This window comes from Mirounga angustirostris, unplaced genomic scaffold (assembly GCF_029215605.1).
Source record: "Mirounga angustirostris isolate CCGP_5_RB_7025 unplaced genomic scaffold, mMirAng1.0.hap1 SCAF_11, whole genome shotgun sequence".
Lineage (NCBI taxonomy): Eukaryota > Metazoa > Chordata > Mammalia > Carnivora > Phocidae > Mirounga > Mirounga angustirostris.
Window position 1 is genome coordinate 80,919,508 of NW_026991719.1, and position 51,011 is coordinate 80,970,518.

Here is a 51,011-nt window from a genome sequence, read left to right on the forward strand (position 1 = left end):
AGTTGCTCTGAACAAGTGGGTCTCAAACTTGAATGAGCATCAGAATCCCCTGGGAGTATGTTACAACACAGATTTGGTGGGCCCCATCCCCAGTTTCTCATCGAGTTGGGGTGAAGTCTGAAAGTTTGCATTTCTAACAAGCTCCTAAGTGATGATGCCAATCCTGCTGGTCCAGGGGCCACACTTTGAAAGGCAAAGCCCCACCCAGACCACTGGTTCTCAATCCTGGCAGCACATGAGAATCACTGGGGTGGAGGGCATTTTTTAAATACTGACACCTAAGACCCTTCTTAAACCAATTAAATTGGAATGTCCTGGGTCCAAGGCTCAGTACTTTAAATTGCTCTCCAGATGACACTAATGTGCAGTGAAGTTCGTGATCCACTGCTCTAGACCTAGATATTTTACAGTTGGAAGAGATTTAGTACAAACCCTTAAATCTCCTGGTAATTTATAGCTACTTTAGCTACTACTGGTATACATATGGCAACTCCAATTTCCATTGTTCTTTCTTTTTTAAAATATTTTACTTATTTATTTGCCAGAGAGAGAGAGAGGGAGAGTATAAGCAGGGGGAGTGGCAGGCCAAGGGAGAAGCAGGCTCCTTGCTAAGCAAGGAGCCCGATGTGGGACTCGATCCCAGGACCCTGAGATCATGGCCTGAGCGGAAGGCAGACGCTTAACCATCTGAGCCACCCACAAGAATGCCTTGGGGCGCCTGGGTGGCTCAGTCATTATGTATCTGCCTTCAGCTTGGGTTGTGATCCCAGGAGTCTGGGATCGAGCCCCGCATCGGGCTCCCTGCTCCACGGGAGGCCTGTTTCTCCCTCTCCCACTCCCCCTGCTTGTGTTCCCTCTCTCGCTGTGTCTCTCTCTGTCAAATAAATAAAATCTTTAAAAAAAAAAAAAAAAAAAAAACACAAGAATGCCAGCTAAGAAAAATAGACTGGATGACAGAATTAGGAAATCAACATTTTCCAACCCCAATTAAAGCACCAAGCCAGGGAATACATTTTAAAAATCAGAAAACCAAATTACTGAGTCAGGAAACAATAATCAACGGATGCTAAAATATTTAGGTGAGATGTTACTGGGGAACAGGACAATCATATGGTACCAAAGTAACACCCCACAGATTTCTTGTTAATTATAAAGAGAAAATCACATGGAGAGTTCTGAGGGCCACCACCTAAATAATCACCTTCACTAAGAGTGGACAACTTACATTACATGCCTCCTGCTAAGATGTGACATAAAGCACACGACATTGCTTATGAAGCATTCTTATAAAAAAATGGTTTAATCGAATCAAATCAAGCCTCTGATCCCAAGCACTTCTCATTTACAGGAAATTCAGGGGCTGGAAGGAAGAGCTAAACACCACCATAAGGAAACAAAGCATCCTATTCCGGGATACAGGACCAGTGCTTAAAGCAGGACAGTCACAGGATGGCTGGTGACACTACAATTAGATTCCTAATGTGGGGCAGAGCCGGTCTCTTAAAGTCAATGCCATTTAAAAAAAAAAAAAAAGTGGAGAGACTGTTCTAAATTAAAAGAAACACCACACCCAAATGCAACATATGAACATATAGCCATATATACAGCTACCAAAGACATTTAGGAGGGCGCCCGGGTGGCTCAGTTGGTTAAGCGGCTGCCTTCGGCTCAGGTCATGATCCCAGGGTCCTGGGATCAAGTCCCACATCGGGCTCCCTGATCAGCGGGGAGTCTTCTTTCTCCTTCTCTAATAAATAAATAAAATCTTTTTAAAAAAGACATTTAGGGGCACCTGGGTGGCTCAGTCGGTTAAGCATCTGCCTTTGGTTCAGGTAATGATCCTGGAGTCCTGGGATCGAGCCCCGCGTCAGGCTCCCTGCCCAGCAGAGAGCCTACTTCTCCCTCTCCTTCGTGCTGTTCCCCCTGCTTGTGCTCTTTCTCTCTAATAAATAAATAAATAAATAAATAAATAAATAAATAAATAATCTAAAAAAAGACATTTAGGAGACAGCTGGGGAAATGTGAATACAGAGCAGTGCTACTCAGCCAGCCCATAGATGTAAATGAACTATGTCACTAAGCACATTGTTTTATTCAGCTTTTTTTGTGACATACTTTCTCAGTGAAGTATGTGGTTCACTGATATACTATGGTCCAAGCTCCTTATCTCCCTGTGTACCATCAAGCGGTCTGCAAACCATACTTCAAGAAGCACTGGATTAGATATTAGATAATATTTGTGAAGATCAGTGAGGTACTGTTAATTTCTTTTAGCTGTGCTTATGGTATCATGTACCATAGTTACACAGAAAAAGGTCCTGCTTAGAAGATGTATGCTGAGGGATTAAAGGTGAAATGGCATGTCTACAACTTACTTTCAAATAGTTTACCAAAGAGCAGATACACAGATAAAGTAAATATGGCAAAATTTAACATTTGCTGAATCTTGGTGAATATATTGGTGTTCGTTGCGCTATTCTTTCAACTTTCTTGTAATTTGAAAGTTTTCATGATAAAGATGACAGAAGCATGATTCTAAAATCATCTTACAAGATAATAACACTAACAAAATTAGCAGGAAGCTGATTATACAACCAATCCTATATTCCTAGGGGAATATCTAAGTTAAAAACAGAAAGATAAGTAAAATTAGCCAGAAGAGGTAATGAAAAGTGCATTCCAAGCTGAGGAACAGAGTATGAAAAGGACCAGAATTGGAAGAAATTTATCTTTTCCAGGAAAAGGAATTTAATGCATAGAAAAATAAGGCTGTCCAGATTATGAAGGGGTATTGAGGGTGCATCAAGAATTTTGGACTTTTTGGGGCATCTGAGTGGCTCAGTCGGTTGGGTGTCTGCCTTTGGCTCAGGTCGTGGTCTCGGGGTCCTGGGGTCACAGCCCGAGCCAGGCTCCCTACTCAGCGAGGAGTCTGCTCCCTTCCCCTCTGCCCCTACCCCAAGCTCATGCTCTCTCTCACTCTCTCTCTCAAATAAATAAATAAATAAAATCATTTAAAAAAAAAGAATTTTGGACTTTTTAAAAGCAGTAAGAAGCCAATGACAGATTTTAAGCACTGGAGAAACATAATGACATTGGCATTTTAGAAAACTCACTATGGCTATAGAGAATGGAATGGATGGGGGCAAGAGTGGATACCACAGCATCAGTTAAGAAGATGGCTTTTTGAGGGGCACCTGGGTGGCTCAGTCAGTTAAGCATCTGCCTTCAGCTCAGGTCATGATCGAGCCCCGCATTGGGCTCCCTGCTCAGCGGGGAGCCTGCTTCTCCCTCTGCCTCTGCCCCTCCCCCTGCTTGTGCTCTCTCTCAAATAAATAAATAAAATCTTTAAAAAAAGAAGATGGCCTTTTGAGCAATAATGTGGTAAGAAACGATGGTAACCTACAGGGATGGAGACTTGTGATATGTTGGATGGGAGAAGGAGATAGAGAAGAAGGACTCAGATATAATTCCCAAGCTTTTGGCTTGAGTGACTGAGTAGATTGGTATATTCATCAAGACTGGGAATACAGGAGCAAGAACAAGTTTGGGGGAGAGATATGAAGCATGCAACATTAGATATGTTGAGTTTGGAGTACCCAGAAGATATCCAGGTGGAACCCCCTTTGTAGGCAGTTGGTATGAGACTGAGAGACCTAACTCTGGTTTCTGGCTTAGGTAACTAATAGACAGTTTTGCCATTTACAGATATGAGGAACAAAAGAGAAAAGTCGCTTTCCCATTACATAAAATGAAAATAGGGAAATGAAAATAAAACTTATCAGACTGCCATAAGTCAACACTTTTTTTTATCACTTTACATTATTTCCTTCTAGCATTTTTTAAATGGATATGTATGTAGTAGCTTTAATGGCCACATTTTTTTCTGAGAAGGAGGCTTCTCCATAAGTATTTAGGATCGAGAAAAATACCAGTTGACCCAATATCATTTTATAAATCAGATTTTTGTACATGTCTTTAGGCTGTTAAAAGATTTAAAACACAATCTAAATTGTTGGACAAGTAACCAAGGACAACTCCAGAGTTGAAGAAATCATGGACTAGAGGATGTCAGTTTCCATATCCAGTTTATTATATACTGGATCATTAGGGGATTGTGGAGCTTTCTGCGTCCATACTACATAGCACAGTTACAGGTATTCAGTCTCTTCTTTGAAGATCTTCTTTCCCACAGTGTCTCTACTATAACCAATTCTCCTTCCATAGGTGAGAGCTGATTGGTGCTATTGTTCCTACCATTTTTAAAGGGTATTCTAGAACTTCAAAGCCTAGAAAACCCAAAGGGATGAAGCTCTGAGATCACGCAGTCACCCTGCAATCACATTATAGTTTACGCTGCTTTTTATTAAAAAAGCTAGATTTGTGGGGTACCTGGGTGGCTCAGTTGTTAAGCGTCTGCCTTCGGCTCAGGTCATGATCCTGGGGTCCTGGGATCGAGCTCCGCATCAGGCTCCCTGCTTGGCGGGAAGCCTGCTTCTCCCTCTCCTACTCCCCCTGCTTGTGTTCCCTCTCTCACTCTCTCTCTCTCTGTCAAATAAATAAATAAAATCTTGAAAAAAAAAAAAAGCTAGATTTGTTTCTAGTTCTAATCCTTGGCCACTTAAGGAATGCAGACATATCTACCAAAATCTCTCAGCAAATACAGAGACCCAAGTCAATGTGTTATTATTACCAGCTGCAGAGAAAAACTTAGTTATATTGTCTCCACACCACACAGTCAGACAGAGGAGATTAGACTGAACTAGGACCAAGGGAGCCATGACAGGCTGACAGCAATAGGAAAGAACAGTCTAGATCTAGGGCTGAGGAGTGGCCACAACCAAGCCAACATCTGTGAGAGCAAGGGAACCTGAAAACTAAGGTTATAAATCTGTATCAGATAGAAGGCCTGCTATAGTTGACCCTTGAACAACACAGGTTTGAACTGTGCAGACGGACTTATACACAGATTTTTTTTCAATAAATACCATACAGCAAATGTATTTTCTCAATAACATTTTATTCTCTCTAGCTTCCTTTCTTGTAAGAATACAGTATATAATACATGTGACATACAAAATCTGTGTTAATTCACTGGTTCTATTATCAGCAAGGCTTCCAGTCAACAGCAGGCTAATAGCAGTTAAGTTTTTGAGGAGTCAGAAGTTACAGGTAGATTTTCGACTGTGTAGGGGGGTCAGCAGCCCTAACCCATGTTGTTCAAGGGGCACCTGTATATTCTTCCTGCTTGAGATCCAAAGGTTGGTTTCTCCAATAATGCTCTCAGGAACTGCAATGTAGCAAGATGCCAGACCTGGAAGGTACTAAAATTCCAGCCTTAATAAACAACCTGCAGGGGCACCTGGGTGGCTCAGTCGGTTAAGCGTCTGCCTTTGGCTCAGGTCATGATCTCAGGGTCCTGGGATCGAGCCCTGCATCGGGCTCCCTGCTCAGCGGGGAGTCTGCTTCTCCCTCTCCCTCTGCTGCTGATCCCACTTGTGCTCACTCGCTCTCCCTCAAGTAAATAAAATCTTTAAAAAATAAAAAATAAACAACCTGCATCCCATAGGAGGTGGCTTATCGAGTGAAGAGGAGCACCAGCTCACAGTGTAGGGTGTGGGGGAAGAGATCCACAGGCACAGCTTTTCTCAGGACAAAAGGCTCACCAACAAGCTTCTTAGCAGAGTCTGGAGGACAGCACAGCCTGGAGAAACAGATCATAATATTAGTTCCTAGATACCAAGGAGAACCTATAGGAACACTACTTCTTAAAAATTAAGCCCTTCCAGGGCACCTGGGTGGCTCAGTTGCTTAGGCGTCTGCCTTCGGCTCGGGTCATGATCTCAGGGTCCTGGGATCGAGTCCCGCATCGGGCTCCCTGCTCAGCGGACAGCCTGCTTCTCTCTCTCCCTCTGCTGCTCCCCCTGCTTGTGTGCTCTCTCCCTCTTTCTCTCTCTCTGTCTCTGTCAAATAAATGAACAAAATCTTTAAAAAAAATTAAGCCCCCCCCCAAAAAAAATTAAGCCCTTCCCTGTGTTCCAACAGTCCCCTATGTTTCTCTCTATAACACCATTTACCATATTTAATGTAACTACTTGGGTTTTTTAAACCATCTTCCTCAGTGGAGTATAATTTTTTCAAGGGTGGAAACGAGGCAAAAACTGTTTATTATTCATCACTGTGTTCCCAGTTTGTGATACAGAGTTCAATAATGAATAGAGCAAGCAGCCTAAGTCATATATGTTTCTGTATGATTTGTACATGAAAGGTAATTAATTAACAAATATTACTGGCTTATTCTATTGAAATTTTTCAAAGATTACTCATTTCACTTATTTCAAAGGCAGTCCAGCAAAAATAAGCACAAAAATTCACCTATAAACTCACCAAGGAGAACCACTGCTAACTTCTCAGGATATATCTTTCTAAATATGTGTATTTAAATTGGCTTCTTAAAATGGAGTCACACTACATATTGTACATACTGCTTTACAACTAGTTTCTTCAGTTCATCAGAGATCATATCCATCTGTCCACTACATGTCAGTCTACCTCACATTTATGTATTGTGGCTATATGGTATTTGGCTATATGGTATTTCATTAAACGTGTGTACCATAGTTTATTTATCTAATCCCTTGCTATTGCAAATTTAAGCTGTTTCTAACACTTTACTATTTCAAAAAGTCCCTCTATGAATATCCTTAATAGTTATATCTTTGCACACATTTTTAGTTGTTTAGTAGAGTGGCTGAGGTGAAGGGCTTATATGTTTGTAAGGCCCTAAGACATGTACCACTAAACTGTTCTAAAAAAGGTTGTACCAATTTACTCTCAAACCAACAAAGCAGAAGAGTTCTTGTTTCCCTGGCTGACTCTCAACAGTTTAAATAGCACTGTCCCACTGAAATCAGAACAAGGCAAGATATTCACTATTGCTTCTACCATGGAACATTTTTAAAAAAAAATTTTTTAAGATTTTATTTATTTATTTGAGAGAGAGAGGGGAAGAGAGAGAGAGAGCATATACAGAGGGAAAGTAAGAGGGAGAAGCAGGCTTCCCACTGAGCAGGGAGCCCGATCGAGCCTGGGCTCAATCCCAGGACCCTGAGATCATGACCTGAGCCGAAGGCAGACGCTTAACTGACTGAGCCACCTAGGCACCCCTATAAGGGAACATTTTCTTATCCAGTGTAATAAGAAAGTATTGGAAGGAGAGAGACAAAACCGGTTTTGATATGGTGGTCACATGGCCAGCTACCAAGAAAATGGCCAGCTACCAAGCAAGAGAATCAACTAGAAAACAAATAAAACTAATAAAAGAATGAGGAAGCCGGACACAAGGTTAGCAATAACCACTTAGAGAAAGTAATGAAAAAGATCCCATTCATAATAGCAATAAAAACTTTATATCTTATATTAACCTTAAGAAGAAAGACCTATATTAGAAAAATTACATACACACACACATATATATATATGGCTTTAGAGAATCATATAAGACTAGAGTAATTGAAGAGACATACCACATACTTATAATGGAAGAGACTGAGCATCCTTTCACGGTTCATAAACACATTTATATTTTCTTTCTCCTGTTCATTTTTCTTTTGTGCTTTTTCTTTTTATTTCAAGCTTTTATTTAAATTCCAGTTAGTTAACATATAGTGTAATATTAATTTCAGGAGTAGAATTTAGTAATGCATCACTTACATTCAACACTCAGTGCTCATCATAAGTGCCCTCTTTAATACCCAGCACCCATTTAACCCATCTCCCTGCCCACCTCCCCTCCAGCAACCCTCAGTTTGTTCTCCATAGTTAAGAGTATCTTCTATGGTTTGCCTCTTTGTTCCCTCCATGCTCATCTGTTTCATTTCTTAAATTCCACATATGAGTGCAATCATATGGTATTTGTCTTTTTCTAACTGACTAATTTCACTTAGCGTACTACACTCTAGCTCCATCCATGTCATTGCAAATGGCAAGATTTCATTCTTTTTGATGGCTGAGTAATATTCCCGGGTGTGTGAGGGCATATATATATATACACACACATATATACACACACACATATATACACATATATATATACACACCAGAACTTCTTTATCCATTCATCAGTCAATGGACATTTGGGCTCTTTCCATAGTTTGGCTATTGTTGATATTGCTACTACAAACATCATGGTGCATTTGTCCCTTCAAATCACTACTTTTGTAGTAGTGCAATTGCTGGATCACAGGATAGTTTTATTTTTCAGTTTTTGAGGAATCCTCCATATGTTTTCCAGAGTGGCTGCACCAGCTTGCATTCCCACCAACAGTGTAAGAGGGTTCCCCTTTCTCTGCATCCTCATCAACATCTGTTGTTTCCTGTGTTGTTAATTTTAGCCATTCTGACAGGAGTGAGGTAATATCTCATTGCAGTTTTGATTTGCATTTCCGTGCTGATGAGTGATGTTAAGCATCTTTTCATGTGTCTGCTGGCCATCTGCATGTCTTCTTTGAAAAAATGTCTATTCATGTCTTCTGCCCATTTCTTAACTGGATTTTTGTTTTTTGGGGAGTTTGATAAGTTTTTTCTTTAAATATTGTATTTATCCATTTGTCAGAGAGAGAGAGAGTGAGCACAAGCAGGGGAGGCAACAGGCAGAGGGAGAGGGAGAAGCAGGCTCCCCACTGAGCAGGGAGCCCAATGCGGGGCTTGAACCCAGGACCCTGGGATCGTGACCTGAGCCAAAGACAGACGCCCAACTGACTGAGCTACCCAGGCATCCCAGATAAGTTGTTTATACATTTCGGATACTAACCTTTCATCAGATATGTCATTTTTTAAAATCAATCTCTAAGAGTTTGTTATAAATTAAGGAAAAAACTCTTTTATGATATAAACTACAAATATTTTTCCAGTTTGTATATTGTCTCCTATCTTTGATTTTGGTGCTTTTTATCATGCAAGTTATTGATTTTTTTAATGGTTTTATTGAGAGATAATTCACATACCATATAGCTCACTCATTTATACTGTTCAGTGGTTTTTAGTATACTCAGAATTGTCCATCTATCAGAACAATCAATTTTGGAATATTTTCATTAACCCAAGAAGGTATCACACCCTCCTTAGCCCTCACTCCCCACTTCTCTGCAACCCTCCAATGCTCAGCCCTAGGCAACCATAAATCTATTCTGTCTTTTGAGATCTACCTAGTCCGGACATTTCCTATAAATGGAATCATACAAGATGAGGCCCTTTGTGCCTGGCTTCTGGATACCTGTCCCTTATTAGATAAATGATTTGCAAATATTTTCTCCCATTCTATTAGTTGTCTTTTCATTTCTTGATAGTATCATTTGCAGCACAAAAGTTTTTTTAACTTTGACGATGTCCAATTATACATACAAACATATTTGATACATATATTTTTTGTTGTTATTGTTGTTGGTTGGGTTTTTGATGTCATATCTAAGAAAGCTTTGCCTAACCCAAGGTCACAAAGATTTATTCCTGTTTCAACTCTTACATTTAGTTCTATGATCCATTTTGAATTCATTTCTGTGTATGGTGTAACAAAGGGAGAAGTTATTTTTTATGTCGGCAAACTTAACTACCTTTTACTATATGGCTTTTGAATTTTCATAGTTAGAAAGGGCTTCTGTACTCCAGGATTATAAAGAAATTCTATGATTTCCTAGGGTACATTTATGGTTTCCCCTTTTTACATTTCAATCTCTGACTCCTTTGTAATTTATCCTGGTATATACAGTGTGAGATACAGATCCAACTTTTTTTTCACCCTGGCTACCCAGTTGTCCATCACCATTTATTGAACAGTCCATCTTTTTCCCATTGCTGTGAGGTGCCACTTTTATCATATACTCAAAAACATTTTTAAACGGTAAAACAAAAATTAAAATAAAGGACAACTGTAAGAGGTAAATGTGCAAGAATAGACAAGGAAATAAGACTGTGAAAACACATGGGCCTCATGCTTTTATTTTGGGTAGAAGCTCTTTGACACAGCACCTGGGTAGCTCAGTCATTAGGTGTCTGCCTTCGGCTGAGGTCAGGATCCCAGAGTCCTGGGATCGAGCCCTGCATCGGGCTCCCTGCTCAGCGGGAAGTCTGCTTCTCCCTCTCCCACTCCCCCTGCTTGTGTTTCCTCTCTCACTGTGTCCCTCTCTGTCAAATAAATAAATAAAATCTTTTTTTTTTTAAAAAAGAAGCTCTTTGACAACTTTCTCCATTCTTTTCCATGGTTATTGGTCTGTGTAGGCTTACCTAGATCCTCTGCAATTAATATTACTCATTTTCATTTTCCCAGAAAATTGCCCATCTAGGTTTTTAAATGTATTGTGAGCAAGTTGTACAAAATACTTTCTTATAATTTTTAAAAACTTCCTCATGGGGTGCCTGAGTGGCTCAGTCATTAAGTGTCTGCCTTCGGCTCAGGTCATGATCTCAGGGTCCTGGGATCGAGCCCCACATCGGGCTCCCTGCTCAGTGGGAAACCTGCTTCTCCCTCTCCCACTCCCCCTGCTCGTGTTCCCTATCTCGCTGTGTCTCTGTCAAATAAATAAATAAAGTCTTTAAAAAAATAAAATAAAATAAATAAAAACTTCCTCATAGCTGTAGTTATGCTTTTTCTCATTTAAGACTTTTTATATTTTTATGTTTTATTCCTTTATATTCTTGATTAGATTTATTTATCTATTTTATTTTCTTCTTCTAATAACATCTTCTTGCTTATTTGTCAAGTCTATACGTTTTTTTTTGTTGGGTAGTTCATTCATTCATTTCTGGATTTTGTCTAACATTATTAATTTTTCCCTTCAGTCTCCTCTAAGGTTTATTATTCTTTTCTAGATCACTGACTTGAGAGCTCAATTCATTTACTTTTAATTCTCACTTATTTCATCCAGGTATATCACCTGTACTTCATACCCACCTATGTTATTCAAACATTGCAAATTGTATTGCTTATGTAAAAGGGAGAGGGAGGGAGGGAAGGAGGGAAAGAGGGAGAGGAGGAGGAAGAGAGAGACAGAGAGAAGGAAGAAAACTTTTCAAAATTCAAAAAGAAGTGACCAGGGCCAGACCTGGAGTGAAGAAAGAGGAATTCACCTTGGGTGCAAAATTTAAGAGGGTGCCAAAAAACTCAGTAATCAAACAAATAATATTTTAATGCAGTATTTTAGAAAATCAAATTGGAAATAACCTGCAGACTGGTTCCCTGTTTTTAAATAAAGCTTTATTGGAACCAGGACCAGGATCAGAGTAAGGTGAGTGAGACAGGGTTTAGCAAGCACAGGAGTGGATCTTGCTTTTTTTAAAAAAGATCTTAATGTGGGACGCCTGGGTGGCTCAGTTGGTTGCGTGGCTGCCTTCGGCTCAGGTCATGATCCCAGGGTCCTGGGATGGAGTCCTGCATCAGGTTCCTTGCTCAGCGGGGAGCCTGCTTCTCCCTCTGCCTGCCCCTTCTGCTTGTGTGCGCTCTGGCTCTCTCTCTCTCACACAAATAAATAAATAAAATCTTTTAAAAAAAAGATCTTAATGTGTTTTTTACCATGGCTTTCTTGGGACTAATTTTGATTTTTGAAAATGATGCATTAAGGGCGCCTGGGTGGCTCAGTTGGTTGAGCGACTGCCTTCGGCTCAGGTCATGATCCTGGAGTCCCGGGATCGAGTCCCGCATCGGGCTCCCTGCTCGGCGGGGAGTCTGCTTCTCCCTCTGACCCTCCCCCCTCTCATGTGCTCTCTCTCATTCTCTCTCTCTCAAATAAATAAATAAAATCTTTAGAAAATGATGCATTATAAATGTATCTTAATTACTGAGATTTTATGGACCCTCTTACTAAATTTTGCACCCAAAGTGAGTTGCTTTACTTGCCTTACCCGAGACCTGGCTCTATAACTAACTGCTGATAGTAGTATAATGACTTTTTTCTGTCTCTTTATATTACTCTGTTTTCTAAATCTGTACAGTAAGTACAGATTACTTTGATAATCAGGAAAAAATAATTTAAAAAAGAAGTCAATTGGGGTGCCTGGGTGGCTCAGTTGGTTAAGTGGCCGCCTTCGGCTCAGGTCGTGATCCTGGGGTCCTGGAATCAAGCCCCACATCAGGCTCCCTGTTCAGCAGGGAGTCTGCTTCTCCCTCTCCTCTCTCTCCATCTGTCCCCACTTCTCGTGCTCTCTCTCTTAATAAATAAAATCTTTAAAAAAATAAGATAAAAAAAGAAGTCAAGACTCACTCAATGATGTTCCTTGTGGTTTCACCATGGGGCTTGCAGGAAACAAAAATCAGTGTGCAGATAGCCCTACAGTTTCAAATGGCTTGAACCACCTGATAGTCTGAAGGAAGAAACACATTGCTATTAATATAATTACTTTTGTTTTAAAGATTTTATTTCAGACAGAGACAGCGAGAGAGAGACAGAGAGAGAAAGAGCGCACAAGTGGGGGGAGGGGCAGAGTGCTATGTGTCACTGTGTGTTTAGCACCCCACTGAACAGGGAGCCCCATGTGGGGCTCGATCCCAGGACCCTAGGATCATGACCTGAGCCAAAGGCAGACGCTTAACCAACTGAGCCAGCCACCCAGGTGCCCCGCTATTAATATAATTAAGTTATCATGGTCTGGGTTATCAGAAACTACCAACTGGCTAGCACCTAGGATTGGTTAGGAATAGAGAAGTAGGGTCAGAGCCAGCCCACTGGGAGCCCCCTTAGCACCATATTGGATTAAGGTACTAAAGATGGTGGACATCATGAGAACACCCAACTAGTTCTGTTAACAGGAGAGCTATCCATTCTTACGCAGTCCCGCCCGGGCTGGGTTCACCACAGCAACAATGAAGTGCCCATCTTCCTTTGACTTTAGTAGCTGTGGTAAAATCTTCTCTGCTCGACCAGCGTGAAATTCACAGTTGGTGATGCCTGCAGAAGAGAGGTCCCCAAGACAGAAGTCAAAACTCAAGCCCAGCAGTGAGGAAAGGGGCAAGGGAGGGAAAGTTACAGCTTTACAGAAATGTACAGGAGCCAGGGCTCTGCCATCTTCCCTTTGGGTCTGGCATACCACCAAATAACAAGGAAAAAAACGCTTTTGGACCTGCCTCATTGTTGCCAACACATTTTCCTTTGCAATATCTCAGTAGGCCTTTCAGCTTGAGATACTAGAACATGTTATTTTAAAACTTAGTGACACATAGCACATAAGTACCTGTATACTAAGAAGAAAACCTTGACTTTTACTCAAGTGCTCTTTCTGCTACATTAGAGATTTTCAGAGCCTCAAGAGTTGTCTGGAGGTAGGGTAGAGAGAACAAGGAGATCTGCTTTCTATATCGTAGTCTGGCATATGATTTTGTTCAAAGAAAAGGTTTTGTGGCTAACAATTGTTTGAAATCTACTGTATTATGTTATAATGCCTCATGAGTCTAATGTCAAGAAGGCTCCTCTTCTTTATTATCCAAAGTTTTGCCAAATTCTCTTCCTGTCATCTAGGCCTGTTCACTGCCTCGGGCTCTTCTTCTGGATAGAAAAAAAAGGGGGGGGGAGATTAGCTATTGGGACCTCTTTTAGAAAACCATCAGGACCCAACTCCAATCACTCCAAGACACCCTCCCTCCCTCTGCACAGTCATGGGTATAGTCGATGCCCTTTCCCACACAATGCTTTACAGAGCACAGAAGCAACTGGAGCTCTTCATTTCTCTCCAGAATGCAAGCAGTGTACCATTGAAGGCTGCAGTCCGCCTGGCGTCTTCTACTGCCTGTTCCACCAACTCAATCCCAAGGACCTGCGAGGCATACTGAGCCAGAGAGACACCAATCACACCTGAGGAAGGAAGAGGATAAGAGGAGGATATTTTAGGAGTTTATTTTATTTATTTTATTTTATTTATTTATTTGTGAGAGAGAGAGCACAAGCAGGGGGAGCAGCAGAGGGAGAGGGAGAAGCAGGCTCTCCACTGAGCAGAGAGCCCGATGTGGGGCTCGATCCCAGGACCCTGGGATCATGACCTGAGCTGACGGCAGAGGCTTAACCGACTAAGCCACCCAGGCGTCCCTATTTTAAGATTTTAAACCAATGATGGTATGCCTGCACCACCCACCATCGCCTCCCCACTTGAGCCCTGGGTGCTGGGTAGATGGAAGCTAAGTAGCATGTAGATTCTGCCCTGGGCCGCCACTTGCCAGTTCCACGGCAGATGTCAAGGAGGATGGTGTTAGAGTTCACTCCGCTCAGCTCCCGCACTGTCCGATATAGCACCTCTGCACCAGCAGTGTTGATCTGGAAAAAGGCATCTGGAGAGATGCAGATCTTCAAGCCCAGGAGATCTTCAAAGAGGTGGGGTTCCCCAAATAGGAGCTGATAGGGGGACTGCTGATGGCTGCAACGCATCATAGTGCTGGAAAATAATTTTTTTTTAAAGGTTTTATGTATTCATTTGAGAGACAGAGCACAAGCAGGGGGCAGAGGGAGGGGGAGAAGCAGACTCCCCGCTGAGCAGAGAGCCCAACGCGGGGCTCGATCCCAGGACCCTGGGAGCATGACCTGAGCCGAAGGCAGACTCTTAACCAACTGAGCCACCCAGGTGCCCCTGGAAAAGAATTTTTAAAAAAGCAGTTTGGAATAGCAGACCATTCCATCTCTACTGGTTTGCGGGGGGCAGGGGGGAGTGGGCAGCATCTCAGCCAGGAGACACGGCCCCCACGGCATGGCCCTGAAAGGTCTGGAAGAATTCCCTCTCGGGGGATGGAGGTATATGCAGACACCCTCTCATCTAAATTTGGCCTGGGTTCCGGGACCTGGCTGGTGTACAGGGGCCACTATCACTTAACCCAGTTCCCCCACAGTCAGCAGCCCTGCCTCAGCAAAGCCACAGCTCAGAATATGGCAAGCCACCCTGCTTGCTGTCTTGGCTACCCCAGGTTTACCTTTCCTGGAAGTAAAGTGATGACAAGTCACAGACTGCTCCTGGCCCAGTGGTGAAAAACTTCTTGACAGCCTCCTTCTGAACATTGAGGTCCTCCTACCCAGATCACAAAATCAGGAGTCAAGCACAGACTCATCTCTGACAAATTTTCTCTCCAAGCTCTACAATAATAATCAGCCTTGCAATAGTCAGACAAGAAGGCACCTTTCTCAAATCCTATTATAAATAACACTTAACATAAAGCAATGTTCTACATGACAAAAAATACACTATTTACACATCTCAGCAGAAGCATTGCTTTGCTTATCAGCTTTTGACAAATCCTATACAGTAGACATGGTGCTTTCTCCAATTTGAGCCTCCTTAATAGTCTTCTAAAGAAAGTGAGAGTTATTCCTATTGTAAACAAGGAACTAAACTAAGTTTTTGCCTCATTATGAAAAGCAATAACTTTTCAACTCCCTTTATGCCTCTCCACTTCAAATATCCCAACCACCCACTCAAATACCACCTCAAAGATATGAGTCCTCAAAGAAAAGAAAGAGGGCATGGGAGGGAATGATCAGGGTAACTAAATTCTTTCTTTGAATTCAGAACATTTTAAAATTCTTACATCACTGCAGAGAGCCTAAACATTAGCTTGACACAGGACAGATCACAATAAACTATGCTAGAGCTCTAGAGTTAAAAGGCCAAGAACTGTATTTTGGGGATAAATACCCAGTAGTTCGATTACTGGATCATAGGGTAGTTCTATTTTTAACTTTTTGAGGACCCTCCATACTGTTTTCCACACTGGCCATACCAGTGTATTCTTACCAACAGTGCAGAAGGGTTCCCTTTTCTCCACATCCTCGCCAACACTTGTTGTTTCTTGTATTTTTGATTTTAGCCATTCCAACAGGTGTGAGGTGATATCGCATTGTGGTTTTCACTTGCACTTCCCTGATGATGAGTATGTTGAGCATTTTTTCATGTGTCTGCTAGCCATCTGTATGTCTTCTTTGGAGACAGTCTGTTCATGTCTTCTGCCCATTTCTTTAAATTCAAGAACACTAATTCAAAGGGATACATGCATCCTGATGTTTATAGCAGCATTATTTACAATAGCCAAATTATGGAAGCAGCCCAAGTGTCCATCAACAGATGAATGGATAAAAGAAGAGGTGGTATATATATACAGTGGGATACTATTCATCCATAAAAAAGAATGAAATCTTGCCATTTGCAACAACATGGATGGAGCTAGGCAGTATAAATGCTAAGTGAAATAAGTCAGTCAGAGAAAGACAAATACCATATGATTTCACTCATATGTGGCATTTAAGAAACAAAGCAAATGAACAAGGGAAAAAAAGAGAGATACAAACCAAGAAACAGACTCTTAACTACAGAGAACAATCTGATGGTTACCAGAGGGGAGGTGGGTGGGGAGATGGGTGAAGTAGGTGATGGGGATTAAGGAGTGCACTTGTCATGATGAGCACCGTGTGATGTATAGAATTGTTGAATCACTATATTGTATACCTGGCCTAATATAACTCTGTATGTTAACTACACTGGAATTAAAATAAATAAATAAATAAATAAATGGGGTTTTTTTACATATGTAGATTAAACTTACTAATGTATTTTATCATTATCTGTGCTCACCATTATTTACTGCATCTCCCATTAAAGTTAGCATTGTGTATTTTCCTGTAGTTCTGTCAGTTATTAGGTGTACGTAATTTTAAATTGTTGTATTTTCCTTTTAAATTGAACCTTCTACCTTTATTAAGTCTTCTCTTTTATGTCTAGTAATACCTGCTACCTTAGAATCTACTTCGAGAGGCGCCTGGGTGGCTCAGTTGTTAAGCATCTGCCTTCAGCTCAGGTCATGATCCCAGGGTCCTGGGATCGAGCCCCGCATCGGGCTCCCTGCTCCGCGGGAAGCCTGCTTCTCCCTCTCCCACTCCCCCTGCTTGTGTTCCCTCTCTCACTGTGTCTCGCTCTGTCAAATAAATAAATAAAATCTTTAAAGAATCTACTTTGATATTAATAGTTATATCTGTTTAAATACCTACATACATACATAAAAATAAAAGGCCACAGGAATTGTGTGTCAATTATACTCAATTTTTTTAAATTACAAAAAAAAAGGTTAGAATCAATGACGTGGGTTCAAGCCCTAGCTTGGCTATTTACTGGCTCTTCACCTTGGGTATTTCTGTGCCTCTATTTGCTCATCTGAAATGAGGATGACAATATTTTTCCTTCTCTCACCTACTTTACAGGTGGGTTGAGATGATCACATTAAGTACAGGAATATATATATATTTTTTAAAGATTTTATTTATTTATTTGACAGAGACAGAGACAGTGAGAGAGAGAACACAAGCAGGGGGAGTGGGAGAGAGAGAAGCAGGCCTCCCGCCGAGCAGGGAGCCTGATGTGGGGCTCGATGCCAGGACCCCGAGATCATGACCTGAGCCGAAGGCAGTCGCCTAACCAACTGAGCCACCCAGGCGCCCCAAGTACAGGAATATTTTAACATGGGAATGTTTCAAAGCCCTAAGTGAATTACAAATGTAAAGTATTATTTGAGTTATGAAATTCTGACTATATTCTCCTCTCTATTGAATCGGCTTTTAGAGTCAGTAGAGTACCTACCAACTTCCACGGGCCAAGTTCTTGTGAAAATACTTGGGAGTCCTCACATGATAATTAACTTGGTAACCTCACCTCAGTCTCTGTGATTTGATTATGCCAGCAGCGTGGTTAGAGTACCTCGCTATCTCCTCCTCAACCTCGACCCCTCTTCCCAACCCATACAAATATTCTGTGGATGTGTAATTTCTGCTATCTGCCCTGAAACTTCCAAAACCAACTGCAGGATAGTGAAAACAAGAGCTGCTACGGACGCCGCCCCTTATCATTCTGTGAGTCTCACCTGTCTTAATTCCTGGGTTTGGAAAGTGATGATGGCCATTGTGTGCCCTTGGCTATTCGTGCGGACTATGAGCTCACGCCAGTACCCACCTTCATGGAACAGAAGGCAGGGCTCCACTGGGTACTGTGGAAGGAATACTTCATAGTACTAGGAAGAAAACAGTATTGTTATGCAGACAAATCTAACAAGTTTCACAGCTGATTATTCATGCGGAGTGATTGTTATGGGCTAAATTGCATCCAGCCCCATGCATATGTTGAAGCCTTACCCCCAGTACCTCAGAATGTGACCATATGTGGAGATAAGGTCTTTAAAGAGGTGATTAAATTAAAATGAGGCCCCTGATTGCTGTCCTTTTAAGAAAGAGAAAATTGGGACACACACAGAGACACCAGGGATGCCCAAACAGAGGAAAGATCATGTGAAGACACAGAAGATGGCCACCTACAAGCCAAGGAGGCAGGCCTCAAAGAAACCAAACTTGCCAACATCTATCTAGGACGTCTAGCCTTCAGAACTGTGAGAAAATACATTTCTGTTGTTTAAGCCACGCAGTCTGCGGTACTTTGTTATGTACCTAGTAGACAGATACAGATTTTGGTACCAAGAAGTGGCATGCTGCTGTAACAAATACCTAAAAATACGGAAGTGGCTTTAAAACTGGGAATGGGTAAAGACTGGAAGCGTTTTGAGGCGCAGGCTAGAAAAAGCCTAGATTGCCTTAAAGAGACTATGAGCAGGAATATGGATATTAGAGGTGATTCTGGTGAGATCTCAGAAAGAAATGAGCATGCTGTTGGGAACTAGACAAAAGTTGATTGTTATAAAGCAAAAAAGAACTTGGACGAATGGTGTCCTAGTGTTGGGTGGAAGGTAAAAATTCTAAGTGCTGAACCTGCATATTTAGCTAAGGAGATTTCTAAGCAGTGTTGAAGGTGTGGCCTGGTTTCTGCTTGCTGCTTATAGTAAAATGTATGGAGAGGAGAAAGATACACTGAAGAACGAATTGTTAAGCAAAAAGGAACCGGAACTTGAAGGTTTGGAAAAATCTCAGACTATCCATATAATATGAAAGCATGTTCAGGAGGCAAAACCGAGGTCTGGCTGGACAATCCTTTGATAAAGTGATTACAGGTGTGTCTCATAGATCCAATCAGCCATCTCAGCAGAAGCCAGGAATAGAGATGAAGTTTTATCAACAGAAACACCGCCAGCTTTGACTAAAGGGGACAGAGACAAGATATAATGAAGGAAGGCTATCAGACTTCTGGGATTCCACAGGACAGGACAATAGACCTATCTGACTGCCAACAGGTGTTATCCTTCAAGAAAAGAGAAGAATGACCCCAAGGCAATTCAGAGATCAGCAGGACGGCTGCTCCCACTATTGGCCCAGAGGGGACAGGCCCCAGGGGGGCAAGGTTGTATCCTCAGTTTCAGTGGGCCAGACTGCCAATGTCCAGGGCCTGAAGCATGAACACACGATTGGGCCAAAGGACAGAGCATCAAGCCAAAGAGGGTAATTCTTGAGCCTTAAAATCTAATGGAATTTGCCCTGCTAGGTTTCAAACTTGCTTGGAACCTATGATACCTCTCCTCTTTCCAATTGCTCCCTTTTGGAATGGGAATGTTCACCCTATTGTCTGTCCCACCATTGTACTTTGGAAGCAGATAACTTGTAATGGTTTCACAGGTTCACAGCTGAAGATTTGTTTTTAAAGATTTTATTTATTTCAGAGAGAGAGAGTGTGAGCCTGAGCAGGGGGAGGGGCAGAGGGAGAAGGAGAAGCAGGCTCCCCACGGAGCAGGCAGCCCTACAAGGGGCTCGATCCCAGGACCCTGAGATCATGACCTGAGCCGAAGGCAGACACTTAACCCACTGAGCCACCCAGGTGCCCTTGAAGATTTTTGCCTTAGGATGAATTATGCCTTGAGTCTCATCCACATTTGATTTAGATGATATTCAGATAAGGCTTGGGATTTAGGGTCGATGCTGAAATGGGTTTAAAATTAGGGGCTGGGGACGCCTGGGTGGCTCAGTTGGTTGGGCGTCTGCCTTCAGCTTGGCTGTGATCCTGGGGTCCTGGGATTGGTCCCTCATTGGGCTCCTTGCTCAGCAGGGAGCCTGCTTCTCCCTCTGCCTGTTGTTCCCCCTGCTTGCGTGCTCACTCTCTCTCACTCCTGCTCTATCTTTGGCAAATGAGTGAAATCTTTAAAAAAAAAAACAAAACTTAAAAAATTTGGGGGCTGTTGGGGGCGCCTGGCTGGCATGTGACTCTTGATCTTGGGGTCATGAGTTCAAGCCCCATGTTGGGTGTAGAGCTTAAAAAACTGGGGGCTATTATGAAGGGGTGAATGTACTTTGCATGTAAGGAGAATATGAATTTTGGGGGTCCAACGGGTAGAGGGTTATGGGCTAAATTGTGTCCCCTAAAACTTGTATGTTGAAGTCCTAACCTCCAGCACCTCAGAATGTGACTGTATTTGGAAATAGGGCCTTTAAAGAGGTGATTAAGTTAAAATGAGGTAGTTAGGATGGACCCTAATCTAATATGACTGTTATCCCTATAAGAAGGGGAAATTTGGACACACACAAAGACACCAGGGATGCAGATGTGCACAGAGAGAAGACTATGTAAAGACATAGTGAGAAAGTGGCCATCTGCAAGGCAAAGTGAGAAGCCCAGAAGAAACCAAACCTGCTGACACCCTAATCTTAGACTTCCAGCCTCCAGACTTTGAGGAAATAAATTTCTGTTGTTTAAGCTGCCCAGTCTGTGGTATTTTATTATGGCAGCTCTAGCAAACTAATGCAGTGATATAAGAAAGAGGATCCCTGCCCTGCAACCTCACAGAGGAATATTATCCATTGTATTTTCCAAACACTAAGCTCCATGAAGGCTTAGAGTTATATCCTTAGTCTGCCACATAGTAGGTGCTCAATAATTATTATTGAAATAAAGTATGACTGAATGAACAGGAAAGGTGTTTCTATGTAGAGTCTTAATTTATTCTATGTACACTATGAAGTACAATAATCTTCTATTTTTATGAATTCCTCCTGGAAGCAACTCCTAATACAGCACTAGGTTGCTATGATTCCACTCTTATTTTTAACTTCCTGATATACACCCATCATTTCTATATTCCTTCATATAACCAGGTACCAACTACACCATGGCTTAGTTGGATGCTTCATTTCCTCCTTGTGAGTACAAGTCAGATGCAATCCTGATTTAGTAGCTGGGATAGCAAAAATCCTTAAAGCTAAACTTTTCAAACACAAACCAGTGGCTAGCACAACAGGACACACTGTCTGATTTACTAGCTCCTTTCATTTTTGTAATACGTGTGTTCTAGTTCCACTGTATTTTCAAACAAACCCCCAAATGATGCATGGAAGGAGAAGTTATACCAAAAAAAAGTGCTGCCTGAGAGGGTAAAATCAACTACGGCTGCACTTAATCACTTTTGCTGTACTGTCATAAACATGCAATATAAGATATGCTTAACTACACTGAACATATTTTTCAAATTTTGAGGTTGGTGATTTTAATAAAAAACACCGGTTCAACTGTTGGTTACTGGCTGGTTGGAAAGCAACGTTTTCTGGAAGCAAGATTCAAAGATCACTGGGGTCCCGGAAGGATAGGAAATTGAAAAACTGAGTCCAACCCGAAAGATAATGGTAAATAGATATGAAATACAGCTCTGCCACTGTATGAACTGAGACCTTGGTTTCTTCATTTATAAAATGGAGACTGAAACTCTTATTCCTATATAGCAAGGCCTAACTATGATGAGCGAAAGGGGCTTCTAGTTAAAATAACAGAATATTCCTTATAAAAATCCTACTAAAATGGGGGCCCCTGGGTGGCCCGGTTGGTTAAGCGTCCAACTTTTGATTTTGGCTCAGGTCATGATCTCAGGGTCGTGAGGTCAGCACCGCATTGGGCTCCGCGCTGGGCCTGGAGCCTATTTAAGATTCTCTCTCTCCCTTTCCCTTGGCCCCTCCCTGCCCCTGCATGTATGTGTGCACGTACTCTCTCTCTAAAAGAAATCCTACTAAAATGAAATAAAGGAATAAAAAAGACACAAGCTGATTTAAGCTCATTACTCCACCAATTCTCCCTTCTCTTTCTCCTGCACCATCATTTTCCTACCTCACTACTAGAACATTCCCATAAACATATAAGCAAGCTCTTACTCTCCCACCTTTAACAAAGAAAGGGAACTTCCTGACCCCACTATTCCTACCAGCCACTGTTATATTTCACTGCTCCTCCTTGTAGAAAAACTCAAAAGAACCATATATATTCACTGCCTTCCACTCCTCTCCTTCTATTCACGCACTAGAATCAGGTCCCCACCACTCCACCAGAATGGTTCATGTGAAGGTCACCAATGATGACCTTGTTATGCAATTCAACATACATCCATCTCCACCAGTACTGTCACTGCTCTATATCAACTCTCACTTGGATTACTGCAACAGCCTCCCAACTGGTCTCTCCTTGTTTCTATCCTGTCCTCCAATAATCCATACACAACACAACAGCCAGAGTGATTCTGTGAAACACAAATCATATCATGACACATCCTGCCCATCAAAACCTCCAATGGCTCAGAATAAAAGCCAAAGTCCCTACAATGACCTCCAACGCACTACATAATCTTGCTCCTATTAACCATCCTACCCCATGTCTGACACTTCTGGGCCTATTTTCAGTTCCTCTAAAAAGCCTGTCACGTTCCCATCTTAGGATGGGCTTTCTCTTTTCCTAGAAAGCTCCACCCTCAGACCTCTACATAGCCGACCCCCTCAAAGCCTCTAAGTTTTAAATGCAAGGTTTCTCATCCTCAGCACTGCTGCCATTTGGGGCTAATTCTTTGTTGTGGGGAGCTGTCCCATGTGCTGGGGGACATTTGACAGCATCTCTGGCCTCTACCCACACTAGACGCCAGTAGCACTGCCCAATCATCCCTCAGTGATAACAACCAAAAATGTCTCCAGATATTGCCAAATGTCCTGTGCAAGGCAAAACTGCCCCCCAGTTGAGAGCCACTACTTTATTCAAATACTGTCTTCTTCTGGAAGCCTACCTTGACCCCTTTTAAAATTATAACCCATGCTCACTTTGGGAGCACCTATACTAAAATTGAAATAATACTGAGATTAGCATGGCCCCTGTGCAAGAAGGACACACAAATTCATGAAACATTCCATATTTTTATCATCTCAAAGGATAAACACTGACAAAATCTGTTACTTATAGAATCATGATTTAACTCCCTACCTCTTCTCTAAATAAACTTACTTAAGTTCTAGAACAACAATAACAAAATTACAACCTAGGCTTCCTCCAACCCTAGAATTTCTTATCCTCCTGATCCTGCTGTACTTTTCCTATGGCACTTGCTTTAATCTGGCTGGGCCCCTATAACAAAAATACCGCAAACTGGGTGACTTATAAATAAGAGAAATGTATGTCTCACAGTTCTGGAGGCTGGGAAGTCCAAGATCAAGATGCTGGCAGATGCAGTGTCTTACAAGAATGTGTTTCCTCACATTCCCTGCATATTTTCAAACCACAATGCTTTGAAACTGGAACTCAATCACAAGACAAAATTTAGAAAGAATTCAAATACATGGAGGCTAAAGAGCATCCTACTAAAGAATGAATGGGTCAACCAGGAAATTAAAGATTTTTTTTTTTAATTCATGGAAACGTGAAAATGAAAACACAACTGTCCAAAACCTTTGGGATGCAGCAAAGGCGGTCCTTCGAGGGAAGAGCATAGCAATATAAGCCTTTCTCAAGAAACAAGAAAGATCTCAAATATGCAAGCTAACCTTACACCTAAAGGAGCTAGAAAAAGAACAGCAAATAAAGCCTAAATCCAGCAGAAGAGAAGCAATAAAGATCAGAGCAGAAATCAATGAACTAGAAACCAAAAAAAAAAAACAAAAAACAAAAAAAACCAGTAGAACAGATCAATGAAACTGTAAGCTAGTTCTTTGAAAGAACTGATAAGATCAATAAACCCCTGGCCAGACTTATCAAAAAGAAAAGAGAAAGGACCCAAATAAATAAAATCATGAATGAAAGAGGAGAGATCACAACCAACACTGAAGAAATACAATCTTAAGAACATATTATGAGCAACTATATGCCAACAAATTAGGCAATCTGGAAGAAATGAATGCATTCCTAGAAACATATAAACTACCAAAACTGAAACGGGAAGAAATAGAAAACCTGAAAAGGCACATAACCAGCAAGGAAATTGAAGCGGCAATCAAAAAACTCCCAACAAACCAGAGTCCAGGACCCGGTGGCTTCCCAGGGGAATTCTACCAAACATTTAAAGAAGAATTAATACCTATTCTTTTGAAGCAGTTTCAAAAAATAGAAAGGGAAGGAAAACTTCCAAACTCTTTCTATGGGGCCAGCATTACCTTGATCCCAAAACCAAAGACCCCACCAAAAAGTAGAATTGCAGACCAACATCCCTGATGAACATGGATACCAAAATTATCACCAAGATACCAGCAAAGAGGATCCAACAGTACAGTAAAAGGATTATTCATCAGGACCAAGTGGGATTTATTCCTGGGATGCAAGTGTGATTCAACATCCACAAATCAATCAAGGTGATACACCACATTAATAAAAGAAAGGACAAGAACCATATGATCCTCTCAAAAGATGCAGAAAAAGCATTGACAAAATACAGCATCTTTCTTGATTAAAACTCTCCAGCATGTAGGGATAGAGGGAACATACCTCGATATCATAAAAGCCATAAACAAAAAGCCCACAGCAAATATCATTCTCAATGGGGAAAACCTGAGAGCTTTTCCCCTAAGGTCAGGAACACGGCAGGGATGTCCACTCTCACCACTGCTATTCAACATAGTACTAGAAGTCCTAGCCTCAGACAACAAAAGAAATAAAAGGCATCCGAATCAGCAAAGAAGTTAAACTCTCACTCTTGGCAGATGACATGATACTCTGTGTGGAAAACCCAAAAGACTCCATCCCAAAACTGCTAGAACTCATACAGGAATTCAACAACGTGGCAGGATATAAAATCAAGGCACAGAAATCAGTTGCATTTCTATACACTAATAATGAGAAAGAAGAAAGAGAAATCAAGGAATCGATCCCATTTACAATTGTCCACAAAACCATAAAATACCTAGGAATAAACCTAACCAAAGAGGTAAAGGATCTGTACTCAAAAAACTATAGAACAATTATGAAAGAAATTGACGAAGACACAAAGAAATGGAAAAACATTCCATGCTCATGGATTAGAAGAACAAATACTATTTAAATGTCTATGCTACCTAGAGCAATCTACACATTCAATGCAATCCCTATCAAAGTACCATCAACTTTTTTCAAAGAAATGGAACAAATAATCCTAAAATTTGTATGGAACCAGAAAAAACCCCGAATAGCCAGAGGAATGTTGAAAAAGAAAAGCAAAGCTGGCAGCATCAAAATTCCGGACTTCAAGCTCTATTACAAAGCTGTAATCATCAAGACAGTATGGTACTGGCACAAACACAGACACATAGGTCAATGGAACAGAATAGCAAACCCAGAAATGGACCCTCAACTCTATGGTCAACTAATCTTCAACAAAGCAGGAAAGAATATCCAATGGAAAAAAGACAGTCTCTTCAACAAATGGTGTTGGCAAAATTGGACAGCCACATGCAGAAGAATGAAACTGGACTGTTTCCTTATACCATATACAAAAATAGACTCAAAATGCATGAAAGACCTAAATGTGAGAAAGGAGTCCATCAAAATCCTAGAGGAGAACACAGGCAGCAACCTCTTCGACCTCAGCCACAGCAACTTCTTCCTAGAAACATCGCCAAAGGCAAGGGAAGCAAGGGCAAAAAATGAACTATTGGGACCTCATCAAGATAAAAAGCTTTTGCACAGCAAAGGAAACAGTCAACAAAATCAAAAGACAACCGACAGAATGGGAGAAGATATTTGCAAATGACATATCAGATAAAGGGCTACTATCCAAAATCTATAAAGAACTTATCAAACTCAACACCCAAAGAACAAATAATCCAATCAAGAAATGGGCAGAAGATATGAACAGACATTTTTCCAAAGAAGACATCCAAATGGCCAACAGACACATGAAAAAATGCTCAACATCGCTCAGTATCAGGGAAATCCAAATCAAAACCTCAATGAGATACCACCTCACACCAGTCAGAATGGCTAAAATTAACAAGTCAGGAAATGACAGATGTTGGCGGGGATGTGGAGAAAGGGGAACCCTCCTACACCATTGGTGGGAATGCAAGCTGGTGCAGCCACTCTGGAAAACAGTATGGAGGTTCCTCAAAAAGTTGAAAATAGGGGCACCTGGGTGGTGCAGTCAGTTCAGCACGTGCCTTCAGCTCAGGTCTTGATCTCCAAGTCCTGGGATCGAGCCCCACATCGGATGCCCTGCTCAGCAGGGAGTCTGCTTCTCTCTCTCTCTCTCCCTCTGCCCCTCCCCACTGCTCATTCTCTCTCTCTCTCAAATAAATAAATAAAATCTTAAAAAACAAGTTGAACGAACCATGAGAGACAATGGACTCTGAAAAACAAACAGAGTTCTAGAGGGGAGGGGGGTGGGAGGATGGGTTAGCCTGGTGATGGGTATTGAGGAGGGCACATTCTGCATGGAGCACTGGGTGTTATGCACAAACAATGAATCATGGAACACTTCATCTAAAACTAATGATGTAATGTATGGGGATTAACACAAGAATAAAAAAAAAATAAATTAAAAAAAAAACAAAAAACAAGTTGAAAATAGAGCTACCCTATGACCCAGCAACTACACTACTAGGTATTTACCCCAAAGATACAAATGTAGTGGTCAGATGGGGCACCTGCACCCCAGTGTTTACAGCAACAATGTCCACAATAGCCAAACTATGGAAAGAGCCCAGATGTCCATCAACAAATGAATGGATAAAGAAGATGTGGTTATATATATACAATGGAATATTAGTCATCAAAAAGAATGAAATCTTGCCATTTGCAACGACGTGGATGGAACTAGAGGGTATTATGCTAAGCGAAATAAGTCAATCAGAGAAAGACAATTACCATATGATCTCACTCATATATGGAATTTAAGAAACAAAACAGAGGAGCATAGGGAAAAGGAGGGAAAAATGAAACAAGATGAAACCAGAGAGGGAGACAAACCATGAGACTCTTAATCATAGGAAACAAACTGAGGGCTGCTAGAGGGAAGGGGGGTCGGGGGATGGGGTAACTGGGTGACAGACGTTAAGGAGGGCACTTGATGTAATGAGCACTGGGTATTATATAAGACTGATGAATCACTGAACTCTACCTCTGAAACTAATATTACACTATATGTTAATTAATTTAAATTTTAAAAAATTAAAAAATTAACAAAAATCTGTTTCCTCCCTGGCAACCATCTTTTCATTGTAACTTCCCATGGAGGAAAGGACAAGCTAGCTCTCTGGAGTCTCTTTCATAAGGGCACTAATCCCAATCATGAGGGCTCTGCCCTCATGACCTAATCACCTCCTAAAGGCCCCACCTCCTAGTACTATCACCTTGGGTGTTAGGATTTCAACGTATGATATTTGGGGTGACACAAACATTCATACCATAGCTACACTTATCACCTTCAAACATACCATATAATTTACTTTATTATGTTTTTTAAAAATCTATCTCCCTGACTAAAATGTAAGTTTATACAAGGGAAGGGATATTTCCTTCATTATTGCATCCTAAGCACCAAGAAGAGTAGTGCCTGGCACTTGTAGGTACTCAACAGCACTTGTTGAATTAATAAATGAAAGGGAGAACAAAGATAATGATAGACAAGAGCAAAACTAAAGTCATAGAAGATGGAAAGCAGACTGAAGTGATACTGAAGCAAGATGAAGGAAACTACATCCAGATTGCCTATAAAGGGGGACCTGATGAGATATAAGGCTTATCTGCTCCATACAACCCTGGGAAGGCTCAAACCTGAAGGTGCCAGTAAGGCACAAGGCTTAAAAGGGGGTGCGGGGGAGCCTGGGTGGCTCAGTCGGTTGAGCCTCAGACTCCTGATTTCGGCTCAGGTCATGATCTCAGGGTCTGAGATGGAGCCCTGTATGGGGCTTCGTGCTCAGCATGGAGTCTGCTTGTCCCTCTCCCTCTTCTCTTCCCTCTGTGCACTCTCAATTTCTCTCAAATAAATAAATAAAATCTTTTTTAAAAAGAGGGTGTAATTGAAAGTCTAGACACAAAACTGGTAAATATTCTCATCTTACCAAGAACATCCATCTTCCTGTAGCAAGAGACTGGAGATCTTTTTCTCAGGAGAAAATGAACCCACAAAAGCACTGAATTTGGAGATACCAGACACTGTTAGAGTGACAGAGGTGTGGAAATAGGAAGATTCCATGTAAGCCTGCATTCTAAATGGTAGGAATCCCACCCCTTTCCCACGCTTCAATTCTAAAAGGCCAGCAGCCAGGCAGGAAACTTGGGAGATAATTCACTCAAGAAACTGAATAGCTCCAGGGTAAAGATCACCTGAGACAAACATATTACATAATCACCAGCCATAAAGCCAAAAATCAACAAACACACTCAAGCTGAACTGCCAATCAGGTTTTTAAGGCCTCATTCTTAAATATGAATAATCAGTCAAGTATCAACAGCTGTTTGGTTAAAGTCTCCTCTGTGGAAGACAATGACCAAAACAAAAATTCCTGAAGGAACAGACAATTCAAAGAACAGAAAAAATACATACACACATGCACACAAACACACACACACTACATTACTTATATTACTAAAAAAAAGAACAAGATGTTATACAAAAGGATCAGAGAACAAGAAAAATCTTTTGAAATTTAAAGGTAGGATAGCAAAAAATTTCAATAAAGATGTTGGCTTTTTCTTTTTAAGATTTTATTTATTTGACAGAGAGAGAGCACACAAGCAGGGGGAGCAGCAGAGGGAGAGAGAGAAGCGGGCTCCCTGTTGAGCAAGGAGCCTGATGTGGAGTTCGATCCCAGGACCCTAGGATCATGACCTGAGCCGAAGGCAGACGCTTAACCGACTGAGCCACCCAGGCGCCCCTAAGATATTGGCTTTTATATCAAAAAAATTTCACGGAAAGGAAAACAAAAGGGCAGAGATAGAAAATAGAAGAGGAATGAGCAGCAGATTAGACTCAATCCATGAGGTCCTAAATTCAAATAATAGGAGATATAAGGAAAATATAGAAAATGGGGGAAAGGAGGTAAGAAATAATACAGGAAACTTTCCCACATCTGAAAGTATTAGCTTCCAGATTGGCAAGTCCTAATTTGTACCCACCACAATGAATGGAAAAAAAAAAAAGGCCCACTGGGTCATTAAGTTTCAGAGATAAAGAGATAAAGCTTCTAGAGAAAAAGAGGAGAGAAATTACCTACAAAGGATCAGGACTTAAAGTAGCATTTAGACTCACACAACACTGGTGGCCAGATGACAAAACCATATCTTCAAATTTATAAAGGCAAATTATTCAAACCCAAATCTAGAAATCTAGAAGAAGTTTCAGTCATATGTCAGGAAAGAAAAGACATTTATAGACATGAAAAGACTTAAACTTTACCTCCAGGCACACTTCCTCAGGAATCTAATGGAGGTTATACTCCAGGCAAATAGGAAAGGAAAGACAGGAAAAAGGAAGACAGGAGAGTAGCAAAAGGAGTCCTGGGATAATAGCCATGCAAAAGACCCTGAGAGCCTAGGATGGAAGATTCCAAGAAAAAGGTCTTCAGGGAAAAAACGGAACTCAAGTTGTTGAGCATATGGAGAAGACAGATAAATATTTGACAGAGCTCTTTGAGTACTTGGGGAAAAAAATTAGCAATAGGTTCATAGAAAAACTAAACCAATGGAAAAATGAGGTAATTATCCATGCCAATAAAAAGTTATAAAAATCCATCACACTGAATAGGACTATGCAGCTATAAAAAAAAAATGAAGTGCAGGGGCACCTGGGTGGCTCAGTTGGTTAAGCATCTGCCTTAGGCTCAGGTCATGATCCCAGAGTTCTGGGATCGAGCCCTGCACTGGGCACCCTGCTCAGCAGCGGAGAGTCTGCTTCTCCCTCTCCCTCTGCCCCTCCCCCCGCTCGTGCTCTCCCGCGCTCTCTCTCTCCCTCACTCTCTCTCGCTCACTCTCTCTCAAATAAAAAAAATAAAATATTTTTAAAAAATGAAGTGCAATATTACATGAAAAAAATCAGGTGCAGGGGTGCCTGGCTGGCTCAGTCAATAGAAGGTACAACCCTTGATCTCAGGGTTGTGAGTTTGAGCCCCACATCGGATATAGAGATTACTTAAAAATAAAATCTTAAAAGGACACCTGGGTCGCTCAGTCGGTTAAGTGTCTGCCTTCGGCTCAGGTCATGATCCCAGGGTCCTGGGATCAAATCCCGCATCGGGCTCCCTGCTCAGTGGGGAGCCTGCTTCTCCCTCTCCTTCTGCCATTCCTCTTGCTTGTGCTCTCTCTCTCTCTGACATATAAATAAACAAAATCTTTAAAATAAATAAATAAATAAAACCTTTAAAAATTGTTTTAAAAAAAATGGGTGCAGAACAGGGTCCATATTAAGCTACCTTTTAGCTAAGAAAAGCTTATTTAAAAAAAAAATAAGCAAAAACAAAACTTGTTACTTATAGAAGGAGGGAGGGAACTGGGTAGAAGGGACAGAGATAAAAGCTAGACCTCTATAAAGGTACCTTTATTTTGTAGATTTGACTTTGGAACCATGTAAATACTTTACAAAATCATAAAACAAAATTTAATCAAAATGAAAAAACTCAGGGGCGCCTGGGTGGCTCAGTCGTTAAGCGTCTGCCTTCGGCTCAGGTCATGATCCCGGAGTCCTGGGATCAAGCCCCACATCGGGCTCCCTGCTCAGCGGGAGGCCTGCTTCTCCCTCTCCCACTCCCCCTGCTTGTGTTCCCTCTCTCGCTGTCTCTCTCTCTATCAAATAAATAAATAAAATCTTTAAAAAAAAAAATGAAAAAACTCAATCCCTAAAATTTAAAAGGAAGCAAAATAAAAAAAGTAAAAAAGAACCTGTGCATCAAGTATCAAGTTAGTCTTAAAAAAAGATTTTATTTAGAGAGAGAGAGAGAGAGAGAGTGCGAGTAGGGGGGAGGGGCAGAGGGAAAGGGAGAGAATCTCAAGCAGACTCTGCACTTGGGGCAGTTCCAACATGGGGCTTGATATCAGGACCGTGAGATCATAACCTGAGCCAAAATCAAGAGTGGGATATTTAACCTACAAGCCACCCAGGCACTCCAAGTTAGTGGCTTAACCACAAAGACAGGTAGTATTTAAGAGGCACAATAATGTGACAAAAAGGAATTGGATATAAATCTTGAGCTCTTTTCAGTTATCAGTTGTTGGTAATAATATTGGTACTCATGTTCTGAAATTATAATATATATAGTAGGATATATATATATACATATATAGTAGAATAGAATAATTATGTTAATGTCAGGACTCAAATTTTCATTGTAAGACAAAAAATAAAAATATAAAAATTAAAGGATTTCAGTAAAAGTTCTATCATTCCAAATTTGATTTTAATATATCACTCTGAACTAATATTTTCTCTTTAAGAAAATATTCCCTGGCTCTGTCCACTAGAAAGGGCTTGAAGTATTACCAACCCAGTATAAGTAAGCACCCCTAGCACCCATACTGTGCTTCCAAATACCATTTCCCACTAAAAGAGACAAGGATTCCTTGAAGAAATGGTTGATTCCCAGTCTCAGGCAGAAAAGACTAGATGTGCTAGAAATACCTTATCATTCCAGAACTACTAGGGCCATCCTAGGGCCGAGACAACTTAAAGCAGCTCCAATTGGCTACAAACAGAACAATTTGAGTACCAAAAAATAATAGTAAATTCAGTGGACTAAAACATATCAAGTATGTTAAAAATCCATGATTTCGGGGCACCTGGGTGGCTCAGTGGGTTAAGCGTCTGCCTTCGGCTCAGGTCATGATCCCAGGGTCCTGGGATGGAGCCCCATGTCAGGCTCCCTGCTCAGTGGGGAGTCTGCTTCTCCCTCTCCCTCTGTTCTTCCCCCCACCCCCAACTTGTGCTCTCTTGCTGTCTCTCTCAAAATAAAGAAACTCTTTTAAAAAAAATCCATGATTTCATGATACTGAAACAAACAAATTTAACTGATCATCTTTTGAAGAAGGTGAAAGAACCAAGGATTTACCCTGTCTTGATTATATCAGTACATCAGGGTAACCAAATAGCTGATAAGGAAAAGTTATTTTTAGAAGAATTCTAACTAACAAATGAAGACATGATAGACTAGGTAATGATCACCAATGACTGCGAAAACCATTAGGTGAAAACCTGACAGGAAATTTTTTAATGAGTGGATCAGGCTGATGACACTGAATCCACAATTCAATCTTAACATCACCGAAAAAGAGCCCATCAGACATATACACGTTAAAAATATTCTCACCTCAAGTTAAATCTGAATCTAGTCATCTAGATCTACCAGTTTATAGGAAATACAGGGGACAGAGGAAGAACATTAAATGACATCATAAGAATTCAATCAGCAAAATCCAGAATAAGAATTTCCACAGGAAAACCAACCAGTTTCTTCAAAAAATAAATTGCAAGGACAAAAAAATTAAGAGGGAAGGGTACCTACAAATTAAAAGAGAATGAAGAGACATGTTAATCAAATGCAATGTGCATACCTTGTTTGAATCCTGATTTGAACAAACCACCTATAAAACTCGAACCATTTATGTGATACATCGGTGTCAAACCTGAATATTTACTGGATATTTGATATTATGGGATAAATGTTTATTTCTGGATGTAATAATGGTATGAAGTTATGTTTAAAAAATTAAGTTCTTTCTTTTAGAACTCACACTGAAGTTTCACATTTTATATGATATAATGTCTGGAATTTGCCTCAAACTAATCCAAATGTGTTGGTGGAATGTGGGGTGGGTGAGAGTATAGATAAAGTAAGATTGGACACATACTGATAGTTTTTGAAGCTGGGGAATGGGTATATGGGGTTCGTTACACCATTCTTTTATATGTTTGCAATTTTTCACAATATAAAATGAAAGGAAAATTTCTACAATAAAGGAAAATAAAATCTTAGTACATGCACTTGGCTCAGGAATGAATATCTACATACTCATAACAATAGAAACACTAAATATTAATTTAACCAAGAATTGTGCTATAAAAATAGAAGAAGGGTAGTTTGGGAAGAAAAACAAAGTAAGGGAGAGAAATTCTTATATGCCATAACTGGAAGTCAACAAATAATATGTAACTTGGATAAAGCAAAATACATCAGAATAATGTACTATTTAGAAATACAGAACATCAGAAGAAATAGCTAAAATAAATGCTGTGGTTTCTAGAAAGCAAGACTCAAGAGCAAGGAAGGGTAGGATAGAGAAACATCACTTTTCCTTACTAACCTATTACTACTATTTGACTTTTAAAACTATGTACTTGTATTTTTTGATAGTATTTTATTTATAGACTGCTTCTTAGGTCTTGGTGCTCTGGCTGTCACCTCCCATAAAATTCATATTTTGACTCAAGACTCAAGAGTAGATATTTAAACCTCAAATCAGGGCAAACTAAGGTTATCCTATCATCGTAATGGAATGGACTGTCACAACAGGGAAAGAGAAATGAAGGTATTAAAGAAGTGAAAACAACCTAGGGCTATACATAAGGTATTACTTTTTATTACAGTCAGCATCTGGCCTATATTTGAGTACCTACTGGATTGGATCTTAGGTCCCAGTACAAATTTTGCAGGGAAAAAGAATTCCTCTGGATGGATGTGTAGGGTAAACAATTTGCCCAATAGAAGCTGGAAGGGCTGGAAACTTGGGTAAATATTGCAAAGAGGTATCCATTCACCAAACATTTGATGAGCACCACTATGTGTATGAATCTATGCTAAGTGCTGGGCTACAAAATTAAATAATATCCAGCTGCTACCTCCCAGTCTCATGTGGGAAGCACCAATCAATGCACAACAATGCAATATGGTGTAACAAATGCAACAAAAGGAGATAAGCAATGGGAGATTAGACTAGAGTACAGAAAGGGGGACTCCCTAATCAGACTGAGGCATCAGATAAGGTTTTCTACAGGATCTAATGTTTGAAATGAATCTTTGAACATAAGTAGAAGCCAAGGGGAGAAGAGTGAGGGCACTGTGGAGAAAGGACAGCCTCAGGCAGGAGTGAGATAGCTCGGTAGGATAACTTGAGTTCCATACGAACGGAAGGAGGAAAGCAGGTGAGGATGCGGCAGAAGATGAGGCTAGGGACCTTCTCATGAAGATCTGTCAGTGCAAAGATAACAAATTTAAGCTTTATTCTAAAAGCTACTGGGTAACTACTGAAGAATTTTAAGCAAGATTGTGGTATGATTTTATCTGCATTTTAAGGACACCTCTGGCTGCATGCAGTGTAGAGAATAAACCAAGGTAAGGGGCTGGAACTAGTGAAACCAGTTTGGAGGTTACTGTAATAGTTTAGGCAAGAGAAGATGGTAGCTTGGAATTGAGTGATGGTAGTGGTGGTAATGGTGGTGGAAATAGAAGAAGGGGAGTCAAGGTATTTTTAGGAAGGAAAATTGACAGGACTTGGAGACTGATTAGATGTGGCTGAGGAGGAAGGTGGGGATTAAGACAGAGGAGTCTAGGATGACATGTCTCTAGTACATGGTGCTACCATTTACTAAGGTGAGAAAAAAGAAGCATATTCTGAAAGGGAAGAGGATAAATTTGGTTTAGGGCAGTGTTTCTCAACTGGAGGCAACTGTGCCCCCCCCAAGAGACATCTGGAGACAGTTCTGATTGTCACAACTAATGGCACGTAGTGGGTAGAGGCCAGGGAAGCTGCTAAAGTCCTATAATGCACCTAACAGCTCCACACAACAAAAAATGATCCAACCCAAAATGTCAGTAGGGCAGAAGCTGAGAAACCCTGATCTAGGGCAGTGCTGATTTGAATCTGTAGGCCAGTTAAGTGAGGAAGTTCAATAGCCTTTTAGAAATGTATCTCCTAAAGCTCAAGAGGGAACCAGAATGCAAATATAAGTTTAGGAGTTATCAATTTGTAGGTGGTCATTCCAGTCACCAACTATACTTGGGTGCAATCTCCCATGAATGTATCTGAAAAGAAGGTCAAGGACAGAGTCCTGGCGGATACCAACACTTATAGTAGGAAAGGAGAGGAGAAAGAGATCCCATGGGAAAGACTTAGAAGTGGCCAGCAAGATAGGAGGAAAACCATCAGAGAAAGGAATCACAGAAAGCAAACAAAGAAAATGTTTCAAGGAAGGAAATAAGAAAAATAAGTGGTGTCAAAGGCAGAGAAAAGTTGAGTAAGTTAGGGAAAGTTTCCATTGGATTTGGCAAAATAGAATCACTGATGACTTTGACAAGATCAATTTCTATGGGGTGTTAAGGGCAGAAGAACCATGAGTTTTTTTTTGATGGGAGATATTTAATGTTTATGAACTTAAAGAAAAGAGCCGATAGGGGTCATAGGGAAGGAGGTACAGAAACAGGAGAAAGAGGGTATGTAATGAAGAAGCAAAGATCTAAAGGAGGGAGGAGATGAGTCCAACATGGTGTTTCAAGGAAGGATAGGAAGGTTGGAAGACCAACCGCCTCTTTCACTGAAATAGGAGGAAAGGAGGGATAAGATTTCAGTGGAATTGGTAGATGTTAGGAACTGATGAGGCCCATGTAGGAAGACTTCTGGAGAACAATTCTACAAAGGAAGCTGCATCCTAACAGCGAAATCCTAGAGGTCAGGATGTGTCCTATTAGAAGGCACCACCCAAGTGTCAGGAACTTAAATCATTAGGAGGGTGGGTGCTGGTAAGAACCAACAGGGAACAAGAGTGTCAGTTGCGAGTGCTGCTCAGTCCTCATGAGCAAGGCTTTTGACTTGTTTTCTTAAGTTCCACAAGGGCAGGGACCATGCCTATTTGAGTCATCACTGGATCCCCAGCACCTGGCACAGTGCCCAACACATAGCAGGCACTCAATAAATAGTAGGTGCATGAAGAAAGAAGGATATAAAAATGTCTTACAGGCCATCCTCATGACGTAGATGCCTTACCACTTACATCTCCCATGATACTTCTCAGTTCTGTTCTGCCGAAAACACTAACCTTCCAAATAGTTCAGACACTTGTCACCTGTTAGACTGCCCTCACCGGTACCTCTTTTTCCTAATACTTCCTTCCTATTAAATTCCTTGGATGCCTGACATGGGCAATAATGGATGAAGTTCTCTCTCCTGCTCTCCACCGTCCCTGAAATGAAACACCAGCAATGTTCTCTCCGTGTTACAAGGTACGCTTTCAGAACAGAGCCCCTCCTCCCCTATAGTACCAGGGGCCGCTCTATTATTAAAATGTCAGGGACACTACTATTACAGACTGCAATGTCTAGGGTTATCTTCAACCAGCCCTTGTTTCTCATTACCTGTGCCACTTGATTGTGTTTCTCAGGGATGTTTTTCAGATGGTTAGACCATACACAGACGATGCTTCTGTCTAAAGAAAGAAAACGAATTTGCTTTATATGGTTTTCTTGATGAAAGGTTATTTAGAAATGTCTGGCCATTCAAATACCCTCCTTCAGAGAGGCATACTCAGATTTGAAGAAGTACCTAATTCAAGCTCAAGGCCATTTTTCAGAGAAAACCTGTTTCCTGGTCTAGCCATTTCGAAGCTGATTCTTAATAGAGCATAGAGCTAGCCTGCAATATTTTCTCTCATGCCTCAAATGCACCAATATGACAAGATCTGCTTTCTGTTCAGATTTTAAGAGGGAAATAAAATGTAATGGGTTTTGTTTTTGTTACTGAATAATAGAACACTGACGTCATATATTCATTTAATTCAGCACAAGGGGGGGGGGGAAGCCAAGTGCCTGCCCTAATGAACTGCAGTTTAGGGCATATGGGTATTAAACAGTGTGACTAATATAAAATGATGGTTTTTCAAGTGGATTTATTGAAAATGGGCAAATGCAAAGTTCAGGAATGGAATCTGAGAATGGGTACTGGGATTAAGTCTCAGAAATACACCACTGTGAACTCCCTTACCACTACTCACCTCCTCTACCAATTACTTTAAGGCAGATTTATCACAGAAAGTCTAGTTTTCAGGGATATGGAGATATGAAATAGAAAAGGCGACTCTCTAATAAAGAGGAGACTTCTCCCAGTACAGAAAAGGAGCATAAAATGATGATGATGACAATGGTGAGTGGGCAGTGGCAACATTAACATTTACTAAGTGCTAACTGGGGCTCAGGCATATGACTTTTCGAGGAAGAAAGGGTAAAAGTTGTGATTCCTAGTGCTATGTGACAATGACTACCCACCAAAAAGCATCCAAAATTAACTTTGTGATCACATTCTGCATCAAAGACTTCTTCAAGGCTGCCATATTTTCCACTCCTCTCTACCCCTCTCCCCCGACACTGTTCCTATACCTTCCTTCTCCTCTCAGCCCTTAGTTTGCTATTTCTACTAGTCATGGCCTTCAACTGACCTCTCCAAGTTCCCAGGTAGTACCCCACAGTCTTCGGATTGCCATCTGGACCTCGGTTCACAGAAAAGGTGGACTTATTTCAGTAGCCATTGATGACAGGCTGGAGAAGGTAGGGCAGGAGAAGCACAATAGGACAAATGAAACCAAAGAGAACAGCAATAAAAGGAACGTAAGAATGTTCTCTGGATAAGGACAAATAAATGGCACTTTCTTGGAAGGTATGGCATTTGTGAAAGTCCATAGCTGAGGTCAAGACACTCCACAGGCACTCCATAGTGGAAAGGAGTTTCAATCTTGCTGTGAAGCAGGGATCAGTGAACTTTCTCAGTAAAGAGCCAGATAACAAGCTATTTTAGGCTTTGCAAGTCATATGGTCCTTGTCACAACTACTTAACTCTGCCATGCAGTGCAAAAGCAGCCAGGGACAATCCATAAACAAGCAAGCTCAGCTGTGTTCCAATAAAACTTTACAAAAAAGCAGGGGTGGGTGACAGATACGGCCTAAGGGCCATAGTTTGCCAACCTCTGCCATAAATTAAATTCTGCCTCTCTGAGGCCTCATTCGGTTTCCAAAGTCTGAAATCTTTCTACAGAGGTAATACCGTAGTGGTTGAGAAAGTGAGCTTTGCATCAAATAGACCTGAGTGTGAACCTCAGCTCTGGCACTTTCTAAATGTGTGTCCTTGGGCAAATTACTTAATCTCTCTGAACCTCAACATCTTCATCTGTAAAACGATAGTGCCTACTCCTCAGGGTGACTATAAACAGTCAATGATGATGCATGCTAATCACTTAGCACAGACAATGTGCTAGACAATGATGCATGCAATCACTTAGCACAGGGCCTGGTCTCCAGAAAGTGCCCAGTAGGTACTGGCTGATATTATTAGCTATTAAGGGGACTTAGTAGATAAAGGATAGGGAAGTAGTGGCTTACAGAGGGTGTAATAGGATGGAGAAGACAAGAGAGCCCCTCAGCTCTGGGTGCAGATGTTGTCACATTGACTCCATTGAGCTTTTGGAGGTAAGACTCTAGTCTCCGTAAAATTCTCTTCTGAGCTTCAAATTTCACCTGCAAAAGAATATATGTAATGAAACAAAGAGACTTATGCAGTATTACCTCGAAAAATGGAAAACAAAGAGGAAAAGAGAAGGCTGTCCCACAGATTCTTGGGTCATGGTCTTAGCAGATAAGGAACCCGTAATGATGGGACAGCAATAGACCTAAGAAGGTATTGGGAGAAAGGTCAAAAGTGAGCTCTTACGTAAGCTCTTCATTTTAACCGATCTTTCAGATTGAACACCCAAGCTATAGGTCAGTGCTATGATAATGGAAATGTTTTATGTTGGTATTATATGCCATATAATATGGTAACCACTAGCCACATGTGGCTAATGAGCACTTGAAATGAGGCTCACGTGACAGAGGAACTGAATTTTTTTTTAAAGATTTTATTTATTTATTTGACAGAGAGAGACACAGCAAGAGAGGGAACACAAGCAGGGGGAGTGAGAGAGGGAGAAGCGGGCTTCCCACTGAGCAGGGAGCCCAACTCGGGGCTCGATCCCAGGACCCTGGGATCATGACCTGAGCCAAAGGCAGACGCTTAACGACTGAGCCACCCAGGCGCCCCAGGAACTGATTTTTTAATCTCATTTAACTTTAGTTAATGTATATAGTTAGTTGCCTCTGCTGTATCAGTACATACGCATTTCTACACTATGCTATGCAAAATCACATGAAAGAAATCACAGGGCATTAAGAGTACACTTATCTTGATGAGCACTAATATATAGAATTGTTGACTCACTATACTGTACACTGGAAACTAATTTAATATTGTATGTTAACTATACTGGAATTAAAATTTATTTTATTTTTTTTGTTAAAGATTTTATTTATTTGACAGAGAAAGACACAGCGAGAGAAAGAACACAAGCAGGGGGAGTGGGAGAGGGAAAAGCAGGCTTCCTGCGGAGCAGGGAGCCCGATGCGGGACTCGATCCCAGGACCCAGGGATCATGACCTGAGCCCAAGGCAGACGCTTAACCGACTGAGCCACCCAGGCGCCCCATGGAATTAAAATTAAAAAAAAAAAATCACAGGGCTCATGGGAAAATGGCACACACATTCCAAAACTTTATAGTATCACATATAGAAAGGATAGGAACCTAACAAAAAGGGTAATACAGTTTTCCACATTCACTGGTTAAGAAATGGGGCGCCTGGGTGGCTCAGTTGGTTAAGCAGCTCGGGTCATGATCTCAGGGTCCTGGGATTGAGCCCTGCATCAGGGCCCTGGGATCGAGTCCTGCATCAGGTTGCCTGCCCAGTGGGGAGCCTGCTTCCCCTTTGCTGCCCCTCCCGCTGCTTGCGTGCTCTCTCTCAAATGAATAAATCTTAAAAAATAATAAAAAATTAAAAATTTTAAAAAATAAAAGGTTAAGAAATTTATAGATAGATACTACAATAAGGATGGCACTTTACCCTGACAAAGACCTGAAGTTTGCTTGTGGAAGTGGCTGTCCACTTGGGAATGATCCTGAAGTGGTGAAAGGAGGGTTATGTGTCACATACAGAAAGATCTAGCAGCAGACATGGATGAGCGTGGCTCATACCACACTTAGTGAACTGCGGGAACCCGTAAATGCTTGAGGCACGGGTGCGTGTTCATTTTATGCATTCTTATGCAGCTCGGTTCTGCTGGGTAGTTTGCTTCTTTCATCTGGTGTTTCTCGCGGACAAAAAAAAAATCACTCCTAAGCCAATGTGAAATTTGCATTATGTTCAAATTGGTTCCTTAATGTATCAATTCCTTGGAACAAATTTATGTTTTTAAAACAAGCATTACAGCAGAATTGACTGTATTTAAAGTCAAATAGCCACATGTAGCTAGTGGCTACCGGGTTGGAAAGTGCAGCTATGTATAAAGCAGCAAAAGTACTTGCTATTCACACATACAGAGAATAACAAAAAAGCAAGGGAGAAACAGGCATTTCCCGGTATGTCTCCAGAGTTTGGAAGATGTAACAGGTGTAAAGTTTCAGATTCATATTACATTAAATTCATATTATATTAAAATTTCAGATTCATATTACTCAGCCACCAAAAAGAATGAAATCTTGCCATTTGCAATGATGTGGATGGAACTGGAGGGTATTATGCAAAGAGAAAGAAGTCAGTCGGAGAAAGACAAATACCATATGATTTCACTCATATGTGGGATTTAAGAAACAAAACAGATAAACAGAGGGGAAGGGAAGGAAAAATAAAATTAGAACGAAACCAGAGAGGGAGACAAACCATAAGAGACTCTTAACTCTAGGAAACAAACTGAGGGTTGCTGGAGGGGAGGTGGGGGGGGATGGAGTAACTGGGTGATGGGCATTAAGGAGGGCATGTGATGTAATGAGCACTGGGTGTTGTATGCAACTGACGAGCCACTAAATTCTAACTTTGAAACTAATAATACCGTATATGTTAATATAAAAAACTAAATACATTTGAAAAAAACTTTTCAGGGCACCTGGGTGGCTCAGTTGGTAAGCGACTGCCTTTGGCTCAAGTCATAATCCTGGAGTCCCAGGATTGAGTCCTGCATCAGGCTCCCTGCTGAGCAGGGAGTCTGCTTCTCCCTCTGACCCTCTCCCTCTTATGCTCTCTTTCTCTCTCTCATATAAATAAGTAAAATCTTTAAAAAAAAAAAAAAAGAAAAGAAAAGAAAAAAGCTTTTCATTAGCATATTGATTTTAAGCACCTGTTGGGGGATCTGGGTAGAGCTGTCCAGTCAAGCTTCCTACAAGTCTGGCACCATTCCCCCTGATGGAACTGGGGAGTGAAAACGTAAGCTGGGTACCAACCTTGAGCTGTTCCTCATAGCTCAGCCTCCAGGGTGGCGTCACAACATCAGCCAGCCTTAAAAAAAATAGTTCAGGCACTTCATTCATTAAATAAATATGTACTGAGCACCTACTATGCATAAGTACTTCCTGCCACCATTTTCTCTGGCATTTTACTTATTCAGAAAACCTAACTCTCATGCCCCTGGGGAGATAGTCTGGGAGAAGAGCCCATTTTGGTGCTGTCTACTTAACAAAGCAGAACAGATGGGCAAACTTAATATAAGAAAAATCCAGATTTATCAAGAGGTAATTAATCATATTACAAAAGGCTTCACTGTTGGGTTCCTTTAAATAGCTCACCTCCCTAATGCTTTTAAAATATAATTTGATTTAGAAAATACATTTGTTGCATAAAATGAGGTATATTTGTGTTTGCATGGCTGCAACGGGACTATTCATTTGTAAGCCATCTGATCGCTCTCTGGATTCCTGGTTTTCAGCATACCTGCCCTGGGCCTTTATAGAGACAAGGTCCCAGTTTAATATCTCATTTCTGTGAAAAACATACTTAGAGGCAAGGAGAATATTTTCTGCCATCACAAAGCATTTCCACCAACATTCTTCAGGTGTCTTCAAATTTGCCCTGGGTATCCTACCTCAGGCGCCCCCTTGATCCCTTGCAATGCCATGTTAGTTACAACAGGAATACAGAATTTTAGGAGACCCAGAGATTCAGACTTGCTAATGGGAAACAATATCCGCCTGGGTCTTACCTTTCTTGCCAGGAACCATCAAGTGGTCCAACACGGCTTGGTTTCTTCTGACTTTTCTGTCCTCTTTGACACTTCTTGGGTATCACGTCGGTGAAGTTTCCCTCACATGCTGAGCCCAGAAAGGGCTGTGACAAACACGGAGGCTTAGTGGCACACCAGGGGAGTGATCCTGGTTTGGGGAGGAGACCCACCCTGGAGAGGAAACATCTTGGACTATGCATTGGGACTCTTCTTTTAATCCCTGCCAACCACAGAAACACCTGCATGAAAGGTGAACAAACAGAAGTTGGGAAACAAAAGCACAACTCCCAAACCCCTTCATTCATTTACAAACCCTTACAGAAGCTCAGCACCCAGCACACTGCCTGCCAGAGAGTCAACACTTGGTAAAAGCAGGCCTGCTGAATGGAATTGAATTACTGCATATCAGATACTGGCTTAGGTTCCCAAAATAAAAAGATGAGGAAAATATACTCGTTGTCCTCCAGGGAAGAGTTCAACACTCTGGATACACTTCTATGGCTGGTCCCTCTCTATATTCTACCCTCCCACCCAAAAACCAACGAGTCAACTACTATTTAGTACATGCTAGACTATGTGCAAGACACCGTGCCACACAAGATTACAATCTAATTGAGAAGATCAAGTGCAGATGCAGGACAAGATGACAATAAATAACACAATGTGCTTAGTTCCTGACAAATGCTCAGGAAAAGCTTTCCAGAGCAGGTAAGCCTTGCACCAGGACTTAAAGGATGGCAGGGAGCTGAAACAGATGGCTAGACCAGTCTGGCTAAAACAGTAATTCATTTTGGGGAACAGAGGAAATGAGGTTGAAAAGTTACATCAAAGTGAGAGCTGGAAGAACTTTAATGCCTGAATAAAATATGGACTTTATTATGAAGGCAACAGTGAGTTGATGGAGGCTTTATGTAGAGAAATAAAGATGAAATAGGGAGGTTAATGAAAAGCACGTTCAACGACAGGGATGTCCACTCTCACCACTGTTGTTCAACATAGTACTAGAAGTCCTAGCCTCAGCAATCAGACAACAAAAAGAAATAAAAGGCATCCAAAACAGCAAAGAAGTAGTCAAACTGTCACTCTTACCAAACAACATGATACTCTATGTAGAAAACCCAAAAGACTCTACCAAAAAATTGCTAGAACTGATACAGCAAGGGGGTCCTGGGTGGCTCAGTTGGTTAAGCATCTGCCTTCGGCTCAGGTCATGATCCCAGGGTCCTGGGATAAAGCCCCGCATCAGGCTCCCTGCTCAGCAGGGAACCTGCTTCTCCCTCTCCCTCTGATCCTCCCTCTTGTTCGTGCTCTCTCTCTCTCTCTCTCTCTCAAATGAATAAATAAAATAAAATAAAATAAGACAGTCTCTTCAACAAATGATGGGAAAATTGGACAGCCACGTGCAAAGGAATGAAACTAGACCACTTTCTTACACCATATACAAAAATAAACTCAAAATGGATGAAAGACCTAAATGTGAGACAGGAATCCACCAAAATCCTAGAGAACACAGGCAGCAACCTCTTTGACCTTGGCCGCAGCAACTTCTTGCTAGACACGTCTCCAAAGGCAAGAGAAACAAAAGAGAAAATGAACTATTGGGACATCACCAAGATAAAAAGCTTTTGCACAGCTAAGAAAACAGTAAACAAAACTAAAAGGCAACCTACAGAATGGGAAAAGATATTTGCAAGCGTCTTATCAGATAAAGGGCTAGTATCCAAAATCTATAAAGAACTTATCAAACTCAACACCCAAAAAATCCAGTAAAGAAATGGGCAGAAGACATGAACAGACATTTTTCCAAAGAAGACATCCAAATGGCCAACAGACACATGAAAAAACGCTCAGCATCACTCCACATCAGAGAAATACAAATCAAAACCACAATGAGATACCACCTCACACCAGTCCAAATGGCTAAAATTAACAACACAGGAAACAACAGATGTTGGCAAGGATGCAGAGAAAGGGGAACCCTCTTACACCATTGGTGGGAATGCAAAGTGATGCAGCCATACTGGAAAACAGTATGGAGAGTCATCAAAAATTTGAAAATAGAGCTACCCTATGACCCAGCAATTGCACTACTAGGTATTTAGCCAAAGGATACAAACACAGTGATCCGAAGGGGTACATGCACCCCAATGTTTATAGCAGCAATGTCCACAATAGCCAAACTATGGAAAGAGCCCAGATGTCTATCGACAGATGAATGGATAAAGAAGAGTGGTATATATATACAACAGAATACTACTCAGCCATCAAAAAGAATGAAATGTTAACATTTGCAATGACGTGGATTCAACTGGAGGGTATTATGCTAAGTGAAATAAGTCAGTCTGAGAAAGACAAATACCATATGATTTCACTCATATGTGGGATTTAAGAAACAAAACAGATGAACAGAAGGGAAGGAAAAACAAAATAAGATGAAAATAGAGAGCGAGGCAAACCGTAAGAGATGCTTAACTCTAGGAAACAAACTGAGGGTTGCTGGAGGGGAGGTGGGTAGGGAGAAGAGGTAATTGGGTGATGGGCATTAAGGAGGGCACTTGAAGTAATGAGCACTGGGTTTTATATGCAACTGATGAATCACTAAATTCTACCCCTGAAACTAATTAAATTGAACATATAAAGAACTTAAATCAAGAATTTAATAAAATTCTATTATTCTAATCTAATTCTAAATCAGTTCTAAATCAAGAATTTAATTAAAAAATAAAAATAAAAAAGAGGAAAAAAAAGCAAGTTCAGGGGTGCCTGGGTAGCTCACTGTGTTGGGCATCCAACTCTTGGTTTTGGTTCAGGTCATTATCTCATGGGTCATGGGATCAGGCCCTGCGTTGGCCTCTGTGCTCAGCGGGGAGACTGCTTGAAGATTCTGTCCCTCTGCCCCTCCCCCTGCTCACACGAGCTCTCTCTCTCTCTCTCTCTCAAATAGATAAATCTTAAAAAAAAAAAAAAAAAAAAAAGCAAATTCATGTTTGAGACATGTGTTTGCAATGGTAAGGAAAATATCCAAATGGAAACATCTAACAAGTAGAGAAGCAGTACTACGAGTCATGAGAGAAGTCAGGGTTAGAGATTTGGTTGAGTGTCTATAAGTACAAGATGTAAGATTTTTTTTAAAAAAAGGAGCTTTCAGTAAAGAGAAGAGCAAAAGACCGATGACTACACCTGGGAAAAAGACAGTATCTGGAGAACAAGAAGAGATGCTGGTGACCCAGGAGAACATGGAGCTTAGAGGCCAAGGAAGATGCCTTTAGGTAAGACACTGACATATCCAGTAAGTCAGAGGCCAAAGAAAGAAGTGAAATAAGGCAGTAGTAAGTGGCAGACAGGAGGTACAAATGAAGGTTTGAGATCTTAGGCGTGGAGACCCTAGAGTCAGGCAGACCTGAGTGGTCCCCTGACTCCACCACTTACTAGTTAGGTGGCCTTTGGCAAGTCAATCATTCCCCATGACTTTCCTTTTTTTTTCATCTGTAAAATGGAGATAATAATAGTACCTACCTCATATAGTGGTTATAAGAGTTAAATAAAGGATAAATAATAAAAAGTACCCAGCAGAAGATTAAATGGAGCTGATGTTTGTAAAGCTCTGAGCACAGCGCCCAGTACCTGGTGAAAACTCAGTTAATTGTCATGATGCTTAAAGACAGTACAGGCCTGGGTGGGGGTGGCAATATTGACAAAAGGGAGCAGAGGGTGGAGGGGGGGGAAGGACAAGTAGGAGTAACTATAAGGCAAAAGCTGCAAGAGTCAGAACAGGTGAGGGCCTCACTTTGGAAAGAGGAAGGAATCCCTTTGCCTCCAACACAGGAGTCAGTGTTGGTGCCTATTTACTTTATGGTGCCTGATCACTGCTGTGTAACTTGTTTGGGTACCAAGGACACATGAATGGACTTGGCTGGACACCTTAGTGATGAGCTGTGAAATTACCTTTTTGCCCTTGTCCTCTACCTTGGATTACATCCCAATGTTAAATCATACCTTAATTCAGAACACACACACACACACACGTTTCCAATGTATGTAACCGATTTATTAACAGAGATTCCTCCACGGCTTCCTCTTATTACTGTGAAATTAGTATGCTGTGACCACTGTGTAACTTAAAGGATGCTGGTATGAGTGCTATAGTCTTTAGCCCATACACCACTTTGTGTGTTTATGAAATATTAAAGAAAGTAACTGTCAACATGGAAGCATTTGCGGGGGATCTTCAGAAATTTCTAACAAAACATATTTAAGCTGTCTCAAAGTTGAGGTGATAATAGATAGTACCCTCTACACAACTCCCAGAAAAAGGCAAGTTATTAAGAAGAACATGGGCTTTGGAGCCATATTCTAATCTCAGCTCTGCTGCTCACTAGCTATGTGACTTTGGGCAAGTTACTTAAGCACTATGAATGTCAGTGTCATCATCTATAAAAATAGGACTAGTACCACCTACCTTTCAAGGCTGTGCTAAGAATTAAATAAGCTCGGATGCCTGGGTGGCTCAGTCGGTTAAGCGTCTGCCTTCGGCTCAGGTCATGATCCCAGGGTCCTGGGATCAAGCCCCGCACATCGGGCTCCCTGCTCAGCGGGGAGCCTGCTTCTCCCTCTGCCTGCCACTCCCCCTGCTTGTGCTCACTCTCTCTCTCTCTGATAAATAAAGAAAAATCTTTAAAAAAAAAAAAAAGAATTAAAGGAGCTCATATATATGAAGTGCTCAGGATGGCATCTAACACAGTAGGCATTTGACATGTGTCACTGCCCCTCCTTAGGCTCTGATTCGAAGCACATCACTTGATTTCTTCATGCCTCGACGTGTCTGACCTGCAAAACTGGCGAAATGTAATAAAGCCTGTGAATGCCGTTAGGATAAGTAAAATTATGTGGGAAACTTATAACACAAAACACAAACCAAAGAACTTTCATAACATTCTGCATTAGTGCCTGCTGGAGTGTGGTGAGCTTAAGGCCTGCCCTGGACCACCTATGAATACTATCAAAAGTGTGTGATCTGTGATAAACATTTTTCTAAAGTGAGACAAAAGTATGTATTTGATATGAAGAAAAGCAAAAGCCAGAGAGAGGAAATGAGTGAAGAGGTAGGAGACAAAAAATAAGGAATGGGCAGAACGGGGGCAGACTGCAGGGGGAGGGTGTGCTGCAGGCCCATTTAGGGGTTGGCAGAGGAGGGACAGGGGAGCTGAGGGCTGAAGACATCTATCTGTATCTCACAACATTCAGACTTTTTTTGAGTGTGTGGGTCCTCTCACTGGTGAATGCCACCAGGACTGTGCTCTACTTGCCCTATATCCCAGCAGTAGGCTCTTGTGCATCTAGGTTTCTTCCTCCAAATTATCAGGTATGGTCTAAAATAGGACCCCACTATTGCCAACCGGTCACCGCTCCTGGTAAAGACCCTTTCATCATATTTAGTAATTTCTGAAGTGAAATATATTTTTCAAGGCAGCATAATAATACCAGTCAAAGTGAATTATGTTTCTTTGTTTCTTGATGTCCGGGGGGGGCGGGGGGGGAGGGGGCATCTGCCCACAGAAAAGACTAGTTTCTTTTCAGAGGTTTTCCTGTTTTAAAAAAATGCTTGGGTTTAAAAAAAAAAAAAAAGTGTGTGACATCTGCTCAGTTTCTCCTATAGGAATCAATCGGAAAGGGACTCAGGGTCCAGAGCTGCTAGATAGGAAGGAAGACTAAGTCTCTAGGACTGGAATAGGTAACCTGCCTGAAATGCTCAGAGATTCCAATCTGAGACTACGTGGTAGGTTTGATGCGTGTGGGGCCAAGGAGCTTCTTGGAGCAAAATGTTAACCCACAGACAAGGGTCCTGCTTACACTCTCTGTTCATCCTTCCTTCAGCTGGCCTGGCCCCACACACGGTTCTTGGCAAGAGGTGATGGACATAAGGGTGTAACTGCTGAGTCCTCACTGCAATGCACGCTCCATCAGGTCCTTCCCCCACCAGACCCCCTCACCAGCCCCTCCATCCCCCTGTTCTCCGGGCAAGTTCTACCCACCGTGTCTGTGGGAAAGACTATCACTGAACTTGGGCCAAGGGAGGGCTGAGGTCACAGCACAGGCGGACGCAGAGCTGGCCGCAACCTTGGACAGCCAGCATAGGTCAGGTCCGCGCGTCCCCACCTCCGCCGGCCTCCTCAATTCCCCGCCCCGCAGGCAGATTGGCTCGCTAAGCAGTTTTCTCTAAGTAAGGGTTCAATCGGGCTTTCCGAGTTCTCCACGTACCCCCCATACCTTTGCAACCAATAAATCCTCTCACAAACCTGAGGCGGCCAAGTAAAAGCCAGCGGCCGGCCTGGATCGCTGCCGCTGGGGAGAGTCACTTCCTGGTGCGCGCGGCGGCTCGACTCCCGACGCACACGCAGCCAGCCCGGGGCAGGCGCGACGGGACGCGGGGCTCCTCCCAGGCGCGGGTCAGCCGGGCCTGCCCGGGACAGCCAGTTTCGGGGAGCCCTCCTCCCTACCCTAACCGGGCGCTTCTCTAGACACCTTCCTCCAAATCACTCAACGCCCTATTGCCCCCTCCCCCCCCCCACAAGGTCCCCTCTCCTCCCCTCCTAGCGACCCCGCCCACCGCCTGCTCTTCTCCCCGTCCCATTGGCGGATCTGGATAAGCCTCAAAAATCAGAAAGAAATTTGAACTACCCCGTGAATAGTGCTACCCATCGCAGGGGTGCTTGCGATTTAACGCAACCAAAATTATAGGCTCAGATCCATGATGGCTTGGAAGATTGGGAGATGAAGGGTGGGTGGTGTCTTCAAATCGCAACATTTTCTAAAAGTCGGCCCTTTTTGGAGTCCTAGGGTTTTTCAGGCGTTCGTTCTCCCTCTATTTTATATTGCTTCAGGAAAGTGTTACAGTCTTATGACAAGGTAAACCTGTTTGTTTTTTTTTTTAAAGATTTTATTTATTTATTTGACAGAACACAAGCAGGGGGAGTGGGAGAGGGGGAAGCAAGCTTCCCGCCGAGCAGGGAGCCCGATGCGGGGCTCGATCCCACCTGGGATCATGACCCCAGCCGAAGGCAGACACTTAACGACTAAGCCACCCAGGCGCCCCATAAACCTGGTTTCTTAAGTGGATCCCACGCAGGGCTGCTAAATCCTCAGGGCAAGAATTGGTTTTCAACTTCAAAAGACAGAAGGAGGCTTGATACTGACGTGAGAAAGAAAGGCAGAAGGAAACGTAGATAAAATTAAATGTCCTTATAACCTGCAGCCCAATGACAAAGCTCCCAACTGTCTTAAAGTTAATGCCTTGCTAGAGGGAAAAACAACCTTAGTTTGACAATAGCAAGGCCTCCAGTATCTTGTGAGTCTTCTTTAGCATATGAAAATCCTTTTGGAACTTCCCTTATCTTTACTTCCCTGAACCCCAAAGTATATATAATCAGTTGCTCCTCACAATCCCGAGGCTACAGCAGCTCTTTCTGCCCATGGGTCCTGTCCTGTGCTTTAATAAAACCACCTTTTTGCACCGAAGACATCTCAAGAATTCTCTCTTGGCCATTGGCTCCGGACCCCACCAACACAACAACACTACTCCAAAAATACATCAGATACCACTAATTCATCTACCAGCTCCTCGACTACATTCAGTGATTCCTCTAATTTTTAGAGGGGTCAGGAGCCCAGCCAAATGAATAAGAGAATGTTGAAGTATGCACACATGTGTGTGCTGTAAAAAAAAAAAAAAAAAAAATGTTTTTAATAAAATTAAAATAGTAAGTGCACATTTAATGACACTTAATTTTTTATATTTAATAGTAATTGGACTTTAGTGGAAAGCACTTTATAGCTAACATTTCAGTTATTTATTTATTCAAAGTATAACATGCCTATTATGTGCAAGGCAGTGCATTAGTACAGCAGTAGGTTAAACATGGCCAAGTACCACAAATAACAGCAAATATTAACTCAGCCAGACCAAAGTTCAAAGCCCAGACTTGCCAGATATAAGCTGTGTGAACTTGGGCAACTTACTTAATTGCTCAGTGCCTCAGTTTCCTCATCTGAAAAAAATGTCCATAATAATTGCACCTACCTCACAGGGTTGTGGTAAGTTAATATATGTAAAGTGCTTAGAACAGAGTAAGCACACACTCATTGTTAGCTATTATCATCCAAAAATAATTTTATATACTGTATATGTACACATACATGCACACACATGCATATATACCCTTTAAAAAAAGAGAGAGATCTTTTAATCCCCATTCCAAAGGCTTGAGCAGGTAAAGGTTTGCCTCAATTCAGGGCCTTTCCTAACCACTCTAACGGTTCTTAAGCATTATTTGAACTAAAACCACTGCTTCAGGTTTCTAGGCTTGCACATTGCTATCAAGTGAGACCAGGCTGGAGAATGCACCTTTGGTTCTCTTCTCCCTTTTTTCTTTTTTTTAGTCCCCTTTTATGCAGATAGCCAGCTCTAGTCCTTTCTTCACCTCTTCTTCCCTTTTCTTCTCCTTCCCATGCTCTTCGGCTCCATTATCATTTCTCATCTTGGCATTTATTGTTGTGCCTAGCACAGAGCCTGGTGCCCTAATGGGAGCTCAATGAATATTTGATGAATTGAATTGAATCCTCCCCTGGTCTACTTGAAAGGGAAAGGGCATATTTTCACTCACCCCACCCCCACCTATTCTGAGCATCCAAGTGAACTCCTTTAAAACAAGTTTGTCGGGCGCCTGGGTGGCTCAGTTGGTTAAGCGACTGCCTTTGGCTCAGGTCATGATCCTGGAGTCCCGGGATCGAGTCCCGGGATCGAGTCCTGGGATCGAGTCCCG

The 51,011-nt window shown here is 41.6% G+C and overlaps 1 protein-coding gene and 1 non-coding gene across 2 annotated transcripts; one reads left to right on the forward strand and one right to left on the reverse strand.

Annotated features, from left to right (window-relative positions):
• Positions 1 to 4,514: 4,514 nt before the first annotated feature.
• On the reverse strand, positions 4,515 to 48,709 carry TRMT2B (tRNA methyltransferase 2 homolog B). The gene is given in 13 exon segments (XM_064574342.1): positions 4,515 to 5,701; positions 12,252 to 12,351; positions 12,816 to 12,935; positions 13,734 to 13,835; positions 14,195 to 14,409; positions 14,939 to 15,033; positions 17,870 to 18,016; positions 36,480 to 36,550; positions 37,556 to 37,655; positions 38,493 to 38,627; positions 41,417 to 41,471; positions 42,172 to 42,431; positions 48,489 to 48,709. Coding segments are annotated over 12 exon segments (1,488 nt in total). The 5' UTR covers positions 42,393 to 42,431; positions 48,489 to 48,709; the 3' UTR covers positions 4,515 to 5,574.
• Positions 22,999 to 23,102, forward strand: LOC123851456 (U6 spliceosomal RNA). Its single transcript, XR_006792605.1, has one exon. It is a non-coding gene; the product is annotated as a U6 spliceosomal RNA (small nuclear RNA).
• Positions 48,710 to 51,011: the final 2,302 nt, after the last annotated feature.